This window comes from Tenrec ecaudatus, unplaced genomic scaffold (assembly GCF_050624435.1).
Source record: "Tenrec ecaudatus isolate mTenEca1 unplaced genomic scaffold, mTenEca1.hap1 Scaffold_3770, whole genome shotgun sequence".
Classification (NCBI taxonomy): Eukaryota; Metazoa; Chordata; class Mammalia; order Afrosoricida; family Tenrecidae; genus Tenrec; species Tenrec ecaudatus.
This window is the reverse complement of record NW_027459164.1, coordinates 57,690-129,778: the sequence shown is the minus strand read 5'-3', so window position 1 is coordinate 129,778 and position 72,089 is coordinate 57,690. Positions and strand designations below refer to the sequence as shown.

Here is a 72,089-nt window from a genome sequence, read left to right as displayed (position 1 = left end):
ACATATATACCCCGAATCCCTCCTCTTCCTATTGTGTGTATTTCCCTAGACTACCTCCTGTCATTACTGTATTACCTTCCTGTGATGAATGCCCTCACCTGTAATTAGGGGGCTTGCATGTCCCCAGAGAAGATTGAAGCCTGGGCTAACATTAAAGCTCTTGCCCACCAAGCGGGGCTGAGGTGAGCATGCTACCATGAATTGTGTCTGATTCCATTTCAATACTTCTATCTCTCATGCTCTCTATAACTTTACTATGATCTTGAATTATTATCGCTGTACAATTGCCCGTCCCGGACCCATAGAGATGTGTTAGGGGCTGGCTTCCCCTGACAGATCATATAATAGAATTTTACAAGACCAACTTCTTCATCATAAATACCTTTTCTCATCAACACTAATGACTATACACATGGATGGGCTTTCTACTTCCATCAACACACAGTATGAAAAAAATTCCATCAGGGAATAGCACTAAGATATACACAATTAAAAATGAAAAAAAAAACTTTATTGTTACTATGTTCACTTTGTTTTTCTTTTTTCATTTTTAATACTTTTATCGGGGACTCTTTCCATTTATCTTTCAAAGTGATCTTTATAAATAAAAACTTTGTGTAACTCAATAAAGAAGATTACAAACATACAATAATGCATGATGATTAGACGAGCATAAAAAAAGTAAAACTATACCTATTGAAGACTGGTATGACATATGCTACACATTCAATTATCTCGGGAAAATAAAAACAGAAAGTATGAAAACACATGGAAATAAAATCAAATGATATGCATATATATATTAATTGTATATATGCACATGTGATTTTTTTCCTTGTTTTGATTTTTTTGTATGATTTCATATATATATTTTTATAAGCAATGCTACTTGGACAAGATGAGTAATAGCCTTTAGTGCCTGGACGACAAAGGCATTTGGATGTTTAGGTTTACTTTGTTTTTATTTCATAGAAATTGTGATCTGTCAGTATGCCCTCAGAGAATTTCCAAACTTTTCTTTAACTTCCTATGAAAATTCATGCTCTAATACTGAATATACTCACATTTTTTAACAAGAAATATTGAAACTACCAAGTTCAATTGGAAAATTACGACAGTATTACTACCGCCATAATACAGGCTGACAAATCCAGTAGCTGAGGAAAAGAGAAATCTATGAACTTACAATTCCATCTTTCAGAAGTGATTGGTAGGTCTTATTGGACTCAACTAAGGTGGTAATGGGTGCATCTGCTGCACATGGCCTCTTCTGAGTTTTGCAAAGCAAGGACCCTTACGATGCAAAGGTGTCTAACCTATTCTGAGCCCACCGACCAAACTACTCCTACTCCCCTGGGTTGGTCACGAATTGCTAGAGAACGATGAAAGGCATCCTGGGTGACCATTAGGCTGCAATCCACAACCCAAGGCCCCCAACCAGCGTATCAGAGCCCAGGACAATGGGTTTTCTAGTACTGTCATGAGTCACAGTCTAAGAAAATATTTTATCAGGCAATACCACTGTAGCAAACACAATTACAAAGGAAAACCAAATTTTATTAAAACTACTTTTTTAAAATGCTTCAAAGATAAATCTTTAAATAAAACTTTCTGGAACACAATAGATTGCATGACAAACATACAATGATGATTGAAGATTCGACCAGCATTAAAAAATTAAGACTCAATGTTGAAGACCAGTGTGGCATATGCTACAAATTAAATTATCTCAGGAAAATACTGGAAGAGGGAAAAATATGAAAACAGTACTCAAAAACATCACATTGTATACATATCCATTATGGTGCTAATGGATAACTTCTTAAAAACTGAAGCTTTTCATTTTGATGACGTCCTATTTATTTTTCTTTTATGACTTATGCTTTTTTGTAAGTAGGAAATTTTTGCATGGTTACAGGGTCACAGGGATTTTTCTCTAAATATTACAAACTTTCAGATTTTACAATTGAGGTATATGATAAAGTGAAATGGTTATTATGTATGTTGGAGAAAAAGCCTGAAATTCTGCCCACACCAAACGTCCAGTTGTTAGAACACAGTATGCTTTGCAAAGACTATCCTTTCCTTCACTGACCTTTTGGCCAGCTGCTTAAATTCTAGTGGCAAAACAAGAATTTGGTTTTTTGTGCCGACCTGGTAGCTGTAAGAAGATATGGGTGGAGTTTAGCACTTCAACCCGGTCACTGTCTAATGACCTTCTTTGGAGGTGAGACGGAGATACATGGCTCTCTGGAGGCCTGCCACTCTCTCCCTCCATGGTGGTCAGCCCAGTTCTCTGCTTAATCCAGGTGCCCTGCCTCATCATGCATTCTGTGCTGCCTGTGGGCCGAGGAGCACTCCGTACCACCTTTTCAAGCCAGAATGCACCACACTGCTGTGCTATGCAGTTCCACACTATGGCCCCACTCCACCTAGCCATGTCTGCTGCATACAGGCTAATTCCGCCTTTTTTTTGCCATCATTACAGATGCCACACCTCCAACCAGCCACTGTAAATCACTACCCAGTGAGGCTCCTTTGTGACCTGGCTTCAACACACTGCACTATTGGCCTCCAATACACCTCACCACCTCATCTTCCTACTGTCTGCAGCCTTAGCCTGGGGCTAGTGGTTAGGTGAGTTTGAAAGACCTTCACTATATTAACTGACCCACTAAATTGAGTCAGACTGAGCTCTCTGTACTGTTATAGGCAATAATTTGCTGTCATGTTCCTTTTCACTACATAAATTTATTCATATATATGTATAAAATCATAAGTGCCCTGTTTTTTAAGGGTCAGTGTATATCTTTAAGGATTATACTAGTGCGTGATTAATGTAGTTTTATGATAAGTATAAAATAAGCTTGTATAAGGCCTCCAACCTTGTTCTTTTAAAAAACTGTTTTAGGCTAAGCTAGATTCTTTGTATCCTCATAAAGAGTTTAAGTCCACTTGTCAATTTTGACACAAAAGCCAGAGTAATTTTTATTTGAGTTACAATGAATCTAAATATAGTTACCATATTCATAATTAATTGTTTACTATGTATTCTTTCAGGAGTTTAATAGTTCTCAGTGCTTCGATGGTATACATTTAAATAATTGAACTACATTTATGATTTTATTATCTAATTGAAATGCTAGTTTAAAGCAGTAACATTTTAATACATTGACATTGTATGCTGTGACCTTACTAATAAATTCCTTTATTAGTTCTAATATATATTTGGTAGCTTTAACCTTTGGAAGATAAAAAACTTTTATCATTTAAGAGACCCATTCCCTGATAATCTTTAGAAAAATTTTGTTAGAATTGAAAAGTATAACAAAGTAGATTTCAGTTCTTTCAATATGCAGACTAACCAATGCTAAGCAGATGAGCCATTTTCACTGGGGAAATCTGCTGCAAAGTACCTCTTTAAAGTGTAAAACAGTAAAGATGTCACCTTGAGTGTGCCTGACCCAAGTCACACTATTTTCATTCACCTCACATGCTTATGAAAGCTGGACAAAGACTGGAAAGTTGATTCTATGAATTATGGTGTTGGTGAAGAATACTGACTATGCCACAAACTGCAAGAAACAAACAAAGCATTCAGCTTGTACTTCTTCCAACATACATTTGGGAGGGTAGCACGACTCTTGTCTCATTTACTTTGGATATGTCACCAAGACACAGCAGTCCCTCGAGAAAGACATCATGATGCTTGGTAATGTAGAGGGCTGAGAAAAAGAAGGCTCAACAAGGTGGACTGACACAATAGTTCCAACAAGAGGAGAAGACAACAACAGAGATGGTGCTGGGTTGCTTTCTTCTTTTGTACACAGGGTCACTTATAGTAGGAACAAACTGAATGGTATCTAACAACCATCTTTTACCCAATTTCTTTACCATTTTGGGCAAAATTCATTCTAGTTTTATACAATGCTTTTTTTTTTACATATTGAGTTTAAACCAGTTGACAATCATCAGGGTTTTCTACATCTAGTTTTTCATAATCAGATTGAAAACAAGTCTTTCTTCCAAGGTTATCAATGGGTGGATTCGAACCTCCAACCTTTTAATTAACAGCCAACTATTTTTTTCATAACATTAGTTGGAATCAGCGACTGTTTTAAATATATTTAAGACATGCTAAATATGAGAGACAGCTGGTCACTAGATTGTGGAAGCCGGCTCAACTGGCTTGATGGCTTCCAGTTCACAGCATTCCATTTTATGATCATTCTGTCTTCCTCAATCATCATTGAAACGGATGGGTAAAATTACCATGTTGCTGCTAAGTAATGAAAATGGCAATGTCTTGGTCTGAAGACCGTTAAATTTTCTGGTTTCAACAACTCACTACCATCGATTCAATGCTGACTCATAATGACATTATAGGACAGGGTTGAACTGCCCCGTTCCTTTCTGAGACTGTAACCGTTTACAGGAGTAGAGTCAGCTTTCCAACTTCAGACCTTGTGGAGTCACAGCCCTACAAGTAACTACTGCATCACCAGGGCTCCCTTTGGGTTTTGATTAGAAAGAACCATTGTGTTGCCCTTGTGAGCTTTCTCTTTAAATCTTTCTCCTTCCAAAGGCCAGACTATACAGCTATAGAGTCGCTTAACCCTTTGGCAGTGAAACAATTAATCACAAATCCCCTATTTGTGGGACTGGATAGCCTGTCATGGTGACTTTAATATCAACACACCAGAAACTTGCCTGAAACAAGTTACATACCTACCCAGGTTTCCAAACCGGTAAAAAGCCGTGTGCATGTGTGTGTGCATCTTATGTTTACTACTGAATCCAACCTTCAGATATATGAAACTATTGACCATAAAATCGTGGAATTCTGAGCATACTTGGCACAAGTTAGAGTACAACTTAATAAAAGATGTAGTATTAATGCTCACATTTCTTTCTCACACGGGAATATGGAAAACAAAGCTAAATAATATAAACACTTGCTCTACTCAGGTTTTTTAACCTCCTTTTTCAAGTGAGAGGGGTGTTATCTATAGTCTATATATTGGCTCATTTACTCAAAAGTAAATTTATGTTTACATTCTTCTACTCCTAAAATAGTCTTCCCTCCGTATACACGGAGAGGGGGACCAGGACTCCCAGCAGGTACCAAAATCTGAAGGTATAAGTCTCTTACATAAAATGATATATTGTTTGCATGCAACCCATGCACATCTCCTGTGTACTTTAAATCACCTCCAGAGTAACGATAACACCTAAACCACTATACATGCTATATAAGGAATACTTTATGCTCCCTCCGTCTCTGAAGGATTGCTTGAGCACTCATCATTCAGTTGCTCTCCCCCAACAAATATTTTCAATCAGGAGTTGGATGTAACAATGATGCAAAACCCTGAGATACAAATAGTCAATTGAACTTAAAGATCAAGTTTAGTAACCTGTCAATACACCATCCAAACAAATCACAAGTGTTGAGTGGGTATAAGTACTTTGAGAATTTTCTTAAGGATTCCACATGACATTGTGGTTAAATATTGGGCTGGTGAAAGCACAAGGTCAGCAATTCAAACCCACCAGCCACTCCACAGAAAAAAGATGAGGCTTTCTGCTCTATCAAAGATTTACAGTTTGGAAACCCTACATAGGATGACTATGGGTCAGAATTTACTCAGTGGTGGTGGAATTGGCTTTTTGGTTACACCTGTGGTTCTCAACCTTCCTAATGCCGTAACCCCCCTTTAATACAGTTCCTCGTGTTGTGGTGACCCCCAAACACAAAATTATTTTCGTGGCTACTTCATAACTGTAATTTTGAAACTTTGATGAATCATAAGGTACATAGCTGATATTCAGGATATATTTTCATTGTGACAAATTGAACATAATTAAAGCATAGTGATTAATCACAAAATATGTAATTATATATTGCTACATATTTTTTCTAATGACAAATAAATGAATTTTTTGTCTTGAAGTATGGTAAATCATGGGTGCCAAAAGTAAAATAAATTGCTACATTTTGCAAAAGTATGCACAAAAGGCCAACATCAATGTGATGCTTGAGATAGCTTTTTTCTCACCAGATCAGAAGCATGTATTTTCCAATGGTCTTAGACAACCCCTGTCGAAGTGTTGTTAAACACTGAAAGGGGTGGTGACTCATAGGTTGAGAACCACTGGGTTAGACCGTTCTTATTTGAAAATTCTATACATATGAGCAACACAACTTACAAGAACATGTAACTACATGTCATACATTAATCATTTTCCTTAATTACATATATATACAAATTCATTAAACCACAGTCGTTCTATTTTTAAAGTCAGGCCAAAACAAAGAGAAAGTTGATCATACTTCCAAACAAAGGTACACTAACATCAAATGCCTAATTTATTACTTAACTCTTATCCATAAAAATGGATCAATTAACCTAACAGTGGTGACAGAGAGAAAGTTGCTGACTGACTGGAAAAGTCCTTCCTGTTTACAAATACATATGTATCATAAAATGAAAACGGTGATTATTAATTACACTTTTTAAGATAACATTTTAAAAATAATAAAATCTTTAAAAATAACACTTTTAATCAGGGATTTGAAACCGTCTTCACAGTTCAGTTATAACCAAGGAAGCAAAACTGAAACAGACTGGAAAGAATTACAGTCTATGCTCTGTTGGAAAGTTAATCTGCCTCTTAGAAAATAAGGGCAGCCCAAGCAACGCCTAGCCACCACATCTCTTAGCTCGCAATCAGAAACAGCGCTGCCCTGCTCAAAGATGGCAGCAAATGCACCATTTCGAATGTGTATTATCCACCCACCTGGTAACAATCCAATCTCCCAAATTAAGTTCCTAAAAGGACTCCCTAACCCTCTTCCAAATCCTCTAATCTAGGGATAAAACCTACAAGGTTTCCCGTTCCGGTTTTCTTTCTGCATCATCCATATTTTAAAATGTTGAGACTCTTCTGATTTTGCTTCTTCAGACATGATTAAATCAGATCAAAACCCTGATTTAAATTAATATAAACTTACAGCCATTGAGTCCATGCTGACTTACTTGGACCCTGTAAGGGCAGAACTCCTGCCCCTGTGAGTTTCTGAGATTGTAACTGTTAACGGAAGTAAAAAGCCTCTTAACATCTTCCACTGAATCAAAAACAAACCAAATTAAGTGCCACTGACTCAATTCTGACGCATAATGATCCTACTAGGCAGGGTAGAACTGTCCCTGTGGGTCACACCACCATAAGCAGCTGCAATCAAGTCGATTCTGATTCAGTGAGCTTTGTAACTCTGCTCCATATGATTCTCAATCATTGTGCTCTGTTAAGTACACTGCCAGGCCTTTTCCTGCAAGGCACTTCTGGCTGCTTCGATCCACCAATCTTTCCATTCTTAGCCTAGTTAGTAGCTAAGTGGGAACATGTCTGTGCTGCCCAGGGCCTCTACTATAACCAAACGAGATCTCAAAGAAGTAGTTAGTATATAGGGTCACTATGAACCAGAGCCACCTTGACGCCTGTGGTTCCAAGGATACATACGTGCACATGCACAGTTACACACATACACACACACAGTGAGTAATTTTTAGATGAAAAAGAGAAACAATGAAAGTGAACTAAATCTACCCCCTGCACAAATCTGAAAAGTTCCCAACAGGATTGTGATGTTGATCAAATTACCACATCCTAGAACCAATCAACTGTCATTTGATGCACCAAAAGATCAACACTGAGAAAGCTTATTGAGTCCCTTGTTGCCAAAATGCTAATAATCTAGTATACATGAGCATGACTGAGAAATTCACATTTGCTTTTGTAATCAATGACAGCGTCTAAATACTTAACTTCTTCATGGATAGAGGACCTTCCAGCAGCTGTTAATGAAGATTGAGAAAGAACATCTAAGAAGTTAACTCTAGGTCTCCTGGTTATTTCCTCAGTTGTACAAATCTGAGACCTTTCAGTACATGCTATATGTGGGATCAGAAGATGTTATTACAGATTTCATATACACATTCAGTTCACATTCGACATTGGTTAAATGTTTCAGGCACTATTCTGCATGCTGGGGATACTCTAGAGAAGGCAAAGTGCCTATATTCACATACCTTATATGAAGGTGGAAGAAAGAAATCATAAATTGGGATAAGAGCTGAAAGAGCCCTAATAAAATGATTAAACAAGAAAAAAGAAAGCAATCTTAAATAACTCCAAGAGAGCAAGACCCGAGGAAGGGAGGCTAATTAAGTATCATTTTCAGTTTGAATTAATTAATGTTTAAAAAAAAGATATCCAGAAAGCCAAAGAAATGGAGTGACATTGTTTAAACTCCAGTCCAGAGCTTGAGCCAAGATCAGACTTCAGAAACCAGTGTCTTTTATAATGCCTATTAATGCTTCTGCTGTGGCGTTTCACCTTTTACAGGACAGTCTGAATAACACAAAGAGGAACACAGGATAGACTACAAGGTTCATATGCCCACCACGCCCCTCCTAATCGGTTTGGTTGATATTTGTAGCATGCTGAATCTAAAACTTTTATGGATAAGTTTCCAAGAAATACAGGTCAGCGGTGTAAAGCAACAATAAATGAAAACTCCCATTTTCCCCACTTCTAAATAACACCCCTGCCAGTAGAAAATCCCCATGTAAGGCAGAGTTGTGGATTTTGTGTATCACTTTTGCTTTGGATAAGTAAATTCGGTTAAGGTTTAGATTTGCTCCACACCTGCCTTGGGAAACTCGGTTAAGATTCTATTCTATACTACAGTATTCTTAAATACTTCTGCTTTTCCACTAAAACCTTACAATGTAGCTTTTGGAAGAAAAAAAAACCCCACGATTAATGAACTGCTGAGATTTCTGACTCTCTGGAGAGGATTTTATTAGGAATCCTATTTCCAAACAGCCATTCAGTGCTTCAAAATAAGTACTCATCTAATTTAATTGTGATGACTTCGCCAGACAGTAACAGCCCAAGATGATGTTTACAAAAGCACTTGTCACTCCCTCTAGAAGTACCAATGCGGTTGGGGGAGTGGGGTGCGGGGAGAGTGTTTCATATTTTCTGGGTGTTTATAGACAGCAACCAGTGATAAAGTGACACTTAAGATTATTTAAAGAGCAAAGCACTTCAAGTTTGGGACCTCCCGTAAATTATCCTACGTTCACTGGGTTGCCTCAGCCCCCAGGTACCTGGGACGGGTATTCCGAGTCGCCCTGTGCTTGTGCTAGGAAGCACTCTAGGAAGGGACCCCGGGATGCTATTTTACCCGCCGACGACGACAGGTTCCAACATTAGGAGCTACTCCAGCGGAGCTTGCAGCCACACCACAGAAGCTCGGAAAGAAACGTGACCCGCCCAGCAGCCAGGCTTCCGACAGCGGAGCGAGGTGCAGCCTTCCCAGTCGCTACCATTCACAAGCACTTACGCTCTGGCCAGACAACCTTTGGAATCTACGCGGACAACCACCCCAAGGGGCATGCATTCTTACCCCCTTGGGCAAAGCAAGGCGTTGGGGGCGAGGCCCCAGGGCTCCTCGGCGGCGCTGGGATTTAAAAACACGTCTGTGAAGCCCACCACAGGTTTCCCGCTCCTAAAACACACTTCTGCGTGAAGAGACACCTGAGTGGCAGGCGGGTACGGGGCGCCGGCGTAGACGCGATGGCGCCAACGCCGCTCTCCGCTGAGGCGCCCTGAGGAGGCGTCCGAACGCGTCGCCCGCCCGCCGGGGACGTCCGGCCGCGCCTCAGCAAGGCGTCCTGCGGGCCGCCCGGCGCGCGTCTTCCGAGCCGGCAGGAAGCGCGGCACGGGCGCCGGAGCCGCCGGCTGGACCTCGAGGAACTCGCCGCCCGCCAGCGCGGGGCCCAGGCGCCGCCGCGACCCCCGCCCTCGGCCGCCCTCAGCCGCGCCGTATCCGGGTCACGCGCCGCTGCTCTCACCTGCCCGGCGCCCCGCGCAGCGCGCTCCGGATCCTGTGCGCCGTCAGTAGCCCCAGCCGCCGCGGCCGCCCCGCTCGTCACCTCCCGCCCGCCGGGCTTGGCACTCCGCCCGCCCGCCGCTGCCGTCGCCGCCGCCTCAACCTACGGAGCAAGCGCGCCCTATGACTGGCGGGTCCCTGAAGGGGCCTGGGGCCCCCAGACTCCCGCCTTCCATGCACGCAATAGAAAGAGGAGGGATTGGGCGTATACTTGTGACAAGATGGGCGGATTCTACATTTAGGATGGCAGCTTAACTTTGACCGGTCTGGATCTCCATATGAACCATTATCAGTAGGGTGTGAACTCCACCCACAGGAACCAAGCTATTGGTTGCAAGCTTGAGGGAGAATTAATCCATTGTCTCCAGCAGTAGGGAGCAGAGCATGCCCATCCCAGTCAAGGAGTATTTGTAATTCCTGCATTTAACATTTGAATGCTTACTTTCTTGGAATGTTTGAGCTTGGAGTCTTAAAAACAAATTGCCCAGCCCGTCACTTTACATAAAGAACAATAAAAGTAAGGTAAAAATATTTGCATAAGGGCTTCAGTCATCATCTCCAGGCTCTTAAAGGAGTAGGTTTGGCTGCTGGTCTCACATATCAAAGAGCCAGCAAAGCATCAGACATCCTGTCCTGCCCACAGATAGTGGCATGTTCAGTCCCTTTCACTTCGCTTCTTCTCCCAACTGCCTGCAGAGACCTGCACAAGAAAGGTCGAGCAACACACACAGCAATGGTGTGGCCAACAGTGGGAAGAGGAGGAAGGGAAGAAAGGTGGGGGGGTGGGGGTGGGGGCAGAGGTGACAGAAGAAGAATAAGCATCAGGTGTCAGGGGAAGCCAGCCCCTAACACATCATTATGAGTCCGGTGGGCGCAATTGTATAGCGATAATAAATAAATATTATAGTAAAGTTACAGAGCATGAGAGAAAGAGAAATATTGAAATAAATGGAGTCAGACACAATTCATAGTAGCACACTCAGCTCAGCCCCGCTTGGTGGTCTACGTGGAGAGAGAGATATTTGATGCTAACCCAGGTTTTTATATTCTCCGGGGGCATGCAAGCCCCCTAATTACAGGTGAGGACATATAGTAGAAACCTGGTAAAAAAATTATTTTTTTAATTGACCCAGAAAGGTAAAGAGGCTTGATCAAGGTCCGTCAGCTGGTATTCAAATTGCTAAGCCCTTTAATTTGACTGAATTCCCTACTAGTCATTCCTCATGACCCCCTGAAATGACCTCACCATGGTCCTTGGATTCCCAAATATTTTTGTGCCAACCTTCCTCAGCTTAATAAGAACATAGAGGAACCATTCTCAGACTCAGGAGGCTGGTAGCACCTGGGAGAATTTCTGAGAAGAGTCAGGAAGCATTTTGTTAGAGGCTGTAAGCATGACACAGCCTTCCTGTTGATAGCTCTTCCTCCTTCCTCCCTAGAGAGAGTCTAAATGAACTTAAAATTTGTGAGGATCCTGGACCAGGTTATTTTTAATCTTTCCTTCCCTACACCACTCCACATCTGTTTATCTTGACCAAACTTTTCCCAACGTCTCAGCCTCAAATTCACTTTCCTGTGAAGCTTTCTACTCCTGTAAAGAGTTACAGACTCTCCCAGCCTCCACCTCACTATCATGACTCCAGTTCTACCTTACAAATGCGGCTAGACCAAAGCATGTACACTGGTGCAGATAAGAGCTCTGGACATACAGAATTCAGGACAGATAAACCCCTTAGGAGCAGTAATGGGAGTAGCGATACCACGAGGGTAGGGGGAAGGTGGGGGGTGAAAGGGGGAACTGACTGCAATTATCACTGTATAACCACGCCCCCCTGGAGGGTGACTGGGGGGCATGAACAACAAGAAGTTGGGTGAATGGAGACAGCAGATTCTGTACAATATGAAAAATAATAATTTATAATTTATCAAGTGTTCATGAGGTAGGGAGGGTTGGGAAGGAGGGAAATAAAAGGAGCTGATACGCTCACATTGAAAGAAAATGATGATTACAGCATATGTACAAATGTGCTTGACAAAATTGATGTATGGATTGTTATAAGAGCTGTAAGGGCCCCCAATAAAATGATTTACAAAAATAGAGAGTTTCAGACTTGGAAACTCAGAGGTAGTTCTACCCTGTCCTGTGTAAGGTTGCTATGGGTCAGAATCAACTCTACAGCAATGCGTATGGTTTTGGGAGTCAACCTTGAGATTCTTACCCCAGTCTTGCAGGCAATTGCTGGCTTTCTGGCGGTTTCTGCAGTAGTTTACAAGTAATCTGAGGGATGGAATGCTCTCTTGGTTCCCTCTACATCATCAAGTGAAATTTAAAATGACAATTGGTTGTAAGCGAAGGCATTCTTTTAAGAACCAATTTCTCCGCTCAACTCATATTTTTAGCTATGCTGTTTAGGAGGGAGTAGTGTTATGGTGTAGTTTTATGTTACGTAGCTAGAGCTGGGACCAGGGTGTCTACTGGGCAGGCTCCAAATTCAGGCACTTGAGGCAGGCAGTGCACCTAGGTGGGCGCAAACCAGGCCAGGTGGGCTTAATTTAGCCAATGGGGTCAACCAGTAATGTCGACCACACCTCCCAGCCAAAGGCACTAAAGGCCAAACCTGGAGACCACCTCCCTCTTTTGCTGTGGTCTCTCTCTCTCAATCCTTTCTTTCCCCCTCCCCCCTCTCTCCCCTCTTTCTCTTCTCCTCTCCTCTCTTCTCTATCACCTTCTCTCCTTAATAAAAACCCATCTGGATCACCAATTAGTCTTCGACATGAATTCTTTCTCCTGTAATGCCAAGGACTGAGGTATTTCCCACCAGAGAAACATGGTTGGCAGCTCAAAACTACCATCAGCTCTGAGAAAGATTGGTTTTTCTACTGCCATAGACAGTTACAGTCTCAGAAACTCAGAGGGTCACTGTGAGTCAGCAGTGACTTGATGACAGTGAGTTTGGGTTTTATTTTTTGGTTTTAGGGAGAGGGCTCAGAGTTCATATACCAGCACACCTGCACAGAGATTGTTTCTGATGAGGAGGAGGACTCCAGGCCCTAGGATTCAAGGGGACTAGACTTAAGGTGTCCCTGAAAGCAAACTCAGATATGTTAAACAGTACAGTTTACAAGACTGGTCCAGGGCCGAACAACCAAGGCATTGGGGGCATGACTCATGACTGTGCAGCCCAGAACGGCAGCCTCGATTCAAGGATACACTCAGGCAAGTCTCTAAGCCCCACCATGGGCTGCCTAAGGGGTAATCCACTTTCCAATGCCCTCTGCCTGGTGGCAAGAGTGTTCACATCCCTGGTCAATGGTCTGAAGGAATTCACTGGCAGCTTAATCCACGTGGGGACTGTGCAAATAGAATTTGGGTTTTCACTGTTATCCACAGACTTCTGAAAATTGTTAATTCTCAGAATTTCAGTTGAAATGTAGGCTTGATGATCTGCTTCTGAGGGGGTCACTATGGTGCACACAGCAGGTCACTGTGCATGTGCACAGGAATCAGTTCAACAGCAGCCAACAGCATTCTCCCTTATGTTTCTTGATGTTTGCTTTATGCCCACATCTTCTTTTCTCTCTCTCTCTCTCTCTCTCTCTCTCTCACACACACACACACACACACACACACACACTTACACAAGCACACACTGTTATTTCAAAAAATTCCTGAAAAATTCTATTCTCTTTTGATTCCTTGTTCCACTAACTTTTGGGAGCCCGCTTGTGTACATATATGACAGCATTTGTTTGCTGAAAGTGAGGAGGAATTGAACCACTTGCTGAAGATCAAGGATTGTAACCTTCAATATGGGTTACAATTCAATATAAGGAAGACCAAAATCCCCACAACTGGACCAATAGGTAATAAACAGAGATAAACAGAGAAAAGGGCTTAAGTTGTCAAGGATTTTGTCTTGCTTAGATCCACTATCAATGTTCATGGAAACAGCAGTCAAGAGATCAAAAGATGTATTGTAATGGGTAAATCTGCTGCAGAACACCTCTTTATAGTGTTGAAGAACAATGATGTTACTCTGAGGACTAAGGTGCACATGACCTAGGCCATGCTATTTTCCACTGCATCATATGCATGTGAAAGTTAGACACTGAATAAGGAAGGCTGTAGAAGAACAGATGCATGGAATTGTGGTCCACCAGAAGACTACTGACAGTACCATGGACTGCTGAAGGACTGACCAATCTGTATCAGAAGAAATAAGGCCAGAGTGCTCCTTAGAGGCAAGAATGGCAAGACACCATCTTACATACTTTGGACATGTTGTCAGGAGAGACCAGTCCCTGGAGAAGAACATCCTATTTTGTAAGGTGGAGAAGAAATGAAAAAGAGGAAGTCCTTGAAGAAGTGGATGGATTCAGTGGCTTCATCGGTGGCTCAGGCACAGCAACAATTTTGAGGATGGTGCACGACCCTACAGAGTTTCATTCGATTGTATATGAGGTCAAACAAATCCAAGTGTCCTCAATGGCAGGCAACAACAAGTAGCCAGAGCAGAGAGAAGCAATCTGCCCTCTGGGACTTCCCTGGGAAGGTCCTCTATGGAAACTGAGAAACTCTAAGACCCTATGGTCATGAGTCATAGGTGGTCGGAAGGCCCCAGAACAAATCCAGTAAGCCTTTCTAATCTGTGCTCGTATCCGTGTCTCAATAATGGCCCCATTCTCACTTATGTAGTCCTGCCTGAGACAGTGATGAATTGCTCTGCCTCCAATCACATTTTTGTGGCAGATTTCATCCATTTCTATAATTAGCAACATGGCCACACAGCCTTTGGACCCCATTATGGCCTCATGCTGATGGTCTCCTTCATCTAAATCATATCTCCTAGTTTTGTCTTTCTTCATTAATTGTATATCTGAGATACATATGGAAGGGGGATTATCTCTACAATAAGAGAAAGGGATGAGGTGGTGGTGGTGTGGAGTGGGGTGGCACACCATCTCAGAGAATGAGAACAGATGTTTCAATGGTTCCCACTGCAGCGGGGAAACTGCAGGTACACTAAAAGAACACAACAATGACAGCATTAAGGTCTTAGAGCTTAAGGACTCCCACCCTCCTTAGGCCTCTCTTTCAACTATAAAATGTAGCTCTAAAATGCAGAGCTTCTCGGACACAGTTTTCAGGAAGCCTGTGGATCCAGCAAAGCCCCAATATCAGCAGAACCAATTTGGCAATCCACAGGTCTGATTTTTGACCAGTCAGCTCACTTGGTCTAGATCACTCAATTATGTTCACATAAATTACAACAAACAGGTTCACACTGTCACCACATTTTCTAGATAAGAAAACTGGAACAGAATTAAGCTGCCAAATGAATTGGCTTCTTATAAAAGAAATAGCAAAGTGAATGTTTTGGAGAACAGCTCCCGCTGTGTTGCACAGGGAGCCCTGGTGGCATAGTGGTTTTCACTTGGGCTGCTACCAACATAGTTCAAAACCACCAGTCACTCTGAGAGAGAAACGTTAGGGCTTTCTACCCCTGTAAAGAGTTGCAATCTCAGAAACTCACAGGGGCTGCTCTACCCTGTCCAATAGGGTTGCTCAAAGTCAGGGTTGCTGTGAGTCACAAAAGATGCAATGACAGTGAGTTTTCAGTTTGGTTATTAAGCAAAATTATCAAATTCTGAAACTATTGTTTCTCGATCTAGCCTCCATCCAGATCTGCCTAAACACTTAAAAAAAATAAATCATTTTATGGGGGCTCTTACAGTTCTTAAAGCAATCAATTGTATCAAGCACATTTGTACCTATGGTGCCATCATCATTTTCAAAACATTTTCTTTATACTTGACCCCTTGGTATCAGCTCCTTTTTCCCCCTTCTCTCCCACTCTACCACCCTTATGAAACCTTGATAAATTATAATTTCATATCTTACAGTGTCCACTGTCTGACTCCACCAATGTTTATGTTGCTTGTCCCCCTGGGGTGTGGGTGTTAATACATCAATCATTGCTATCTGTTTCCCCTATCTTCCCCCTACCCTCATGGTATCACTACTCCCATTACTTTTCCTGAAAGGTTTATCTGTCCTGGATTCTGTGTGTTGAGAGTTCTTACCTGTACCAGTGTACATTCTCTGGTCTAGCCGGCTTTGTAAGGTAGAGCTAAGGTCATGATGGTTGGAGTGGGTGAGTGGGAGAAGAAGCACTGAAGAACTAGACAAATGGTGTGTACTGTGGTATGAGTTGGGGTGCCAGCCCCCCACCACTAATCTTGGGTTCAATAAGCACAGTTGTATGGTAGAGATATATAAGTATTATCTTAAAGTCATCGGGAGCATGAATGATAGAAGAGACATTACAATAATGCAGTCAGACACAATTCATGGTAGCATGCTCACCTCCTGGATGGCCATGATCTTACCCGCCAGGTCCACGCACAGTGTGGGACGAAGGGAGGTGGGATGGAGACCAGGTAGGAGGCTCGAGGACTGGGCTGGAGGCTGGAGCCCCAGCACGAGGATGGCTTCCCCTGACAAATGGCGCACAACGGGGGACAATATGAATTATACCCCATGTAACAATTATACAGCCCCACCGGAATGTACAGTGAATTTGAAAATGTGTGATATGAGGATCCAGTGTGGGGACTGAGAGAGAAGTAGTGGAAATAGTGAATGAGTATTTTAAAGAGGATAATAGGAGCAAGGTAAAAGTAAACCTGAAATTTATGGTACCATGCTCATCTACTTACTGAAAGGACAAGGTGTAAAAGTAATGAAGAAAAAGATACAATGTTTTCTAAAAGTAGTAAAAAGGTATAATCCATGGTTCCCAGAGGAAGGAACTTTTGATTTAGAGACCTGGGAGGAGGTCATTGTAAACTTAAAGGAAGCACAGAGATGAGGAGAGTATCCCTATGGAGAAGTGGAGTATCCCTATGGAGAGTATCCCTATGGAGAAGGGTTCAAGTTAAGATGGTTTTAAAACTTTTGCAGGAGGAAGAGAATGAGGATGATCAGTCTAGTGAGAAGTCATGTGTCTATTCAAATCTAGAAAAGCAAGCTAAAGTGTCTGTGAATAAGCATGATTTAGGTGATGAAAGAATCCTTGCGATATCAAATGCTATGGAAGGAAGCAGCCCTTGTACAAGCTCGGAAGAATGCTGAGGATGGGATAGATACAGGAATTCATCAATTGCTAGGGGATGCGAATTATATTACAGTTGAGGAGTCTCAACTACAGTTTACTGAACAGATAATAGGACAGATGCGTGAGGTTTGCTTAAGGGTCTGGGAAAAGATAATTCCATCAGAAGAGAGAAAGCCGAGTTACACGGCTATAAGACAACGGAATGATGAGCCTTATGCTGATTTTGTGTCCCGACTGGAAGATGCTATTTCCAAGTGTGTGAAGAATGTTCAGGCAGTAAAAGACCTAGTGCATAATCTATCTTATGATTTCTCTAATAAGCACTGTAAAAATGCCTTGCGTCCCTACAGGGAACAGGGCACTTTGCTGGGTTATTTTAGGATATGCAGGAATGTAGAGGCAGAGGCATACAAGGCAGATCTCATGGCAGCTACATTGGCAAACTATATCAGACCAGTAGAAAGTGCTTTAGTTGTGGGAAGGCAAGTCATCTTCAAAGAGAGTGTACGCACACCAGGCTGCGGCCAATGTCAGAGCATGGGCCAGGACCATGGAGATCGGGTTTAAAAGAACCTGAACTTTGCCTCCACTGTAGGAAGGGAACTCATTGGGCGTGCCAATGTCGTTCAAAGATCAACAGTGAAGGGTTGCCATTAGGAAAGACTTCCCGGAGGGAAAATAGTGGAAGGAGCTTGATGCAGAACCCTCATAGCAGAGCGTGGGAGGCAAGGTGTCTGCCTACTGGAGCAAAGAAGATCTTTGAGAGAAATGGCAGTTATCTCGTAGCCTCAGCAGGAGACCAGACTTGGCCAAACAGACAAAAACCTAGTCTCCATTCTCACTGCAGTTGGTTTGAATAACCAAGAGATGGCTCAGAAGCCCTCACTGGAGTTTGATCCTAAAAAGCAGGAACCTCTTATTGAAAGATTAATACAGTTTCTATCAGGAAGATTTAACCTTAGTAATCAAGAAATTAAAATTGATACTGGAGTTGATAAGAGTTGTGAGGAAAAGCCAAAAGCTGTGATTGAATCAGAAATGAAGAGCAGTAATTGGGGTCCGCTACCTAAAAGAACTATAGGATGTTTATTAAGAAAGTCCAACATAAATTCTCAAAGTGTTGCTGGAGTTATTGGTCAGGATTGTGAAGAAGAAATTAAGGCAGTAATGAGTTCTGATATACCATGGTTTATAAAAAAGGAGGATCGCTCAAGCCAATTTTTCCTTCCTTGAATTTCTAGAGTAAAAATGTATACCTGTCAGGAAAGAGTACTTGAGAAGTTTGACCACCCTTTAAATCAAGCGGTTTTCTGGAATGCTGTTGTGGAGAAACAGCGCCCCCACATGGAATTAGAAATTGAAAGAAAAAGGTTTGTTAACTGTGGATGCAGGGTCATTTCCTTAGGGCATTCAGGAGGGCCTAAGACCCTCCCATTAACTTCCCCTAAAGCCAGCCTAGAGGGAATGAGTGAAGTTAACCAAGACAGAATATTGCAAGGTAAAATCATACAGTGTGAGAAGCCTGAAAAGCAAAATGTCTTAATTGAGCCTATAACCTTATTGGTAAGCTTGGAGAAAAAAATGTCTGCTTGTAAGTTACTTCAAGATCAGCTGAACAAATTTATTAAGCATTTTTTTCAGTCTTTCAAGGTATGATAATAAGTTCTCCCAATTAGTTAGCTCTCTTAATTCTCTGAGTGATTGGGAGCCAGTATTTACATAACAATGAAGGCTATCTAACTAGTATTTTTACTGGTTCAAGACCTAGCAAGGTAACTGAGACTGCTAGCAATGCTTTAATATTTAAATTGTTAAAACAGAAGGGGGAGAAGAGGAATCTTATGTGTGACAAAGTTCATTTAGTCATTTTAACTAAAAAATTTTTCTCCTTAATAAAAGTTTGTAGTAAAATTAGGGAATATAAACACATTTTCAATTCTACAGAGAAAACTGATCCTAAGAAATCTGAGGATGATGGAAACCGTGTTTGGGGTCCAGGTCCATTCACCTGGAGAAAAGGATATGCATTTCTTTTTTTCTTTTTTTCACAAGAGAAAAGCTTGTAGTTAGTTCAGGGATCGTTTGCTGGCCCTTAGGAGCATTTTCCAATCCAGTCTGTTGGGGCACCACGCCCTGGCCCCAAAGTCCACTTTCAGCATTCCCTGGGGACCTTGCCACTCCATTCCCTTGCTGTTCCGCTGCACTCCCCCAGTGATTTGCCTCGGTGTGGTGGCATCAGGTCAGGTGCAATTCCCACACTGTGTCTCCGGTGCTGTCGCCTGTATCGCCCTTAGTTACTGTGGGGCATCATGTCTCATAGTAGGGCCAGCCATGTTGTTCTCTCTGTGGACTGGCTGCTCTACTCAGGAACATCATCATCACGGCCTGGTGGGCCAGGCTGTGCTCCACTCTCTCCTCCTGCCCCTTCATCTGCTCCCGTGGCATTTCTGTTTTTTACAGAATAAAACTGATGGACTCCCTTTAAAAGGACACAACCACGTTTGAAAAAAGATGGACAAGGAAGACAATGGAGAAGCACTGTTTATCCCACAACAAGTAGGGTCTACTCCCTTCTGATAAGGATAGTAGTTGTCTGTTTCTTTGTAGGAGACACTAGAGAGGTCAAACCCGTCCATGGACGACCAAGGTTAGGCTGCCATCCTAAATGTAGGATAAGCCCATCTTGTCACATGTATACCCCCAACCCCTCCTCTTCTTACTGAGTGTATTTCCCTAGACCACCCCCTCTAATTACTGTATTACCTATAGCACAGCCCCTTCCTGTGATGTATGTCCTCACCAATGAAAAAAAAAACTGAAAAAGACTGGGAAAAGTTACAGTCTATGCTCTGTTAGAAACTGAATCTCCCTCTTACAAAACAAGGGCAGCCCAAGCAACGCCTAGCCACTCTCTTAGCCTGCAATCAGAAACAAGGCTGTCCTGCTCAAAGATGGCAGCAAATGCACCATTTCGAATGTGTTTATCCACCCACCTGGTAACAATCCAATCTTCTGAATTAGATTCCTAAAAGGACTCCCTAACCCTCTTCCAAATCCTCTAATCCAGGGATAAAATCTATAATGTTTCCCATTCTGGTTTTCTTTCTACTTCATGCAAATTTTAAAATGTTGAGTCTCTTCTGATTTTGCTTCATCAGCCATGATGGAATCAGATCAAAACCATGATTTAAATTAATATAAACTTACAGCCATTGAGTCCATGCTGACTCACATGGACCCTGTAAGGGCAGAACTCCTGCCCCTGTGAGTTTCTGAGATTGTAACTGTTAACGGAAGTAGAAAGCCTCTTTACATCTTCCACTGAATCAAAAACAAACCAAACTCAGTGCCACCGACTCAATTCTGACGCATAATGACCCTACTGGGCAGGGTAGAACTGCCCCTGTGGGTCACACCACCATAAGCAGCTGCAATCAAGTCGATTCTGATTCACAGTGAGCTTCGTAACTCTGCTCCATATGATTCTCAATCACTGTGCTCTGTTAAGTACACTGCCAGGCCTTTTCCTTCAAGGCACTTCTGGCTGGTTTGATCCACTATCTTTCTATTCTTAGCCTAGTTAGTAGCTAAGTGGGTATGTGCTTGTGCTGCACAGGGGCTCTACTATAACAAAACTGAGCTCTCAAAGAAGCACTTAGTATATAGGGTCGCTATGAACAAGAGCCACCTTGATGGCTGTGGTTCCAAGGATACATATGTGCACATGCACAGTTACACACACACACACATAGTGGGTAATTTTTAGATGGAAAAAAGAGAGAGAGAAAAAACGGTGAAAGTGAACTAAATCGACTCCTTGCAGAAATCTGAAATGTTTCCTATAGGATTGTGATGTTGACCAAATTACCACATCCTAGAACCAATCAACTCTCAAGACCAAATTTGATGCCCCAAAAGATCAAAACTGAGAAAGCTTGTTTAGTCCCTTGGTTGCCAAAATGCTAATAATCTAGTGCACATGAGCATGACTGAGAAATTCACATTTGCTTTTGTAATCAATGACAGCGTCTAAATGCTTATCTTCTTCATGGATAGAGTACCTTTATGAAGACAAAGGTGGCAGCTGTTAATGAAGACCGAGTAAGAAAACCTAAGAGGTTAACTCTAGGTCCCCGGTTATTTCCTCAGTTGTACAAATCTGAGACCTTTCAGTACATGCTATATGTGGAATCAGAAGATGTTATTACAGATTCTATTCATGCATTCATTTCACATTCAACATTGGTTAAATGTTTCAGGCACTATTCTGGATGCTGGGGATACTCTAGAGAAGGCAAACAAAGTCCCTGTATTCACATACCTTATATGAAGGTGGTTGAAAGAAATCAGAAATTGTGGTAAGAGCTGTAAGAGCCCATAATAAAATGATTAAAAAGAAAAAAAGGAAGCAACCTTAAATGACTCCAAGAGAGCAAGGCAAAGGAAAGGAGGCTAATTAAGTACCATTTGCAGTTTGAATTGGGGTAATGGAAATAATAACAGAACAAGTAGATTAAGGATATATTTTAGAGGTGCTATTGACACAGTGGCTACAACAATGGGTGCAGCAAATGTAAGAACAATGCAGGACCAGGAAGACTTTCCCTCAAATGTACACAGGGCTGAACTGAAATGACTGAATGGCAACTAACAACAAGACTGAAGGGCAGAGAAGCCCTGGGGGTGGGTAGTGGGGAAGGCAAATAGGTGCTAACCACCAAGCCAGCTGTATGCTAAGGCTTTCTGTTCCAGTAAAATCTCAGATAGCCAAAGGGGCAGTTCTGCTCTGTCCCATAGGGTCACTATGAGTTGTAATCAACACACTGGCAAATGAATTAAGGATGACTTTCAAAACTCTTACTTCACAGGTTTGTGAGAGATACTGGTGCTTTTTTGTGTGAAAAGACTTCCGGAGGCAGGAGCTAGGCTGATGAGTGGAAATCTGGACACATTCAGATACCTAAAGACAAATCAAGTGAAGAGAGCTTGTATGTTTATCAAGGAGATAAACATCAGAGGTAGACAGTTTACTGATAATATTCAAATCACTGGGCAAGATGAGCTCACCTGAGAATACAGGCAGAAAAGGACAAAGAGAGGCCAGAAGCCCTGTGGTGTCCTACAAGGAGAGGAAGAATAGAGGAAAGGGAAGATGGGGAAAGGAGAAAAACTAACAAGAGACAGAAAGAAAAATAAAGTAGGAAGACAGCAATAAAAAGGCAGTATCAAAGAGGAAACCGATTACAAGGATCTACATGTGACCTCCTCCCTGGGGGATGGACAACAGAAAAGTGGGTGAACGCAGATGTCGGACAGGGAAAGATATGACAAAATAATAATTTATAAATTTTCAAAGGTTCATGAGGGAGTGGGGAGAGGGGAAAAAATGAGGTCCTGATGCCAAGGGCTTCAGTGCAGAGCAAATGTTTTGAGAATGATGAGGGCAATCAATGTATAGGTGTGCTTTACACAATTGATGTATGTATGGTGATAAGAGTTGTATGAGCCCCTAATAAAATGATTATAAAAATAAAATACAAAAGAACTTTTAAAAAAGGCAGTATTCTGGGAGTGTCCTTTATATGTTTCTCAAGTCCGGCCCACCCCCTCCTCCACCCAAATTCTATTAATTAATGTTTAAAAAAGGAGGGCCAGAAAGCCAGAGAGATGGAGTGACACTTTGTAAAATCCAGTCCAGAGCTTGAGCCAAGATCAAACTTCTGACACCAGTGTTTTCCATGCCTAGTAACGCTTCCGCTCTGGCGGTCCCCTCTTACAGGAGGACAGTCTGAATAACACAAAGAGGAACACAGGATAGACTACAAGGTTCCTATGTCCCCCACCCACCTCCCAATCGGTTTTGTTGATATTCAGAGCAAGCTGGATCTAAAATCAGAGGTGTAAAGCAGCCATAAATCAAAACTCCCATTTTCCCCACTTCTAAATGGCACCCCTGCCACTAGAACATCCCCATGAACAGGGATGTAAAACAGAGTTGTTGATTTTGTATATCACTTTTGCTTTGGAGAAGTAAATTCGGTTAAGGTTTAGATTTGCTCACACCTGCCTTGGGAAACTCGGTTAAGATTCTATCCTATGCTACAGTATTCTGAAATACTTCTGCTTTTCCACTAAAACCTTTTACAATGTAGCTTTTGGAAGAAAAAAAAACCCACGATTAATGAACTGCTGAGATTTCTGACTCTCTGGAGATGATTTTATTAGGAATCCTATTTCCAAACAGCCATTCAGTGCTTCAAAATAAGTACTCATCTAATTTAATTGTGATGACTTCGCCAGACAGTAACAGACCAAGATGATGTTTACAAAAGCACTTGTCACTCCCTCTAGAAGTAGCAATGAGGTTGGGGGAGTGGGGTGCGGGGAGAGAGTGTTTCATACTTTCTGGGTGTTTATAGTCTGCAACCAGTGATAAAGCGACACTTAAGATTATTTAAAGAGCAAAGCACTTCAAGTTTGGGACCTCCCGTAAATTATCCTACGTTCACTGGGTTGCCTCAGCCCCCAGGTACCTGGGACAGGTATTCCGAGTCGCCATGTGCTTGTGCTAGGAAGCACTCTAGGAAGGGACCCCGGGATGCTATTTTACCCGCCGGCGACGACAGGCTCCAACATTAGGAGCTACTCCAGCGGAGCTTGCAGCCACACCACAGCAGCTGGGAAATAAACGTGACCCCGCACGACAGCCAGGCTTCGGCCAGCGGAGCGAGGTGCAGCCTTCCCAGTCGCTACCATTCACAAACACTTGCGCTCTGGCCAGGCAACCTTTTGGACACGCATTCTTACCCCCTTGAGCAAAGCAGGGCGTTGGGGGCGAGGCCCCAGGGCTCCTCGGCGGCGCTGGGATTTAAAAACACGTCCGTGGAGCCCACCACACAGGCTTCCCGCTCCTAACACACACTTCTGCGGGAAGAGACACCTGAGTGGCAAGCGGGCCGCGGCGTCCGCCTAGACGCTGTGGCGCGAACGCCGCTCTCCGCTGAGGCGCCCTCAGGAGGCGCCCGCCCGCGACCTCCGGCCGCGCCTCAGCAAGGCGTCCCGCGGGCCGCCGGGCGCGCGTGCTCCGAGCCGGCAGGAAGCGCGGCACGGGCGCCGGAGCCGCCGGACGGAACCTGCAGGAGCTCGCCGCCCGCCAGCGCGGGGCCCCGGAGCCGCCGCGACCCCCGCCCTCGGCCGCCCTCAGCCGCGCCGCATCCGGGTCCCGCGCCGCTCTCACCTGCCGGGCGCCCCGCGCAGCGCGCTCCGGATCCGGTGCGCCGTCAGTAGCCCCAGCCGCCGCGGTCGCCCCGCTCGTCACCTCCCGCCCGCCCGGCGCGGCACTCCGCCACCCGCCGCCCACGTTCAGGGCCCGCTCTGCCGCCGCCGCCCGAACCGACGGAGCACGCGCGCCCGCGCCTCCCAGCGAGCTGCACGGCCGGCCGGGACCTCCAGCCGCCTTTCTGGAGCCTTTCCTGGCGGGTCCTGAGGGATCGCAGAGCCCCCGCACCCCTGCCTTCCGGAGCGGCCCGCAGCCGCCTCGCGGGGACCCCTCTGCCTCGGCGTTATCTCGCAGCCCTTCGCCCCACTTGTGCCCCGCGGCGCCGCAGACCCCAGACCCTCCTTCCTGAGCGTGGGAGCGCGGGGATGTTGCCCCGCAGAGTGGATGCCCTTGAAAGGCTGAAATTCCCACTTCCAAGTTCAAGAATATTATTCTGTGCGTTCATTTTTGTGATAACAGCTAACACTTTGCTGCAGTTTCATCGTTTAACCAATCCTTTTCGTATTCTGCTCTCCTGTTCGCTTTTCTCTCAACCAGGAAATGTCACACCCCTCATTCTTGGATCACAGTTGAATTTTTTATTGATTATAAACCCTAATGTCGACTTACTGTAAAGCACCTGTACGAGGAGGCTTCAAAAATTCATGGGAAATTATCTTCTCGATCTTTCCGAAGCTCCCGCGTATTGTGATGCCAGTGTACAATTAGTAAAACCCCTCTGGCAAATAATTCAGTAGTCTGGGATATAATTTAGAACTATATGCTATGCAAAGCAAAGGTGGCAAAACAATCCAGTGGTAAAGGAATACTTTGGTTAATGAGTGGTTGAATTGGCTGAATTTACAAGAAATCAAAGGAAGGAGCATACTACATTCAAAAATAAACTCTAGGAGGATTAGAGCGATAAAATATTCAAAGCATTAAAAACTTAGAGGGATTTATTTTCAAGAGTAGCAATTTAGCTTTAGTGAGGTGGAAACTTTAAGCAAGACAGGAAGGTTCATGTCTTTAAAGGAAAGATAAAGCTATTTGACTATATACAGATATTTTTACCTTTTAGCATGGTATCACAATGACAAGAAAGGTGTTTTAAAAGAACAATTGGCTATGCAAAACGCATGGCAATCTAACATAAAGTTTCTATAAATTATTTTTCCAGACAAATTGCTCGGTTGTATGTGTTTTTAATACAGGCAATGCATACACAAAGACAACTAACAGAAGAGAGGTTCATAAGCATGATTCATAAACATTGAAAAGATGCCCAATGTCGTTGAAAGCCCTGGAAACATAAAGGGTTGAGATATAAATATTAAAGTCATAGAGAGCATGAGCAATAGAAGAGATATTACAATAATGCAGTCACACACATATCATGGTAGCATTGCTCACCTCAGCCCCGCTTGGTGGCTTGGTGGTCCATGTGGAGAGAGGGGGAAGGGAAGGAGGACAAGGGGAAATGGAAACGGGAGGGTAAAGACATACATCACAGGAAGGACTTGCACTATGTGATACAGCAGTGAAAAGGGGTGGTCTAGGGGCATACCTGCAATAGGAAGAGGAGGGATTGGGGGTATACACGTGACAAAAATGGGCGGATCCTACATTAAAAAATTTAGGATGGCAGCTTAACTTTGACCTGTTTTCTGGATCTCCATATGAATCATGATCAGTAGGGTGTGAACTCCACCTACTGGAACCAAGCTAATGGTTCCAAGTTTTAGAGAGAAGCAATCCATTGTCTCCAGCAGCAGGGAGCAGAGACTGCAGTCTGGCAGCATTGCCTTCAGGGACTTTGCAAGCATCTGACCCACACACATTATCCCTCTAGTAGGAATCAACCCAGTTAACTTAAATTGGGGCTTTTTATCTCCAGACTATATCTTTTTATTGGAGTAGAAAGCCTCATCTTTCTTCCCTGGAGCTGGCTGGTGGTTTTGAAGAGTGAAACTTTGTGTTTAACCGCTAAACCCATAACCTCCTATGGCACTAGAGCTCCATGACTCTGAACTAGCAAGGTAAAATGCTTTGCCCTCAGGCAGAGTTTGTTTGCTTCCACCCACTTCCCTGGCCAGCCTTGTGAGGAGTAGTCTAGCCCTCAAGAACTTGCCTGAGTATGCCCTTGATGGGAACTGGGGTACTGAGGTTGCACGTTCATGCCCTGGCCAAGATGGTTGGAGGGCCCTGAACCAATCCTGTAAACTTTTCTTTTTAACAATTTATTGGGGCTCATACAATTCTTCTCACAGTTCATACATATACATACATCAATTGTATAAAGCACATCTGTACAGTCCTTGCCCTAATCATTTTTTTCTCTTTTCTTCTTTTACATTTAATTAGGGACTCACACAACTCTTACCACAATCCATACATATACATACATCAATTGTATAAAGCACATCCATACATTCCCTGCCCCAATCATTCTCAAGGCATTTGCTCTCCACTTAAGCCCCTTGCATCAGGTCCTCTTTTTTTTTCCCCCCTCCCTCCCCATTCCCCCCTCCCTCATATGCCCTTGGTAATTTATACATCGTTATTTTGTCATATCTCCTGTAAACTTTTCTAATCTGCAATAATGTATTTACTCCAATCACGGTCCCTCTCCCATTTCTGTAGTCACATTTCCAACTGTGATGGTCTGATCTGCTGGGAACGTGACTTTTAAAGGGACTTCCTTTGTTTTCCATGTGACCGGGCTGTTGTGGATCCCTTATTCCCCATTATGGCCTCATGCTTACGGTCTCCCTCAACCAGATGATTTGTTTTTTCTGGACTTTGTCCCATTCAAGATTTAACAAGGGGGTCTCTGTAAATTATATTTGAACTTCAAGTCTTCTCCCTGACCTAAAACAATGCACACACAAATATATACCAATTTGATCATTTCTACATTTACAATTTGCTAACATTCATTATATTTATGAAATTATGTAGCCATTCTAACTGTCCTTTTCCAGTTCCAAATTTCCATCATACACATAAGCTCACTGGCCCTTAAACTTTTCACCTAACCTTCCAAGTTCCTGTGTCAATCTGATCACAGACAGATTATTCTTTAAAAGAACACAATGTCTAAAGCAGATCTTCTTTACTGATTCAGCTATTGGATGGCTTTTTTTTTATTGGATGGCTTTAAAAAGGCTTTCCAAAAATCAAATCTGCTGCTATCAAGTTAATGCTGACTCATAGTGAACACTGGCTATGGGCTTCTGAGACTGTAATGTTTACAGGAGTAGAAAGGCCCACCTTTCTCCTGCAGAGCGGCTGGTGGTTTCAAACTGCTGACCTTGTGGATCACAGCCCAACACGTAACCACTACACCAACAGCGCTCCTCAAAAGGATTTTAGGGGATGTTTTGGGTTTAAGGTTTTAGGATCTCCACTTTTTCTTCCCCCCCCCCTTCTTTTCACCCAATTGATATTTGATTCATACTATTTCATACCTTGGTTTTACACATAAGATAGCTCTTGTTCATAACAGTTCATACAGTGCTTCTACATTCTCCTCCTAGAGTATATGTGCAAAAATGTGGACATATCATAACACTTTTACAAAAGGCGCACACATGCATAACCAGTTCACAGATAGAAAAAGAGAACCTAACGGCATTGCAGACTCCCACTTGAAACCCCTCCCAGTCACCGACTCTGTCCGCAACTTCTAACATCAGAAATCCATTTTTCCTAGTTTTGATCCTTAATTAAGTGAATTCATACAATGTGAGCTCTTTTTATGTCTGACTTATTTTGCCATTTATTGATCCTAAGCTCTTGGTGATATACCTATACAACTGTGTGTAGCAATACCTTGTTCATTTTCAGTTAATATGTATCATTGTGTCATTTTTTTTCCATTCTCATTGTTTTATAGTATTTCATTACATCTATTGCTCCAAGGGAGCCCTAGTGTCAGAGAGGTTCTACATTGGGCTGCTAACCTCAAAGTAGGCAGTTCAAAACTACCAGTCGCTCCATGGGAGAAACGTAGGGCTTTCTGCTCCAGTAAAGTCACAATCTCAGAAACTCATGGGCAGTTGTTCTACCCTGTTCTATAGGGTCACAATAAATCAACATGGACTTATGGCAGTGAGCGAAATTTTTGTATTCTGTTCTATACGGTATCATGTTTCCCTTTAGGAATAATTGTTATTTATTTGGTCCCTTATAAACGTTTGTTTCCAATGGTTTGATAAGCAAAACAATTGTAAATTCAATCTCTAAAAGACTGTTTAAAATATAAACTGTCCATTCTTACATCATTGTCAATTGCTCTTCCATGCGGAAATTGAACTGCTAACACCAAGGTCAGTAGTTCAAGCTTACCAGCCCCTCCGACGGAGAAAGATGAGCCTTTTTGCTCACATAAAGATTCACAGCCTTGGTGTGTCTATGTAGGCTCACTATGAGTCCTGAGCACCACCTGTCTGTGGAAGCCAGTCATCTTCTCTCCCCAGCCACTGCTGTCATTGCCCAGTGGGCACAGGAACAAAGGGGCCATGGTGGCAGGTATCAAGGTCGTCTCTTGGAATTACCATGTCCTGTGGTTAGAGTCCATGGTAAACTACAACAATACAATTCTGACAAGATTACTAATGGCACAGACTCTTCAGGAGTGACAGATTCGGTCACTGAGTCAGGCCAAGAACCAGGACCAGCTGTAGGACTTGTGAGGGCAAAGGGAATACAGAGTGGGTGGTGGAAGAAGGCAGCTCCAAAGAGCAGACCAGCCACATGATCAGTTACAGAGACGAGGACTACAGTTATTCTGAGGGTTTCCTCTTTGCATGTACACATCCAATATTTGGGGTTCATTTATACAATATAAGATGAAAATGGGGTTGTGTGCTGTCAGTCGTACTCGTGTTAGTTGTGTCATGTTACATGCGAGTATGTCTTTGTTTGGAGATTCTGTTTGGTTTACAGAGAAGTGTGTAGGTGCCAAATAGACAAGAGGTTTCGTGTCAACTTGGCTGGGCCAGGGTTTTCAGTAGGATGTAATCTAACTGCATGGTGAGCAGCTATGCAGTTGTGGTCAGATGAGGGTGGAGGGCAATGGACAGGCAGTTTTCTCCTATTTCAGCAAACTCTGTGGGAAGCCATGCCTTTTCCTCCTGGTATGAATCCTGCAGCTGTCTCCTTGACCTCTGGATCTTTGGACTTCAACCACTGGCCTGTCACCTTCCCTGCTCATCCTATCATCTCTCAGCGCCTGCCAAGTTGCCATCTTGTTGGAGCACATAGCTGTGGGAGAACAGCCTGAGGAGCAGGCTCCTGAGAGGGAACATGGGGATTGGCAGGCAGAACGCCCAGGCCCAACTCAGTGAGCTGTTTCATTTCATCCAGACTGACGCTCCTCCCTGCGATGTCATGGAGGACAAGCTGGAAGCAGTTTGTAAATGACCAGGCACCTCACACCATGAGCTTTCTCTGAGGGTCCGGGATGGTGGGACCGTGGACTCTGATGCTTGGGCTCTCAGTCTAACCTGCCCAATGTGACTCTGAGGGACATTCCACTCAACCTTTAAGGTTTCTTGCCCCTGATCCTCACCACCATAGCCCACTCTCCTGATTTCCAGTCTTAAGAAGTTGCCACAAAGAGCTACATGAGGCTGGGCCCATTTGAGCTTCTTCAAACATAATTCATTGTGGCCCTCATGTTCAGTGTCCACCTTCCTACCCAGGGATCCTGAGTGGCCTGAGGGCACAAGGTGGCGAGGGCTGATGTGCAGGCTGTCTGAGGCAGGGAATGTGCAGGGAGTCCTGGGGAAGAAGAGCAGAAGCTCAGTGATGTCAGTGCTCGGAGAGAGAAGCAGTATGGCATGGCAGGCGGGGGGTGGGATGGGGAGCAGGTGATGTGTTTAACAGAAGGGCATGGGGAGAGGAGCAGTGTGGCATGGGGAGGGCAGGTCATGTAGTTAACAGGAGTTCATGGGGAGAGGAGCAGTATGGCATAGGAGCTGGGAATGGCAGGTCATGTAGTTAACAGAAGGACAGGGGGAGAGGAGCAGTATGGCATGGGGAGGGAAGGTCATGTGGCTAACAGAGGGCATGGGGAGGGGTAACTCAGTGGGATAAGGACAGCTGCCATCAAGGTGAGGGGTGGGGGTTCAGGAGGCTGTGGATGATGTTAGGGGTGAGGAGGGGCAGGGGTAACAGAGCCTGGGAAAGGGTGTGACCATGCACTGCAGATGTCCTTGCCCCAGCCAGGGCTACTGTCCAGGTTGTTTGCTCCTGGCCACAGCGGGGCCTTCTGTCTCCTACAGCCACCAGGGACAGGCCCTAACAGGGGTCAATTTTGTCAGCAGACATGTCTAGAAGCTATTATTCCTGTGCAGGAAAGAGCACCCAATGAAGCCCATTGGCAGCCACCCAAGGAGCAGTGGCCAGAACCCAAGACTGTGCTGCTTCCTTGGCTGCTTCAGCAGCCCCCAGATGAGCCTTCTGAGGGGACAGCCACTGACTCACTGGGCTGGAAGACGGACAGAGAGGTCTTCTTCAGGGAACTCATATCGTTTGGGCCTTCTGTCCCGACAAACTCTGACTTTGACCCATCAAGCCAACCCAGTTCAGCTTCCTCTTGGGCAGCTTTCCCATGTGGTAACACTGTGAATTCCCGGCCAGAGGACACTTCCAACCTCCCAGCAAAGGCTTCTTTCCACGATTGTCTCACAAACATGAGCTCTGAAGCTAGGGCCACTCTTTCCTTGACCCTGACATCCAAAAAGTACACACTGTCAAGAGAACAAGTGAGTCCTGACTGGCCCCCGAGTTCTTTGGGGATGTTGCAATCACTCAGGCAGAGCAGACCACCACAGTCCCCAGTCCTCTTGAGCAAACTAGCGCAGCTGTCCAGCCCTGAGCAGCTCATCTCTCCAGGACCTGGGCATTTACACTAGAAATTGAACCAGCTCCTCAGGGGCATCCCCTCTGCACAGGGAGTCCTTGGGGACTACTGCCTGGGTCCCGAGGAGCTCCTCCCCATGGCAGTCTCCCTCTGTTCAGCCAAAAAATTTCCAATGCTACTCAGTTCAAATCTATCCACCATAGCTGAGGGAGTGAAACGGAACAGTCAATTTTAATTTCAGTGATTAACTAGAGAGAATAAGCTCCTCTGCCCTACAGATAGTAGGGCCGCATTAAGCACAGCTCTGATGTTAAACGGGTCACATGGAGTCCAGATGACAAGTGGCCCAAATTGATCATATTGTGGATCCAGGGGTTCTGTCAACTCACCCTGGTCACGTCCTTTGTCTAGGAAATGATGATGGATATAACGGCCATTTCTCTTAAGAATATGTTACTTTTTCTAGGAAGCAAGTATTGGACCCTTCCATCCTGGAACATAGGAGGACAAGGAAAAACAAAGATTCAAGGAAGCAATTAGCCTCAAGGAATAACAGTACCCTTGGACCACAGCCTCCTAGAACCTCAGAAGAGAATAATTAGGTGGACCCCAATACCAACTGCCAACCAAGATCATAATCAAAGATCTCTAACCAAGATCATAATCGAAGGTCAAAGTTAAAATAGATGGGAATATAGAATAAAAGTTAAAGACCAGACTTACTGGACCGAAAGACACTGGAGGAAACTGGAAGACTATTGCCCTGAGAGTACAACTTCTAACTTGAAACCAAAGGCACCTCTGTAAATCAACTTTCAACCAAATGCTACCTTGGACTATAAAACCCACCACAAACCCAGTGAAAAATGTGGTCTGGGGGACAATCCACACTACAAAACTGAAAGGGTAACATTTGCCCAAAACCCAAGAGGAGGAGACAGGGAAAGTGGACAAAAGAAAATAGGGAGCCCAGGGAGTTAACAGGCAGCTGCTACCTCACTGCAAGAGTGTGTGACCAAGGTCACTCAACAATGGTGTGGGAACTGTTGATTGGAAAACAAACTTGCTGTGTAAACCTTCACATAAAACACAATTATAATACAAGAAAAATGTATCTATCAACTCTTTGTGGAAGGAGGATCAAAAGCGTGTTGCCTGTACCTGGATAAGAAAGCAGTTCATGTCTACCTCTTTCTGCGGTGATGATAACATTTCTCGTCTATGAAACAATATCACCCAAAGGGATTGTCAGTAGTTTGTGATTCCCATTTAGTTATATTTGTCATTCTCTATTTGGTGTCTTTGATAGTTCTATTTGTATTTCTCTTTCACTTTTATGAAAAATCTTTTTATTGGGGGCTTTTAAAAAATTTTTACTGGGGGCTCTTAAGGCTTTTACCACAATCCACATATCAATTGCATCAAGCATATTTGTACATGTTGCCATCATAAATTTCTAAACATCTACTTTCTATTGAGCCCTTCTCTTTTACTTTTATACCATAAACACCTGAGTTTCTGAGGTTGGTGAGGGAGTGTATTAGGTACATAATTTCATGCCAAGTTGAAGCTATATAAACGTGTAGGGGTGGAATTGAGCCTGTCAATCAGGTTACAGCCTGATGGTGCTTCCTTGTGGGTGTGGCATTCTCAGGGGCATCTCCCTTCCTCTCTGCCTTCACCTTCCTGCTGGCTGACCCTGGTTGCTACCACTGCCCTGCAGATGCTTCCACCACCATTGGATCCATGGGACTTAGAATCCACAGGCCTATGATCTTGCATTCTGCATCACTGCATGTGACTTTATGAGTCTGAAGAGGGACTTATGGATTCGTACCAGACTTTTGGACTTGAGTTGTACTGGACTGGGATGTGTCTTTGATATATAAGCACTTATGGATATAAAGCTCTTTCTTACACATATATGAGTGTCTATGGCTTTGTTTCTCTAGTCAACCTGGCCTAACACAGGAAGTATATGGAACTGGAGTTCCTGGGTGGCACAAAGAGTTGAGTGCTCAACCACTTATGAAAATAATTACAGTTCAAATTAGAGCTTCGAATCGGTTCCAACTGGTTTAGTCATGGCAGACAAATCAAAGCAGCACATACACAAGTTTTTAAAATTTGGGTGAACCTAAACAGTAACTAAAATGGGAAGTTTAGAGGCTGAAGTCCTGTCATGAGAGTCTCTGGATAGAAATAATGGGTCCTTCAAGGAGCGTGGTGCAGTAGCTGGGTTAGTGACAGGACTGTGGAGACTGACATGCATTCAAAGCCCAATGTTTGGCCACCATCTTTGAGAGGGCCACCAGAGCTGTTTCTGAATGTTCAACCTGCAAGAGATGTGGTTGCTATACAATGCATATGGTGCCTGTGGTAGTTACGTAATCTGGTGTGAACTTGAGACTACTGAGAGTGAAGGGGTGGAATTTACCCTACCAATCAGGCTGCAGCTTGATGATCTCATTTGGAGGTGCTACAGAGATAAATAGCCTGCTGGAGGAGGGACACAGACACTCTGCTTGGTATTCCTGATGGCAAGACACATGGTACTATGCTAGAGCCCTGGAGCTGGAAAAGTCATGTGGAGGCCCACATCAGCACTGAGATTCTTCCACTGCCACTGGATCCACAAGACTTTCCACCCACTGGCCTGTGTTCTTCCTGCATTTGGCATTACTGCAGGTGTTTGAAGACAGATGATTGCTAGATGAGAGATAACCTCACCAGAAAGGCCTCACAAGGCTCTGAGAGGAAAGACTCACATTCTCTGTGATAGGGCTATTTTGCCAAGTAGGCCAATCAGAAAATGTGGGCAGAGTTTAATCATGTTGAAACCTGATCAGAGGGTAAAGAGAGAAATGGCTCTCCTAGGCCCCTTTTCCTTTTCTCTTCCTGCCTGATCATGGGACCAGCTTGAGCTAGTGCTTTACCCCAACCTGGACTGCACTACCCGTGGGCCAAGCCAACCCATGGATGGTATGGCTAGAGCTTGAGCCTTCTTTGAGACCTGCTTTGCCAGGCTGCTGCTGTGTACATTGCTTGAGCTTCAGGCTGGTGGATCCTGTGGCAGTATAGGGGGCTTTCCTAAGCTCCTGTGCTACTGACAATTGCTGACTAACCCTGCTGTCTGCTGCCTTCAGGCAGACTTTGCCTGTCTTGCCTGAGGGAAGATCCCAATGTCTGCTTCATTGACCTTGGACTGGCATCCCAGTTCAGTTGAAGGATTTCCAGTATGTTAACGGTTGCATGAAAGTGAGTTCAACTAAGTCTTCTACACTGCTTGGTTAATGTTATATTCCTTCTCGATGTATAAACCTATCTTTTTATATATAATCCTAAGTTTTGGCTCACTCCCTGCAAGACATTCTAGAGGAAAAGCCAAATGGACTTACCTTGATGTAGCCAGAGCCCTGGCAGCTGGAGAAAACATGTGGAGACCCCTGTCAGCACTGAGATGCTTACACCACCACTGGATCCACAAGACTGTCCACCCACTGGCCTGTGACTTTCCTGCATTCGGCGTCATTGCATGTGTTTAGTGAGTCTTAAAGAGGACTTTATAGATTGTTATTGGACATATAGGCTAATAGCATACTTAAGGACGTGATCTGCACTGGGCTGGAATGTTTTCTCAATATTCAATTGCCCTTGTATATAAAGCTCTTTCCTATTAAAAAACAAAACAAACACAAATATCCTGGTTTTGTTTCTCTAGTGAACCCTGCCTAATACACTGTCGAATCTCTCATAAGCCATAAATCAAATATGGAGCAAAACAGTCAAGCAACTGAATGGTCAGCAAGAGTAAATTTCCACTGGTTCAGGCCAGTAGATGTTGTCTATCAGGGTCTTCCAAGGAGATCAGTTCATTCATCGGTTCTGGAAGAGTACTGGGAGCTTTCTTCAGGGAGGGAACCCTGCATAGCAGCGGACTCACACATCTACACACAGGGCAGTAAACTTGCCGGGAGGAGGCAGGCATTAACCACTTGACTCCAGAAAAAACAACCATTTTATTCACTGAAGAATAATTATTTTTCCTGTGGTTTTAGGGAGGCTGGTACCAAACATGGGATATGGAATCATCCTTAGTCTAAAGCATCCCCTAGGTGGAGAGTCTGCTTGTTTTGTGCCATCAGCAAGGGCTTAAAGTTTTTCTGGAACCCAATCTGTGAGCACCTCAGAAGCATACAGGTACCTGAGTACACACCCAACTCATGAAGTGGTAGCCAAGGATGCAAAGAGACTCTGCTCTGACAATGACCCCAATGGGTGCTGCTGACTGGGAGGCTGGTAGTTCCAAGGCACCTGTTTCTCTGCAGGTAAAGGGTACGGCTGCCTGCTTCTGTAAAGATCCGGTCTGTGAAACCTACATTGGGACTCTGAATCAGGCTGAAAGGACCACAGACGTGATGAACAGCAAACCGTCGCCTTGGAAGCAGGACTGCCAGAACGCTCTTCAGAAGCAAGGATGGTGAATCTTTGTCTCACAGTCAGACATGACATCATCAGACAAGTGCCTAGAAAAGACATCCTGTTCGGTAAAGCAGAGGGCCAGTGAAAAAGAGGAAGACCCTCAAGGACATGGATGGACACACTGAAGGCCACAACGGGCTCAAACCCAGTAACAGTGAAGACGGTGCGGCGCAGGCCGTGTTTCGCAATGTTGAACATTGAAAGTCGACAGGGGTCAAACCCACTCAACAGCACCTGACAACTGGGATGGGGTGACTGGATGGCGGTGTGGATGGCTGGATGGAAAGCTGTGCATGCACATAGTAGTGAGATGGAAATGAAGAGGAGAGTTCAGATCATGAATGCTTTAATAAATTTTCATTTAATGCTAGCGAACATTTTTATCATAAACTCAATGAACTACAAACGGAAGTGGAAACCCCTTATCCTACTCTACCTGGGCCATCACCAAAGGGTTTGCCTCTAGGTTTCTCAGAGGAGAAGCAATCAAAATACACAAATGTTGAGCGTTGACAACCACAAAGAGAACTGGGGGAGGTTTGGCCTATGCACCACAGTGCAGGTGGGAAGGTGGCTGGCAGTGCAGTGTGAACTGATCAGATCTTGTCCAAAGAGTGGACTCTGGTCTGTCCCTGCCTGAGTTAAACTAAATTGCCTTTACCTTGTGACCTCAGGAACAGTCTCAAATACCAAACTAGTCCAAGATCCAACTATTCTAACACAGCCGTGTGCAGGAACATCACTACGTTTCTCAAGGAGCTCTGGGAGTTGCTTCTTCTGTGGATCAGAAGCTGCAGCTTGTCTTCAACATCCAGACGAGGCACATGTGCTCCCCATGAAGTGCCAGTCACCTCCCAAGAGAAGCTCAGTCCAGACTGCTGCCGGAGAATTCACAGAGCATCTGCACCCCCCAGACGGCATCACTGGAGGCTTGGACAGCAGGCCGCTGCACCTGTAACCAAGCACAGCACCTTCCTCTACCTCCAGGTGTCCTCAGAGTCCTTACTTTCCAGCCCAGAGGACGTCCTGGATGCCAGACTTCACCAGCTTCCTGAGCCCAGTGGCTCCCACACAGTGCACTCCCTCCTCTCCTCAAAAACCCCCCCTCCACTTCCACCTGCAAGCCCTCACCACCACCAAGTACTAAGTCCCTCTGCACCTCAGGGGCGCTATGCACAGGCAGGAGCAGTGTCTCTCCTCTGGGCCAGGCACTGGGACTGCAGGAGAGGTCACACAGGGCCTGGGGGAGGCCTCACCTGGCCGGTGAGAAGGGGTGGGCTCAGCTCCACAGCAGACGTGACTCCGGGGAAGGAAGACACAGCCTGGGCCAACTCTGGTCTGAAAAACAGACAGGCAGGATGTCAGGACAGGCTGTCTCAAGTGTCCAGGGAGGCTGTGGAGTAGCATCCATGCACTCAGTGAGATGGCAAAGAGTGGGTTTGGAGATTAGTTTTATTATAAACTGAAATTTACATAATTTTATTATTTCCATTTGCTTCATCCAAGTTTTCTTTTAGCAAGAAAATTTAAATAGTGGAGGGAAGGTAGGGTGTAAAGGGGGAACTGATTACAGGGATCTACATATAACCTCATCCCTGGAAGATGGACAACAGAAAAATGGGTGAAGAGAGACGTTGGCAAGTGTAAGATATGATAAAATAATAATTTATAAATTACCAAGGGTTCATGAGGGAGGGGGGTAGGGGGAGGGTGGGGAAAATGAGAAGCTGATGCCAGGGGCTTAAGTGGAGAGCAAATGTTTTGAGAATGATGAGGGCAACGAATGAAGAAATGTGCTTTACACAATTGATGTATGTATGGATTGTGATGCGTTGTATGAGCCCCCAATGAAATGATTTAAACAATTTTAAAATAGATCGTTAGTTTTTTATTTTCAAACAAAAATAAGAATGCTTAAGAAAAACTAGACTAAAACTGATTATCCTGAGTCAGAGAGAAATGAGAAAAACCGCTACACTGTGTTGTCTTGGTGGTCTCACAGCCTGGACATGAGGACCACTGCCCAGGGATGACCACCAGTACAGAATGCATGACACTGACTGACCAATGCACAAACCCCACTTCAACATTCTCCAAGCTCCCTTCCCAGACCCTAAATCGAACCCCACTTTCACCAAGCTCCCTTCCCAGACCCTCACCCTACCCCCAAGCCCACTTCAACATTCTCCACACTCCCTCCCCAGTGGCATCAAAGCCCCTCCTGTCTGCAGTCAGGAAGGCAGTTAGAAGAATCCCTCTGTGCCCTGTGCTAGTCTGCTCCCAATAAAACGCTCTCTTCTCACCAAACCCTGCACTGGAGCAGACCTTTTGGCTTGACTTCAGCAGCAGGCAGAGGCCCGACTTCTGTGGCAACACATGTGGGGGTTCGTCCAAGACCCCCTTCCTACCTGTGACACACGGACCCTGCAGCTGGAGTGGGGCTGATGCCGGTCCCAGCCCCAGGGAATTTGTTACTGTTCCAAGACCTGGACAGGCATTTCCAAGGAAGAAAAACAGAAAGAAAAGGCACATCACCCGAGCTCCCAAAAGCCAAGACACCCCAGGTCCTAGGCAACCACTGGGCCAATGCCTCTGCCTGAAGCTCGCTGCTCAAGTAGCAGCAGAGACCCTCCAGCTCACAAGCCTCAACTCTGGACTCCAACTGAAAATTTGACTTATCTGAACTTGAATACACCCCTGAAGACCTAGAGAGCTGACGAGCGGACACTCCACGTGGACCAGAGGACAAGGCAAGGTCTGTGTGCCCCACAAGGCATACCACCTGCAGTCTGCATAGTGGACTTGTGGTCTCCACACACCGAGGACAAACCCCATCTGGCTCTCGGTCCCTGCATCCAGTATAGAAGGGATGCGCTGCCTCCCCTGGCTCAGGTCCAGGAACAACTGGGAGGTGCCCTACTGGATTTGCGGGTCAGCCTCCGAAGAACAGAAAAGGCCACCAAAATGTTGAAGGCACCTCTGATGGCGCTCATCCCACCTCTGAGCAGCATCTGAACAGAGGCGTACCCCGGGTGGGCACATTGCTCACACAAGTGCCCTGGGGCATTCACTTTGGGGGCTCAAGAAATTTCACTGCTGGAAGAACCACACTGTGAAAAAGCTTCTGGCAGAGCTGTATCTACAAAGGGAGTAACCAGGGACCGAGAACTTCCCCTTCGTTAGAGTGATTTCACCAGGAACTGAGTACTTCCATTTCCTGTGCAGAAACCCAGAGCTGCCAGAGAAGTTGGCTCAAGCCCCTATGAAATAGTATTTTTACAAATGTTGCCACTGGGTCAATTTTGACCCAAATGACTGTGTCAGACAGAGCAGAAGTGCCACAATTAGGGTTTCTGAACATATTTATGGCAGCAGACTGCCACATTTCTCTCCTGGGGAGCAGCTGGTGGGTTTGAACCTCTGACCAGCAGAGAAGTGCATTGTGCAGCCAGGGCCCCTCAGGAAATGCCATGAGGAAGGTGCACATCAAACCCACCCTCCATCAACAGGAAAATCTCTTCCAGGCTGCCTGAAACCCCGAAGCCCTTTCAAAACCACAATCTAAAATGCAGAACCAGGATGCTGCTGCTCAGAGCCCCACCGCCTGTGTGGCTAAAGGAAAACACCAGGAAGAGGCTGCTGGGAACCTGGGCAGCCTCATGGGCAAGTGAGGCCAAGCTCTACCCAGACACAGGCCAGGGATGGTGCCCACATAAGCCCGGGTGTTTGTGGGTGCCTTTCCTGTTTACCAGAAAGCCAAACTCTTCGTAGAATCAACCTGGGATGAATGCTGTAACTTTCAGACATGTCTAATCTGTGTGCTCTGAGGAGTAAAGAGAAGGCTGGACCCCCTCCTACTGGGCCTTTGTCCCCTTCACTTTCCAGGGTCATTGGTGGGAAGGATATCCCAGACTGTGGGGTTGTATGGGACCACCTTTGCGGAAGGATGAACTCAGACTCGGGGCTCTGCAGGATTAACTTTGGGGAAGGATGAACTCCCACCGTAGGGTTCTGTGGCACCAGCTTTGGGGAAGGATGGACACCGATCTTCAGGGAAGAGTAAACTCTGAGCATGGGGTTTTTTGGGATACTCTTTGGGGAAGGACAGACTCTGACCATGGGGTTCCGTGAGACTACCTTTGGGGAAGCATGAACTCCAGAGGTGGCAATGCAGGCTGTGTCACCGGGAAGCTCCCCGCCTGTAGCTCCACATGTTCACCACTGGTACCTGGGCCTTCCTCCAGACAAATGGTCTGGGGGCTCCCACGAGGCATGTCAGTGAATCCTGGGGAAATAGGGTTCACAGATTAAACAGGGAAGGAGCAGGGAGTGTGAGGCAGCAGCTCCACATTGAGGCTGGCCACGCTGAGCCAGGCTCACTGCCTGCAGAAGCCTCTGAATCGACACAGTAACATCTATGTTCGAGCAACCAAACAGGCTAACTGGCCTCCCTGAACCTCCTGACCAAGATCACCTGCTCAGGCTGGTTTATGAGGGCACATCTGCTTTCTCCCATTCTCTCCCCCCTGGGGCCCTCTCCACTGCAGGACATAAGGCTTAAGTGCCAATCAGACCACTCTGTCTCAGCAACGGTAGCACAGTGTTACACTTCTCCCTCTGAGACGGAGAATATCAAAAGGCCATGAACCAAACCAGCAAAGGGGGGCAACTGAAACAGGACAAACGGGTGAAGCGACCCCAGGCCTGCAGCGTTGGGAAGCCAACGGAGCCCCCTAGATGATGGTGCGGGGCACAAGGCAAGGTGTCATGCACCAGGAGCCCTGAGAAAGGGGAGCATCAAGGAAAAGCAGGGGGTACTGGTCAAATCACCTCCACACAGTGGAAGGAAACCATGCCCAGTCCTGTGCCTTCCTCACACCTCTGGCTGTGTCTCAGCCCACTGCAATGGCCAATAGGTCACTCAGTCCATTTTGCTAATTGACTCTTCTTTTTGGATGACCCTCTTCTTTACCGGGCATAACGCCCTTCATCAGAAACTGGCCCCTTCCGATGTGACATTCAAAGTATATAAGACGGAATACCACCATTCCCTCTTCCAAGGAGCTTTCTGGATATACTTTTTCCTCTTGTTTAAACTTCTGACAGTCCATGCAGTTGGTATGACACGCCAATACCGCAATTCAAAGGCAACAATTCTTTTTTCTTTTGTCTTCATGTAAAGCAATAGAAAATACCATGAATTGGGTCAGGTGCACATCAGTCCTCAAAATAACATCTTTGATTTTAAAGAGGTATTTGGCAGCAGTTTTGCCCATGCAACCCATCATCTGCTTTCTTGACTTCTGCTACCCTGAGAGGGAACTGTGGATACCAGCAAACTGAAATCCTTCAGTTTCACATTTTCTCTGTTACTCGGGTTGCTGATGAAAGGTGTCCAGTTATGAAGAATTTTTGAGATGCAACCCATCCTGAGTGAAGGCTGCAGTCTTTATCTTCTTCAGTCAGCGCTCCATGTCCTTGTGACTTTCCACATGCAGCCACGGCTGTGCCACCTGCATGCTGCAGGTTATTGATGAATCACCCTCTAATCCCAACGCTGTGTTCTCCTTCACAGAGTCCCTCTTCTCAGATGATCTGTTCATGTGCAGAGTGAATATGTGCAGGGGCATAGCCTTAGCGAGCACCTCCCTTGACTGTAAGCCATGTGACTGTAAACTATGAGACTGGCTGACTGCCTCTTGGTCTATGAGGAGTTCCCAAATGAGCACAACGGTATGTTCTGGAATTCCCATTCTTGGCAGTGCTATCCATAATCTATTATGACCTACAAAGATAAATGCCTTTGTATAGTCAATAAAACACAGAGAGACATCTTTCTGGTATTCTTGCCTGCACCCAAGATCCATCTGACATCATTAATGGTATCCCTTGTTTTGTGCCCTTTTATAAATCCAATTTGAATGTCAGGCAGTTCCCTTTCAGTACCACTACAACTGCTTTTTGTATTACAGTCAGCAATGTTTTTAAATTTGCACGAGCTATTAATAATCTTCTTCAATGAAACCCAGGGTTGATGGACTGATAGGGACAGCATGTAGAATTAGGGGTTCATGGGGATGGGATACAGTGGTGGTCAGAGGGTAAAAAAGAGTTAGTATAGAAAGATTGTTTGGGAACTGTCGTGGTAGCAATTCTAAAATTCTACTCGCCATGATTGAAATATGGAGTGATATGAAATACACATCTGCGCTAAACCCCAACTAATAAATAAATAAATAAAATATACTGTTTTTCAATAATTCGAACATTCTACTAGAATACCCTTCTTGGAGCGGACATATGTACAGCTCTCTTCCAGTGGATGGCCAAATAGGTAGGTAGCTGTTTTCCAAATTTCTTGGCACAGACCAGTCAGTCCTTCCAGTGTTGCATCCGTTTGTGGAAGCATCTCTGCTGGCGTTCAAACCACTCCTGGAGCCTGGTTTATGCCAACACCTTCAGAGCTGCTTGGACTTCTTTCCCCAGCAATGCCAGTTCTTGATCTGGGGGTTAAACATCAACCAGTTCTTTTCAGCACGGTGACTCTGTGCTGTCTTTAAAGAAAGACATGACGTACGAGAAGGAAAATTCGCCGACCAAAAAAGAGCTCTTGGAACTTAAAATATAACTGTTGAGATAAAAACTTCAATAGGATTGTTGAGGGATAGAATTTAAGAGATATACCCACAGTACACACACTATAAAAAGACCCAAAAAATCAGGAAAAAGATAGGCTACTTGGGAGCTTGTTCAGAGTTCTGACACCCAAATAGCATGTGCTATGAAGAGAAGACAGGGAACCGGATGGAAGAAACTGCCAAAGACTTTCATCAAAAGAATGTAACCCCCAAATTCCCAGAGTTTAAAGGAGGCCAAGGTACTTTACACTGAAAATCTGAATGGTAAGATGAATTCGTAAGATCTAGGGCCAAGGCCATCACTATGGAATTTCTGAATTCTAAAATAAACCCCAAAATATCAAAACCATAAAAGCTCTCAGCAAGAGAAAGCAGGCTACACACAGAAAAGTGAACATCAGAATGAGGTCCCACTTCTCAAAAGTGAGAAATGCTACACAACCACAGGGAAGCTTCAGATTTCTGAGGGAAAACGGTTTCCAACCACAGTTCCACCAGCCACACTGCCCATCAGCGTGGGGGCAGAGTGGGACATCCACCAAACACCCAAGAACTCGGAAATCTACCTTCCTGGCCCCTCTCTCACAACACTGATTAAAGACAGTCATTACCTGAGGGCCTCAGGAAGGGAATGACCTGGTGTGAAACCCAGGGAACAGAGGCCCAAATCCCAGGGCAATGCCCCAGCTCTCCATGCACGGCTCCAGCCTGGCCTCGAGAGGGCATCTCAAAGCAGTAGTGACTAAACTGGGACGCCCAAGTTGACAGTCAGAGTCAAGTGTGACAGACACAGACAGGATCAGAAACTAACAAGGGCATCAAGAAAGCCAAGACAACAGGAAGCTGGAGGACAAAGATCTAAGTAAGCACAGAAAAGTAGAGATCCTGATGACTGGGCGAACACACGGTGTTCCACGTCCTCTCTACAAGGTAGGAGGTCATAACCTACTGCTGCATTTGAGGCACAAAATCTGTATCTTAACACAAGCAGGAGCCTTGAAAGAGTTAGTGGGACCTCCATTTCTCCATAAATGCCCGAAGCCCCCTCAAACGCTTCGTGGTGGTATTGAAAGCTGTGTGGGTGACTGAGACAGACCCTTAAGCCCTGCTATTTCCCTCACAGAGGGGCAGAGGGACCTTACAGGGATGTCAGAGGATGTCACGTGGGGCTTGGAGGAGGGGCCAGCGCAGTTTCCTTTCAGCCTCACTCTTTGTACATCCTCTTACTTCCTGCCATTTGCGAATTTTACTTTGGAAAGAAAAAAGTGCAAAAACATCTGAACTACTTGTGTGCAGTTCTGTCCAGCTGCCCTGGTTCTGGGTGTAATCACACCGCACAGGACAGGAGAGGACGGGCCTGACCCTAGCCATGGGGAACTGAGGCTCTGGCCCGAGCAGACCCACCTGCTAGGGCTGCGTCGGGACAGGACATGGTGAAGCTCAGCTCCTGGCTTGGGACTGGACCCCTCATCTGAAGAGAGGCTTCTCTGGAGGACACTGTTGCCAGTGTCATCAGCCACGACCTTGAAGGATCTGGAGACGGATCCGCTGTGACGCTGCCAGCAGCCAGAGGGCAGAATCCAGGGCCAGGGTTGACCGGGACGAAGCGGACAGGGTCTGGGGCAGGCCCCTCCTGGTCAATCTCACCAAGTAGCAGGGACCTGCTGACACAGCAAACACCACTTCCCGTGGGCAGAGGCTCCTCGGTCAGAGGCTGGAAAGAGACTCCAGCCGGTGTGGGGTCTGGGTTCCTTCTCAGCCCTGTCATAAGGCTGTGGGGCACAGTACCTGGGAGCTGCTGGCTCTGCAGGTATTTCAGGAAAGCCTGAGGCAGGGGCCAACGGTGCCCACAGTCCCTGGGAGGCCTCCATGGTCTGTGGAGACGCGGTTTCTGCAAGTCCTGTTGGCAGCACAACAGTCAGATGGGGGAGGCTCAGCAACATCCAAGCCTGTGCCCCCTTCCCACAGGCTCTGCCCAAGGGGCCCAGCAAGTGAGAGCCAGGCCGAACCGCCTGCTCTCCCACCGGTCCCTGGAGCACAGGGCTGTCAGCCCATTCCCCTTCACGCAGGCTCTGCCTGGACACCCCAACAAGGGATGGAGGAAAGGAGCATAAGGTGAGCCAAGTCAGCATCAGACAGATGGGGAGGCTCAGCGGCAGCCCAAGCCTCTGCCTCCTTCCTGCAGGCTCCACCTTGACAACCCCACAGACGATGTCAAAGCCAACTGCCTGCTCTGGAGAACGGAGCACAGGACGAGCCAAGCCCAGAGACAGAGCAGACAAACAGGGATGTTCAGTGGCAGCCCAAACCTGGGCCTCCTTCCTGCAAGCTCTGCCAAGGAATCCCAGCAAGTGAGAGCCAAACCCAACCAGCTATATCCCGGGCATCCCTCCTCTGAATCAATAGAGCACAGAGCAAGCCGCGCCAACCACAGCTGCTTACCTCCCACCCTCCGCCACAAGGGTGAGGGTTAGCCCTCCACACACTAAGGGAATGCAGGCCCCCACCCAGGCCAGGCCCAGCACCCACCACATATGACCCATGTCTAGTCACTTCCCAGCTTCAATCTCAGCAACCTCTTTCCCCACTGAGAAATTACCTAAAGCTGTGGACCCCAGCCCAGCTGAAGGGCCGATCCTGCCTGAGCATTTGGGGAAGTGGTTACAGGAAGGGTGTCCCAGTCATGATGGAGGTCATAGGAGGTGGGACCATGTGGAAAGGGATCACAGGTAGGGTCCTGATCCTCGGCTGTCACCACTGTGGACCGCAGCCCCCCGCCGATGGGCCAGCCCTGCTTGAGCATTAAGGTGGGGTCCATCTGGAGGGGTCATAGGGGGTGGATCACAGAGAGGTCCCAGTCTCAGTCAGGGGGAAAGTCCGTGAGGACTAGCAACACCCCAATCCATAGTAGGCTGGGCTCTGGAGCCCCTCACCTGGCCACTGGGGCCTCACCACACCCTCAGGGGTGGCACAGGGGTCCCCTGAGGAGCAAGGAGGCTTTGGAGCACTCCCACAGGCAGCAGGTTCATCCTGGGTAGCTGTCCCCAGGTCTGGCTCCAAACGCTGCATGAGAGCTTTTTGTCTCCGGCGGTAATTGGCAAACCAGTTGTAGACCTGATCACCCGACAGGCTGGTCTCCAACGACAAGGTGTCCTGTGGGGACAAAATAAGTTGTGCTCGCCTCACCCCACACGGCTCTTCCAGGGAAAGGAGCACGGCCGCCTCACCCTCCACACTCGGGCCAGTCTTACCCTGGGGGACAAGCGACCAAGTCCTCCCTGTACGGCCCATCCAGGGAGACCCTCCGTCCCAGGCAGGTCCCCCCACACCCAGCAGGAGGGAGCTGCTCATGGCCTCTGGGTGCTATGGGGCCAGCTCCCTCGTACCCGCTGGGCCTTGTCTGGGTAGGTGCTCACGGCCAAGGCGAAATCCCGCAACTTCTTGCGCACGTCGCCAGGGAAGTGACGGCTCCTTAGGCCCTCAGGACAGAGGGACGGGGGCGGTGGGTTCCTGGGTGAGGACAAGAGGGCAAGGTCGTCTGACAGGACCCCAAACTCTGTCCACTCTGTCCCAGGGCCAGGACCTGCCCCTAAGAAAGGGCCCCCAGGTTTTTCCTCAGGAGCTCCTCTGTGCTCACTTCAGGACCAACGAGGAGTTGTGTACATGGAAATGAGGGCCCAGAGAAGGTGCTCAGGGACAGGAGCTGGCGGTGCCCCATCCTGTGCCCACTCATGGCATCCCCGAGCTCCTTCTGTATTGTCTCCACGGGACCTCCCAAGTTCCCCTCACCTGTGTGTCTGGGACCCCGAACCCAGGGGCAACCCAGGACTCTGAGTCAACGCACTTCTTCCTGCAGCGGAAGGTCTGCAGGTGGCTCAGTGTGTCCACGCCCAGCCTCCTCATGGTCATGTGGTAGTGGATGTTATTCCAGGCCTCCACCAGGTCCAAGCTGCCCCCGGGCACCCGGCAGCCCTGCAGAGGGAGAGCCTGGCTGAGCCCTGGAGGCAGGCCTGTGGGGCCACCAGTCCAGCATCTAGCCCAGGGAAGATGCTGGCATCAGAACCTCTGGTGAGGGGTACCCCTGGGTGGTGGGACAACGGGATCTACAGCCCTCTTGTCCCTACAGTCCTGCATCCATCCACAGTAGTAATGTGGACGATGGTCAGTTCGAAGCATGGACCACACATGCATGTTGACAATGTCCCGGGTCCATGAGTCCCAGAGGACACTTCAAGTCTGAGCGGAGGGTGGAGGTCTCACCCTGAGAAGGCTCGCTCTGCAGACAGGACCTGGGGTGACTCTCAGGCATTTCTTTATCTGCCAGGGGCTTGGCAAGCCAGGCACAATCCCGGTCACGAACCTTTCATGTCAGAGTGCTGGGAGGCGCAGGACTGAGTGAGCAGTGGAGGGAAGAGAATTTTTCCAAGAAGAGAATGCCAACCTCAAATCCACTGACCTCTGTGCTCCTCCTGCCCATCCGCAGACCCTCCAGCTCCAGCAGCCGGTAGGCCAAAAGAGACGGTTTTCCCAAGGAGCAAACCCCTGGTCTCTAATCCGCTGACTTCTGACCTCCCCGCCCACCCTGCAGGGTGCCCTACCTCCAGCAGCTTGCAGGCCTCCTGGTGCTGCTCCTGCCGGTCCAGGATGAGCACGCACACCAGGACTACAGCCTCACTTTCTAGCAGGTACGGGCGGAGTGGGCTCCTCAGCACAGCCTCCACCAGGGGCTCTGCCTTGTCCAGGTCATCCTCCAGGTCCCGGCACAGCCTTCCAGCCAGGGCCACCAGCTCAGCCAGGGGTGGCCAGTCAGGCCTCCTCTCGCTCTCCTCCAGCAGCATCAGAAACTTCTGCATCCCGCCTCAGGCTGGGGGCCTCTGCAGTAACAGTGAGGGCAGTGGGAGGCACAGACCACACACTCAGAGCACCACAGGGCCAGTCTTCAAACCAACCTGTTGAGTCTCAAAAGCCTAGAACCCTCCAGAGAGGCAGGGTATGTGTAGCCTGATGACACCTTTCAATCCCCAAAGGCAACAGGCTAAGCCAGCCAGCCACACTGTCCCTCATTTCTCTGACACTGTGGGGATCTAGGAGTTCTGACTGTGCAGTGGTTACACACTGGGCAAAAAGCTCCACCTCTCTCCCATGGGGTGGCTGGTGTCTTCGAACTGCAGACCTTGTGCACTGCAGCCCAACATGTAACCACTATGCTACCAGGGCTCCTCTCTACCACCAAGTCACAGCTCCAAACCACTAGTCACTCCACCATTGAAAGACTAGGCAGAGTCACAATCTCTGAAACCCATGGGGGTCAGTTCTACCCTGTCCTGCAGGGTCACTATAAGTCAGCCTCAACTCCATGGCAGAGCTTGGTTTCATAGTGACCTGACCACATGGACCACTGTCAGGCCCTTGCCTGGCTCCTGACTGCCCCTGGCTCCTCATACAGCATATCTCCGTAACTCACTCTCTTCCACCCTCAGTGCAGGGGATGGCTCTGCCCTGCGTCTGGGGTCTCCTAGCCTCTGCCAGGTAGACACTAGTGCCTCCTGGCCCGGCATCACATGATGACCCAGGGAAGCAGTGGGTCAGTGGTCAGCTGCGACACTAGGCGTCTGGGAGCTTCCAGCTCTCATCTGACTCTGAGACGCCCTCAGGACACTCCCATGGATGTCAGGACTGTGTGTACATCTACAACACGCCGTTCACCATTTACAGGTTTTCATCAAGGAGCCCTGATGGCACAGGACTGAAAGCCTGGCTGTGAAAAACAGGGGGCTGCGTGAACCCACCCACCAGATTGCAGCCTCATATATGTGCTGAGGAGGTCTAGGCTGCCCAGAGGGCTGCCAGGAGTTGGATCTCTCTGACAATAGGGTGTCTGAACTGTTACCCACCGTGCCCCAGTGTCATTCACTCACAATGTGATGCGCTGTGAGCGGAACATGTCAGAGAGAGACTCTGGCCAGTCCCAAGTAACAGCGGGGCAGCAAGAGCCCAAGGGAAACACTCAGAGGCTGGGGGAAGAGGGTGCTGCTGTGTCACGAGGGCTGAGGGCTATAGTCAGTGTCACAAAACAAAGTGTGTGTGTGTGTGTGTGTGTGTGAACTGTTGACTGGAAAACTCACGTAATCTGCTACCTTTATGTAACAGCCTTTAGCCGTGAACTGTATGTCATTTGAGCTCCTTCTCGGACCACTAGTTACAGGAAAAAGCCTGGAATCTCAGGATTGGCACTCTGGCACTCCCATCAAGGCTGTGCATCTGCTTGTGCACTGGGAGATCTCTTCCATCTGGCCTGCCTGCCTGCGCTGTGGATTGATGGTGGCATCCATAGTTTACCAGGAGGAAACTCCAGAACACACAACAGCAGCAGGGCCAGCGCCCTCTGGTTTGAACTGCTTTGATTTTGAAAGCAATTCTTACTTAGAAAATGAAAAGACACAAACTGTAAATGTTGTCCCTACACACCTAGACACAAGAACTGAAATATGGTCACCAAATAGGGTCTGTCAGGTCTGCCCTTTGGCTCACCAAGACCCCTGTAACAGGAGCAATTCAGACTGAGGGCAGCAGAGTGACTTCAAAAAAGTCCCCAACATGTGACCTTGGCAGGCTGACTCCAGTGCCCCAGTGCAGCCCCCAAGCCCACATGGCTACTTGGACAGGGTTGTTACCTTCGCCCTCCTCTGCTCCGTGGAACCCCCAGCCCAGCCAGTGACTCAGCGTCCTGAGTCACCAGATGTGTGCGTACTTACCTGCTTGTAAAGCAGGGGAAACTGAGGACCTGTGCCAGTGCTGTGTCTGACCCAGGTGACAGGAACCTGCCCCTAGGCCCGCAGTACCATCCCCCGGACTGCGGTCACGGGTTGGCACCTTCCCCCTAACCCAGGTCACAGGCACCAGCCACGGGGCCAGCAGCTCCCCTGGCCGAGGTCACAGGCCACCACCTTCCCCTGACCCAGGTCACAGGCGCCAGCTGTGTTGCCAGAAGCTCCCGGGGCACCGCGGCACCGGGACATCATGTCTGCATCAACATCCAGGTGGCGCAGGCAGGCTTGAACTCACGGCTCTGATTTGTGGGATGGGCGAAAGGTGCCGGACACTCCCCCCAGCCAGGCACGGAAAAGCTGCGTCCGTGGGGTATGGGTCCTTGGGCAGCTCGGCAGGGTCCCCAGAAGGGAGGGAGGAATCCACTCCAACACCCAACCCAACAGGAGCCCATGGGGTCCCTTCCTCCTATGGGGTCCCTTTCCCCAGGGCAACTGCAGTTCGGCTCAGCAAGCAAGTGCGCCCTGGGCCTCAGACAATCTGGGGTCCCCAGGCCTGCGCATTTGAGGGGACAGGGAACCGAACATGGCAGACTCCCGGCCGCGCCCCAGCTGGACTTGTCCAGGACCCTTACCTTTCGGCGCACACCGTTGGTTAGGCGCAGCGCCCCACGTCCTCGCCCCGCAGATCGGCTCTCAGAGCCCCGCACCCACCCCGTCCAGACGGCTGCGGCTTGGATACACTGTTTGGGAGGCGGGCCTGGACCGGAAACGGCCCCAGCTCAGATCCAGCGGGGGCGGGGTGGGGGTGGGGGCTCAGTGTCAAACCCTCCACCCAGGCTGGTCCCCACCCCCACCCCACCCCAGGTCCCCTGCACCACTGCCTCAGTGCCCTCAGGGCCAGAAGCGGGCACCCCTTAAAGGGCCAGGGGCAGCCCAACCCAGGGCAGAGGGCGCCCTGATTGCCCACAGCCCTGTTGGGAGGAGCCATGACCCCTGAGGACCCCCCTCCATCCCCACGCCCCTGGAGAAGGAAGTAAGTGTGGGGCCATCTCTGCTATGTCTACTCCACGCCTGGACACATCCACGAGACCACCCAACAGCCTCCCCTGAACCACACATGTCCCATCCTCATCTCCCTGCATGAAGCAGGTCAGGGAAAGAAAGCTCAGTCACAGTGTGCTCAGTCAAAGTACAGGAAGTTCAGTCAGAATAGTAACTTCAGTCAGAGCAGTCAGCTCTGTCAGAGTACAGGCAGTTCAGTCAGAGTACAATAAATTCAGTCAGGACAATAAGTTCAGTAAGAGCACAAGAAGTTCAGTCAGAGTACAGGAAGTTCATTCACCGCAATGGAAGTTCAGTCAGAGTACAATGAGTTCAGTCAGGACAATAAGTTCAGTTAGGACAGTAACCTCATTCAGAGCACAGTCAGCTCATTCAGAGCACAAGAAGTTCAGTCAGAGCTCAGTCAGAACAGTAAATTTAGTCAGAGCACAGGAAGTTCAGTCAGGACAGGAAGCTCAGTCAGTGCACTGTACAGGCAGAGAACAGTAAGCTCAGAGGTAGAACAATGGGTTTGTTCAGGCAAGTTCACAGTAGGTGGCCTATATCCATCCTGAGTCTCCACTCAGCCTCCATTGAATTCTGACCATTGACTAGCAAGTTTTTTTCCTCAGACCAGGGTTTAAAAATCAATTAGAAACCCTCCACTAGCCTACCTGGCCATTATAGACTTCTCTGGAGGTGCCCTTGATGGAAATTGGTGTTCTAAGTCCTCACGGTCATGAGGCATATCTTGACTCGCTTGGTGGGAGGTCCTGGACCAAGCTCATAGACTTCCTTAGTTTGGGATTGTGTAAGTGTCCCAACTGCCTGCAACCATGAGGAAGGAATTGATCTGCTGCCAGTCTTCATTTGGTGTTTCCTGTGTTCTCCACGACCTACTTAAGTAACCTACTGAATGAGAACTTTGGACCTATCATGGCTTCATGCTGATGGTCTACCTCCACTGAAGGATTCGTCTTTGTCATCTTTAAGGGACAAATGCGTCTCCACAAATTATGTTAATTTGGGGCCTCTTTACTCCCATGGCAGAATCCCTAGCAGTGCTGCCGGGTAAGCGTTGGTGTCAACCAATAAGTATAGGACTATGGCCACTCACACCTGGCTCTCTTTTTCCTTGGTGGTGTTACATCCTCTGCGCTCTACTCCCTTCCTTGCCCTCTTAACTCAAGTCAGACATAAGGCGCTGCAGACCACATCCCAGGGCCTCTCGGTCCATCAGATCCTGGTTGTGATGGCATTCAAAGTGCTGCATCCCACCATGGACGCTCTCACATCTGACTGGCTTGTCACTCAGGTCACACAGAGGGGATAAGAAATTGCTGACAGATCAGGATCATGGACCAAATGGGATTCAGAGCGCTGTATCCCACCATGGATGCTGTCACATCAGACTGGCTTGTCATATCAGGTCACACAGTGGGGACTGTTAATGACTGTCAGATCAGGCTCATGGGCCCATCGAATGACACCGATGTTTAGTGGATTCAGTGTAACCCATGTCACCGTCCTACATGAATATACAAGTGGTTCCTGTGAATGGACACTCTAAACCAGTGGTTCTCAATCTTCCTAATGCCACAACCTTTAATACAGTTCCTCATGTGGTGGTGACCTCACAACCATAAAATCATTTTCGTTGCTACCTCATAACTGTAATGTTGCTACTGTTATGAATCGGGTGACCCCAGTGAAATAGTTGTTCGACCTCCGAAAGGGGTCAAGACCCACAGGTTGAAAATGGCTGCTCTGGACAGCTTCTCACATTCAATTCATTCATGTATTCATCTCTCTGTGATGTCTCTGGCACGTAAAGGACATTGGTTCGCAACAACAGAGCTTTCTACAGCCAGGGCATTCAGAGGTTCTCTTCTGCATGAGCTCCTGGATGTGCCCACAGAACTGACACCTGTGTCAGAACTGTGTCCTCGCAGCCACAGGGTTTTTCTGCAGAGTGAGTTTTCCGATGTACGACAAGCTGAGATTTCCTAGTGAGTGGTTTTCTGAAATCCATCCAACACTACTATCCTTTCTCACTCATAGAAACCCTGTGGGAGGGAGTCTACCTGCTCCTTCAGAGTTTGAGACTGGAAATCTTCACAGGAGCAAACAGGAGAAGCACAACTGAAAAACACAGAAGTTAGTAGAAATTAAGCAATATACCACTGAACAACTAGCAGGTCTAAATAAGGAATCAAGTGTTATAAAACATAAAAGTAGAGATCATTTAAAATGAAGACAGAGCATACCACAATTTATTGGATGATATCAGTGACCCACTATAGGTCAAGGAAGAAATCAAGTGCTTAAATAGTACAAGCAACATCAGCGATTAATTAAAAGAAAGCAAAACCAGAGATGGATTAAATGTAAGCACACAATACCAAAAGTTACTGGATGCAGCAAAGACAATTCTCAGAGGAAATTTATAGCAATAAACATTTGTTTTTAACAGGTTTCAAATAAATGGCCTAATGCTACAGCTTGAATATTTAGGGGATAAAAGGCAAACTACAACTATGAAAAGAAAATAGATAATAAACAGAGCAGAAAGAAATGAAATGAAAACAGAAAAACAAAGAGGAAAAGCAAATCCAAAAGTAGATTCTTTTTAAACATCAATAAAATTGATAAAATCATTACCATACTGACAAAGACACAAAGAGAGAAGCTATAATTAAGCCTGTCTCAACACAAAGGCCTTCAGCTCAAGACTCCTGCATCAGCAAACTCACTTCCTTGAATTAAGTACCCAGAGGCACCCACCCCGGTAAACCTCAGCCCAGAGGCACTCAGTTCCACAAGCCAGTCTCCTGCATAAGCGCCCTCAGCTTTCCTTGCTCCTTGGGTTCACTCTGCTCCGTGCACTGGCTTCTGGATCTGCTGCTGCTTCTCTCATGGCTTCTGGATCCAACATGTTCACTTTGAGGATGCACTCTCCTGGCTCTTGCTGGTAATGGCATCCCTCCTCCTGGTTCTCAGAGAGCCCTGTAACACACAGCAGGAGGCCACTCTAGGGAAGCCTGTTTACAAGGATTGATTCTTGGGTGAAACTTACGAGTATCTTCGTACACCTTCTTCTCAGACACGTGCAGGGAAAGGTCATTTGGTAAGAATTAGAGATTTGATCTAGAAGAGCCATATTGAATAATTCACTGTTCCTGCAGAGACCAGGGACAAGATAGAGCATGTAGTAGTCGTTGGGCTTTGATCCACCAGCCGATCTGGCTGTCAACTCCCCAAAAGTTACAGCCTCTGAAGCTAACAGGGGCAGTTCTACACTGTCCTACAGGGTCACTGAGTCCACATCAACTTGATGGCAGTAATTTGGTTTACCGCCCGCCTGGCATGCAAGCAGAGAGATGATTACAACAGCCATCTGTGCTGGATATCGGGAGCTGGAGTGGGAAGGCCCTATGCCAGGGTCCCCAGCCAGTCTCTCCCTGTCCACTACTGCAGGGCACTCAGATGGTAAAGAGAGGCATCTGAGGGCACCAGGCTCCTGATGAGTCATGCAAATGCATAGGGGAAGCCCATCAGGTCCACAGTGGGAGAATGAGAAGTATTCTCGACCAGGAACAGTGAAGGGCTACATGCCCGCTCCCTCTTGGCCCGGCCTGGGGAGCACAGAGCCTGCCTACCTGGGTCCCCTCCAGGACAGAAGAGGCTCAGTGGGTGAAAACAAAGTCTCAGGGACAACAGGACACCGTGGGTGGTAGGGGTAAAGTTGGTGTCTGCAGAGACCACTGGCTCCTGGGATCGGAAGGGGCAGTTGATGAGAGAGCAAGCAGGAGCAGGTGCGTGCTGCGTGGATAGACAGGGAGAGTGGCAAGAAGGCTGCAGGAGTGGGTCTCGAAGTGCGTCAACTACACAGGCTTCCTGACTTCACAGGGCCTAAGCCAAGACTAGATGTTCACCCTTCTGATAAGTTCCATAAGGGATTTATACCAAAGCTAGGAGGTGGGTTTAAAGGACTTTTTAAAAGAAAATAAAAACCAAACTCACTGCCATCAAGTCGATGCTGACTCATAGTGCCCCTGTAGGATAAGGAAGAACTGCTGTGAGTTTCCCAAGATTATAACTCAATGGGAGCAGAAAACCTGTTTGTCTCTCCTGGAGAGGCTGGTTGTTTAGAACTGCAGCCCAATGGGCAATCACTATGCTACCAAGACTCCCTAAAAAAGTACCTGCTAAATAACAGCCCTCTTATCTGGCTGGTCACTCCCTGCTGAAACCTGGGCAGCAGTTGATGTCCAGAGCAGATGTTCTGCCCCTTTCCAACCCCCCAACTCCCACCCCCCACCCTCACCCCCAGGCATTTCACAAGTTCATTGGCCTGGCAGCCTGCGTAGGAGTAGGTTCAGGGAACCAGCAAGAACTAGGCCCCCTCCAGGGCTACCTCTATTCTGGTCCAAAATTAATATCACTTTTAAAAACCACAAGTTTAATGAGCCACCAGATGAAAGCTGGTCATGCTTTTAATGTCTCTTGATTTATAAACTATTCTTAAACACACACACACACACACACACACACACACACACACACACACCGATCACACAAACAAAATCCCTAAGAACTCAAGATCCTTCCAAATAAATGTGGTGTTTTATTAACCACAACAAGCCCTAACGTTCATTTGAAAACTTGCACTGAATTATTTATTCAGCCAGCTGGAGTTGACATGGGCCCTTTACAGTAACTTCCTTGGGGGTCTAGCATGCGCCATCTTATCAAGGTCCAAGGCCAGTGGCCTGCCCACCTGCACTCACTGGTCCCCAAAACCCAGCCATGGGAGTAACAGAGTTTGAGATGAATCTCCAGTGAGTAACCAAAGGACCACAAATGTGGTTTGAAGTCAAACAAGCGAAAAGGGATCGGAAAATAAACTGTCTCTAGCAAAATTGTTTCTGGATCCCTTTGAGCTAAACTCTGAGAGGTGAAGTTGAGCATCCAACGGCTGAGCAGAATAGCCAGGGTCACACTGATGCCAGGGCAGTGAAGGTCTCCAAGCACACAGGCCTGGGATTCCTAAAAACAAGAAGAAGAAAAAACAGGGCAGTACACTGTCTAGAGAAATGCGCAAGTGCAGAGAAAGTTGGCTTCCATTTTCTACTGAAAACGCTGCATGCAGCTAAGGAACACCTGTGAGTGAGCTGCTGCTTGTTTGTAAGTAGCATTCCTACCGTTCTTCCTTATTGTAAGGACCGATGTCTTGAGTAAGAGGTTTCAGTATGCTGTCAGGAGTTGAGTGGCATAATGGCAGGCGAACTGCTTGTAAGGTCAACTCAGATTTTATCTCTTCTCTAAAGCCTTCCCAGCGCGTAATGGTTTGAAATGGCTCCAACCCTGGAGATTCTAATTCTATATATGCTTACAAGTTGTGCCGTGATCCGCACAGTCGTCAGTTCGAAATCGCCAGCAGCTTCTCAGGAGAAAGATGAGGCAGGCTTTCTACTCCTGTATTTACTTACAGCCTTGGAAACCCACATGGGGGTTACTGTGAGTCAGCATTGCCTCGCTGGCAGCGAGCCCTCTGAGAAGAGTGTTTTCTGAATAACTTATCTGTAGCCAGCACATTACAGATGATCCTTATTTGAATGGTTATTACAGGACAGGCGTTGATTTTCACTGGTGTTTTGTTTTTCTCCAAGTTTCTTAGGACAGTCTCTACTTTCCCTTTGCCTTTTCTCCCCTGGTCCTCTAAGTGACGTTAACAGTCTCATACTGATTTGCTTCGATCAGATGTAGTCTCCTACCACACAGAATCAACTCCAGATGCTAGCCACGCAGAGGTCTTGAAAGTGTAAAGGATGAATCGTGGACTGGAAAATTCTTTTGGTCTGCCAAGTTTTGAAGGCTATCTTTATGAGTTATGCATGTAGATGAGGTCATCTTATTGACACCAGTACAGGATGTCATTGCTGCACAAAATCCCACAAGTCGTGTGCGGGTCAAACTTTGGAAAGTGAAAAGCCTTTAGACTTTAAAAATCATTACCTGCCCTCAGGTAGCCTGTCTCCCAAACCTTCATTCCTCACAGCCTAGCTAAAATTTCAGTCACCTAGACCCTTTCTTTTTCCCTCAACCCCACATCCCAAATCACCAGAAGTCAGCCTAGTTCCACAAAGATTTCTATGACCTATTAGGCTTTTTCCAGTTCCCACTACTACACCTCTAGCCCATCCCTTTATCATCTTGCACCTGAGGTATGCCAGTGAGTGTCTAGCTGGTTTCTACACCCCAGCTTCCTCTTTCAAACTCAATGTACATTCAACTTCTGGATTAATTACTCCAGATAAAGCAGAGCTCTGGCCATGTTATTCCAATGGTTGAAATATTTAGAGTCCTCATGGTACTGTATAGTTCAGACCTATTAGTCCTGCAGACAAAACCACATGCGCTTGAACCTCCATGTCATATGCCTTCCTACTTCAATCAGAATGTCCTCCAGGCAATGTTTCAAGTCAATTTTTCCCCAAATTTTTTCAAGTCAATATCGTACCCACTCTTCATCGATGCAGTCCCTGAGGAAGGCCTCCTCCCTCCCTATATAATCCAGTGCCTCACAGGCCTCTCGGAGCTCTGGGCTACTGTTGTTAAGTGTCATGGGGTTGGCTCTGACTCATACAACCATCTGCATAACAGAAAGGAGCACTGCCCAAGTCGGTATCAGCTTCACAAGGGCTCTTCTGTTTGAGCCCATAGTTGCAGCCCCTGTGTCATTCCGTCGCAATCAGTCTTCCTCTTTTTCACTAAGCCTCTGCTTTAGGAAGCATGATGTCCTTCTCCAGAGACTGGCTTCTCCTGACAACATGCCCAAAGTCCATGAGACCAAGTCTCGCCATTCTCGCTTCTAAGTAACATTCCGGAGGTCCTTCCTCCCAGACAGATTTGTTTGCTCTTCTGGCGGTCCATGGCATATTCAAAATTCTTCTCCAATGTCATCATTCAAATGCATCAGTTCGTCTTTAGTCTTCCTTATTCGCTGTCCAGCTTTCACGTGCACATGGGGTGGGGTGATTGAAAATGTCGTGGGTTGTTTGCGGGCACCGTAGTGCTTAAAGTAACATCCCGGCTCATTAGCACTCTCAAGAGGTCTTGTGCAGCATCCTTGCCCAATGCGCTCCATCACTGGATTTCCTCCTTCCCTAACAGCCCTTACTTACACTTCATCGATGCTGCCTCCCTGCTCAGGCCCATGGTAACAGATGTCTGGGTTCCAATGGTATCTCCATGCTGGGTGGCAGTGCCTTGAGGTTAAGGACTGTCCACCAGTCATCTAGTATATAACCCAGTGCCTCGCAGAGCTCTAGGAGTGGTAGGTTCTCAAAATAGGTGGTGGAGTCTCAGGGGACACTAAGGTCCATTGGCCTAACATAATCCACCAAGATAATGTTCTCGACCCTACCTTGGAAAGGAGAGGCTTGGGTCTTTCACGCTTGACCATCTAAGATTCAATGCTTGGTGTCTCCTCATCTAAAGCAAAGTGAAGATCAAAGGCACAAGGAAACAAAAGCTTATTTGAAGCTCAGGCTCTGCTGCCCTAGGATCAAAAGAACTAGATGGCATCTACCATTGCTGACTGCTGTGAAAGGGATCCCAATAGAAGGTTCCAAATAGAGTGGGAGAAAAATGTGGAACCAAACTCAAAATCATAGAAAGATCAGACTTACCAGTTAGATAGAGACTAGTGGTCCTTATTCACCTTTCAGCCTGGAACTGAACTCACCCCAACACTAGACAGTTCTGTAAAGAGAACCATAACACCAGAGAGGTAAACATACGCCCCTTAGAAAAAACGACTGATCCTATGAGATCAAAGGGGTAGCATTTGCCCTGGGATAAAGCTCAGAAGGCAGGCAGGACTAGACCAGGCCAAATGAAAGCACGAACTCAGGAAGGAAGTGAGAATGCAATCGATGTCACACAAAGAAACCTGCATGGATTGCTGAATGAAAATCCAATTTGCTCTGTGAAATGTCGCCCTGATCACAAGAACCACTTTTGTTTGTTTAAAGTTGGTGGAGGGATGGAAGGATGGGCATAGGAACCGGCAAGAGGGCAGGAGGAACTTCTAAGGCCGTCTCTGTTCAAAGGAACTCGGAAGGGGCTGGGTAGCAGGATGAGCCACCCCTGAGAAAGAGGAGGCAAGTCACGAACAGAAATGGAGACATGAATAAGGAAAAAGAAAGCACTGTGGGGCAGGTGTGGGACGGTGAGGGAGAACCATAGGAGGTGAGAAGAGGAAATGGATGGGCACTAACAGTGAAGAATAAACATCAACCTTGATTTGAGATCAGTGTCTTGTTGGTCACTTCATTACCTCTCTGTCCCTCATAACAGACCCAGGGCTTCCTGACCAACACTGTGCTCCTGTGAGTCATGAAACTGCAGTGGGTAGAAGCTCACCGTGGTGTAACACTTAATCTAGGTTTGATAAAATATCTTAATAATTCACTTTAGGTAATGTTATTCCACTTTACAAACACACCTTATAGATTACCCTGTATGGTTCTCCTATAGACCCTGCCACAGAAATAGCTGATGGGGTATCTTGCCAATTGTACCTGCACCTTGGAATCGGCAATGTACCTTGTCTCAGGCCATCATGTCCTTTGATGCCACGCACATTTCCCTTCATGGCAAGTCACACTTAAGGGAAACACCACTGTCCTCGTTTTCTGAGTATAGGATGCTGCGTTACAATGGCATGTCTTAGGACATACGGTTCTCTGAGCAAACACCTCCTTTTGTCATCTCTGACATCTCCATCTCCAGTGTCAGAACTTGTAGGTGGAAGGGTCGCTGGAGCATGACCCTGCCCAGGAGATTCTCTAGGATTCTCCCCTCAGGGAAGGAATATCCACCACCAGGCAGGGATGTCTGGCAACCTGTGGTCACCTCTGCTTCCATGGAAACAGTAGAATATTGCCCAGCATCAGTCAGAGTGAGACAAGTGCTGGAAGTGGGTGGAAAGGGTGCCGTTACATCATGAGGATTGTAGGTCCTCTAACGGCATGTGTATGAATGGTTGACCGGCGACAATGGCAAAGACAAGCATACACACACCTTCCTCAACAGACCCCACAAAAGCAACATGAAGAAAGGAGAGCTTGCAGAGAAAACCCCACTTCCCTTACTCTCATGAGAAAAGAGGGGAACGGTTTATACACGGCTTGGGTTCTACAACAAAGAGGTAAAAACACAGACTTTGTGTCACTTTATCTGATTGACCCACTCGGACTCTGGTGGGTGTCTCACCCACCTCCATTCTCAGCTCTTTCTCCCGGAGAGAATTCATGCAGAACAGGTTTGTTCTGTTTTGAGGGACACAGGACTGTGGGTACAGCAGGCGGCAGGTCAGAAATCCAGATTACCCTCATGGTTCCCTCAGACCCATGATAAAGTAGAGAGCTGCAAGAAATATATGTATGTATGCACCTGGTGATATATTTTTTCTTATTTGGAAAACAACATACCTTTTGTTTTCAAAATACAAACTACAGAAAGTAAGTGAAGTGCAACAAAACCCTCCAGGACAGTAGAAGGGGGTGGGGTGGGGGTGGGGGTGGGCGGGAGACCTAAAAGAAACCAGATTTCCCCCCCCAAAGCTATGTATTTAAAATTTTTTTACAAAAAGAAAATTTAAAAAAAAATTTTTACAAAACAACCTTATCACCTTCAAAGTAGTCTCCATGACACTTAATATATTTGCCAAATCTGTGATTCCATTCCTGGAAACATTGTTCAATGGCTTGTTGAATGGCTGACAGCACCTCCCTGTTTTATTTTCTTCACCTCTTAACATCATCAAATCACTGTCCTTTCATGTCCCTCTGCATTCAAGAAAACACAAAGAAGTCGAACAGAGAGTGGTCAAGTGAGTAAGGTGTGTGGGGCAAGAGAGGCATGCTGTTTTTTGTCCAAAACTTGTGCACCAAGGTGGCTGCATAAGCAGGTGCATTGTTGTGGTGGCAAAACCAGTCCCCCATCTGCCACAAATCAGGCCTATTTTTGTTGCACACTGTTATGCAAGCTTTTCAGAACCTCTAAATAGCAAGCTTGATTACTGTCTGACCTGGTGGGATGAATTCCAAATGCACTCACTACAAGTTGACATTTTCATCTGTCCAGAGAGCGCTTTGTCATCAATCAGCATTTCCCTTTTTTGAAATGAGAAAACCACTCGTACACTTGAGTTTTTCCCATTGCACTGTCCTTGTAAGCTGTGTTCAACATCATAACAGTTTCTGTGGCATTTTCCCCAAGCAGGAAACACAATTCCACAGCCACACACTGTTCTCTTAAATCCGCCACCACAAAAAAACCGAGGTTTGAGCAAAACTGCTTTTATAAAAAACATTCCCTGTGACTACAGAGAACCTGGGTTGCCTCGTGTTCGTGCTTTCAAGGGTAAGACCTGTCATGAGAAGGTTATTTTTCATGTTTAGCGTAAGGAGACAGAGAAGGCCTTTGCCTCCCAGGACCCAAGGAAAGCCTGCTTACTTCCTGAACTCGTCTAGACCCTCAGCACCCACACTCAACAGTCTAGTCAGAGCAGCACCTGGCTTGTCTAGAATGGAGACAGGCTGAGTGGACGCATGCAACAGAACAGAGAGTGCAAGGGCTGCTGGGATGTCTGAAAGTTTGGCAGCCACAGGGGACTTGGGTTTCTAAGGTGGCTGGCTATGCCCTTGTGTGCAGGGGAGACGTTTAAGGAGGAGCTTTTCGTTGAAAAGAGAGAGTGGCTGCTTTCAGCCTGGCAAATTGCCAATGTGTGACAAAAACCTTAGCACACGCCACATGGAGGGGCATACGAGGCAGTAGGCAGAGAAAATAAAAAGAAACCTCATAAAAATAAACTGCCTGAACAAGCAGCCATCTAGCTCAGAAGCAAAAAAGCCCACACGGAAGAAGCACACCGGCCAGTGCGATCACGAGGTGCCAAAGGGACCAGGTATAAGGCATCATGCAAAAAAAAAAAAAAAGATATATGTGTGTGTATATATATATGTGTGTATGTGTGTGTGTGTGTATATATATATACCATATTGAATGAAGGGGGAAGTGCAGAGTGGAGACCCAAGGCCCAAGTGTCAGCCAATGGAGATCCCCTCATAGAGGGGTTTAGGAGAGGAGATGGGTTAATTAGGGTGCGAGGTAGTACCGATGAAGAACACAACTATCCCCCAGATCCTGGATGCTTCCTCCCTCCAACTACCATGATCCGAATTCTACCTTGAAGGGCTGGATAGGGCAGAGGTTGTACACTGGTACATATGAGGGCTGGAGGCATAGGGAATCCAGGGTAGATGATACCTTCAGGACCAAGGGTGTGAGGGGCGATGCTGGGAGAGTGGAGGGTGAGTGGGTTGGAAAGGGGGAACTGATTACAAGGATCCACATGGGAGAGGGACGGCAGAGAAGGGGGGGGGAGGGAGACTCCAGATAGGACAAGATATGACAAAATAACGATGTATAAATTACCAAGGTCACATGAGGGAGGGGGGAGCGGGGAGGGAGGGGCAAAAAAAAAGAGGACCTGATGCAAAGGGCTTAAGTGGAGAGCAAATGCTTTGAGAATGATTGGGGCAGGGAATGTATGGATGTATTTATACATTTGATGTATGTATATGTATGGATTGTGATAAGAGTTGTATGAGTCGCTAATAAAATGTAAAAAAAGAGGAGGAAAAAAAAGAAAATGATTAGGGCAAAGAATGTACAGATGTGCTTTATACAATTGATGTATGTATATGTATGGACTGTTATAAGAGTTGTATGAGCCCCTAATAAATTGTTTTAAAAAATAAAATAATAAACTGCCTGTCAGAACCCTAACCCTGAAGTGCACATTTACTTGACAGAAATCAAATCCTATTCAGTCCTGAGGAACCTAATCTACATCAGCCTGAGGAGAAGCTTAAGGATGAATCTGGAAGGCCCACCCCATGTCTCAGGAAAGATAAAGCTCCCAGCAGTCTGGACATGGCAGTGCAGACCTGTTTGCAGACCTCCCAGCCTCCACACCTACCCAACGCCACCCCACCCCCATCCTCAGTCCCTCCTGTCTACCCACTACGTCCCCCACCCCACCCCCACCCCCGCTTCCCCTTCCTCTCCCTGCCCCGCCCACCTGCCCGCCTGCGGAACGTGTTTTTTTTTTTTTAAGTTCAGCTTCGGCCAGAAACTTCAGTCTGCTGGCTAAGGCAGCGGGTAGTAAAGTGACTCCAGGCCTTGGCCTCTGCGGTAGCCGCAGCATCTTGAAGAGCGAGTGGAGAGGGCACCATGGACGCGATCACGGTGAGCCCACTTTTAACCTGCTGGGAACGCCCCCCCTCTCCGAATATTCGAGTTGTCCGGTCCCGGGAGTGGGGCCGCGGAAAGGATTGTTCCCGAGCGTGGCTGCAACGGGGGCGGGCTGAGGAAGCGAAGAGCGGGTGTTGGGGTAGGGCTCTTTTTCTTGGCAAGTAGACAAGGAACGGTCGGAAGGCGGCTGCAGCGATTGCTCGAGTCTCGCCCTCGAGTCCCGCGCGCGGCCACTCCGGGTTGGCACGTTGTTTGCAAACAGAGGTGCAGCACGAGCACAGGTGCAGAGAGGCCCCACAAGCCGCCGCGGGACTAGGGGGGCTCTTCTCGAAGCGAGTTACATTCTCTAAAGGCAAAGGCTGAGCTGTGGCCCAGAAGGGATGGTGTGCCCCGCCGGGTGAACTTTGGGCAAATTGGGGGCATCGTGGGCGTTGGCACGACCGGGGACGATGGCCCTCGCAGTCCTGTGATCGAACGTCCAACGGTAGGGAAGACGAGCTGGCCCACCTCGGAGCTCACCTGCGTCGGGCAGCAGGTAGGAGATGGCCCGGGCTGCTCGCGCGCGCGCCCGTTAGGGGAGAAGCGGCGACCCGACCCGGGCGGCCGGGCTTGCCACCTGCTCCGTGTGGCGAGGGTAGCGCGCCCCAAGGCTGGAGAGAGTCGATTCCGTGGCTGAGGAAGGGGGTGAGCGGGCAGCGGGCGGCCGCGCCGAGAGGTTCGCGGGCCCGGCGGGGATTGGGAGGTCGCCGGCACGTGGCAGGGCCCTGGCGCGCAGACGGACAGGTGCGAGCAGTGAGACCGTTAGGTCCTCGCTGAGTCCCGCGGTGCCGTTTAACCGCCGGTGGTTTCCTGGAGCCTTTGAAACCCCCTCGCTGGGGAGGCTTTTCGTTTCCTCGAGCGGCAGCGCGCCGATTCAAAGTGACTGGGGCGGAGCCGCCCAGATGGTCCCGGGCACCCTGCGGGACTGAGCCCGCGGGCGCCTGCAGCGCTCACCTTACCGCTGCCCGCCCGACCCCGGCATGCGTGCATGCGTGCGGTGGGCGCGGGGAACGGGACCACTGGGCAGCCCGCGCGCCCATTTCCTGCAGCCTTCCTGGATCAGCAGCGGGGTGGGAAGGCACTTGGGAGAGTGAGGAAGTGAAACTTGGGGCGAGGGCTACAGGTTCTCACCCCACGACTTTCCCCTGCCGGGAAATGCAGCGCCTCCTTAACGTCCCAAGCGCGCCAAATGATAGACTTGGAGACCTCGGTGTGGCAAAGGAGCCTCACGCCTTCAGGATGGGGTCGGTACTCACTCCCAAGTTCTGTACGGGAGCCACCCTGAGATCTTTGGCTTGAAGGCGTCAAGCTTCAGGGCCACCACGTGATGCTGGAAGTACAGCATGGTTGACACTTAGACCAGTGTGGGGGGAACAACTGATACTGGATCGTGGGAGAATTAAAGGCTTTGGGATCCTCCAGTATGCCTCTCTTTCTCTGGGCTGGAGAATCGTTCTATAAAATGTAGCCCAAGTTCTGAAGAACCCCATATTCTACTCTTACCCCCACCCACCTGGGAGTGGCCTTGTTTTGTTTTGCCTCTGTTTTTTTCTTTGTAGTGGGTGGGCAGATGAGCTAGGTTTTGAAACCTCAGAATCTCAGCGTCCCATTTTAGATCCATTGTTTAGATTCAAAGTGGTTTGACCAAAGGAAATAATAGTGACTGGGAAAGGGGTTATAAAGTTCTAGCATGCTGCTTTGGAAGAAAGAGGAGGCTGTCTGCCCGGTGAAGATTGCAAAGCCAGGGGAACTAGCTCAGAGGTGGCCTGAGTCCCAGTGACTCCAGGCTGTGGCTTTGTGTTCCTCTCACCATGCTGCTACTGTGCCCTTACCCAATCCTTAAGTGGGAGCAGACTTTCTTAAAGAGGGCTGGGCTGAGTCCGGTTTTAGGAAAGGGGAAAAAAACACATTAAACAAAATTTAATCCCAGAGACTGTTTTTTTTTAAACTTACCCGCTGAACTTGGAAGTAAATGGCCTTTCCTTTGCTTCTCTTGCAGTTCTTCACTTTAGACAACGACATGGCGGAAGTGGGCTCTGGCGACTATGACTCCACAAAGGAGCCCTGCTTCCGAGAAGGAAACGTTGAATTCAGTCGAGTCTTTCTGCCCACCATCTACACCATCATTTTCTTGACTGTAGATTGGTCATCTTGGTCATGGGTTACCAGAAGAAACGGGGAAGCATGACGGACTGCTGCACCTGTCCATGGTGGACCTGCTCTTTGTGCTCATGCTTCCCTTCTGGGCGGTGGATGCCGTGGCGGGCTGGTACTTTGGGCAGTTCATGTGCCAGGCGGTCCACGTGATCTACACCGTCAATCTCTACAGCAGTGTCCTCCTCCTAGCCTTCATCAGCCTGGACTACTACCTCGCCGTTGTCCATGCCACCAACAGCCATCGGCCAAGGAAGCTGTTGGCTGAGAAGGTGGTTTATGGTGACGTCTGGATCCCTGCCCTGCTGTAGATAGAATTGTACCTCGGTCCAAGTGAGTTTTATGAGAGTTAAAAGAAGTTTCAGGTTTACACGGCACCCATGGGACTCCTCCCGACCATGCAGCCTGGCAGAGGCTGCTCAGCTTCATGCAGACAAAAGTTCTCTCTCTCCGGACTCTAGGCTCCTGCCTTTTCAAGGATTCCACAGGGAGGCGTGGTGGACAACCCTGATCGACCCCATTGGCTGAATTGAATTCACCTGGCCCAGGTGGGCCAATCCAGGTTTAGTGCCCACCCATGCCTACCGGGCGGGAAACCTGAGCCTCTGAGCATGTGCAGTGCACGACTCCTTGTTCCCGTGCTTGGCTCTCTGGGCATGCTTTAATGCTCCATCCCTACGCTAGAGCTACCTAAAAGTCCTGCCTATCCCTTTATGTCACTGGTAGAAGACAAACAGCTTGCAACGCACAAACCAGATTGATTTATTGTTGTTACTGTTACACTTAACATGAACCTCTGGCAGTTTGTCATGCAGCCTGGGTGGGCTGTGGTCAGAGGAGTGAGCTGCCTGGCCCTGCACAGGGCTCCTGCGGTTGTCCTGGCATTTTCAGGAAAGGGGGCCTGCACCCTGGGTGGGGTGGGGGTCGGGGCTGGCTCACCTCAGGTGTGATTCCGTTGTTTTTGGTGTCAAATCAGGGCCCTATTTGGAGGAAGGGGGATGAGCGGTGCTAGTTGCATCTGTCATTTAGCTCAGACTCTAGATGGTCCAAAAGGAGACATGCAGACGAGATGTAAGACACATGACAGAAACAGTGTGTCACCAGGAGGAGGCTTCCACTGACAGCCGTGTAAACCAGGTTGTGTCGTGGCCCCAAAAGCTCATTCGGAGTCCCCAGCCCCTGCTTTGTGGGGCCAAGGCAGGACAAGCATGGTGTTCTTTGTGGCTTCAAGCCATGTATGAATCTGACAATGCTTATCAGTTCAAATGAGGACAAAGGTCTGCAGAAAATGTGGTCAGAGACAATGGTGGGTCTTGATGAATGGGCTGCTGGGGAGAGGAGCCTCCAGCCGAGGAAAAAGAAATCATGGAGTTTTGATGCCTCTATTCATATGCAAGAGGATTTACACCAAGGTCCCATTCCTCACTGACAATGGAGAAATTCAGGTTTTTCTTAAAGTTTCATCTTGGTAGCATCATTTCATAGAGAGGTGGGGCACCCCCTCCCACCCCCTGCCCCCTGCCTTGCGCACAGACACATTAAGCTTAAACAAGTCAGGGTCACAGTAGAAATTCTGAATCTGGTGGATTGTTTTGCTTTATTATTGCTTCAGACCAGAGTCTTGGGGCAGGGGATGCTCCCTCAGGGTCTCTGAGCCAAGGTTAGAGGCGACTCTGGAAATGGGCTCCTTTTGAAACGAAGAATTAAAGTACACGGTAACAAGTAACACAATTAGAAAACTTGTGGCCGGTCGAGTGGGGTCCTCAACCAAGAGTCCTCCGGTCAAGGGCAACCTGCGTGTAGGGTTTGGCTGACTCTGGGTGATCGAACAGCCTTTCCCACTCGTGCGAGGCTGGGGACAGCCCAGGAGCAAGGGTGCCACTTTGGTGTGGCTGCCTGCTTGTGCCAAGGTTCTTTGAAGTGAGGGGGCAACGCTATGAAACACAGTGTGTCCGCTCTGCCGGTGTGGCCCCTGCGAATCACTGGGCCTCTCCTTTGTCTGTTTAGGTTCCTGGTGGAATTTAACCTCTGCGGTTGGTGGCACTCAGCTATGACAGCTGGAGGTAAGCAGCGGCTGGCTTCCACGTCTGCCCTGGGAGCGACAGGCTCTGGGTCCCCTGAGAGCTCGTCATCGGAGTGCGTGCACTCAAAGCTCCCCAGGACGGAGTGATGGTTTCTCAGCCCCGCCGGCGGGAAGTCATGCTTTGTGCTGTAGACAGGGCCACCCATATCACATGAATTCCACAGGCGTCGTCCAGCCCTGGTTGAATGTCAACTTTGCCCTCTTTCTTAAGGAAGGCTTTGAGTTCCTGCACCACACAGGTCACTTCTCCAGAATGCCTGCAGGCCATGCTGACATCTCAGGGAGGCAGACACAGGCTGAAGGAGTGGGTAGCTCCCTTGTTCGTGTTTCTACTGCTGCCTGCACAAAGCCCACATCTGGCTGTAGTGCTGGCCCTGCTGAACACCCGTCACCGCGCTCGGGGACGGAGGGGAAGAGTTGGAGCTCTGTGGGCAGAGACCCTGGCTTCGAAGTCGGCACGTTAACTGATTTCCTTTGGGCCGAGTTTCTTCATAGTCAATAAGGAGCAAGTCCTAGGTTACCTGTGTGTGCATTTAGCAGTGCCACAAATCATGTGACAAACTGAGGACCAGGAGCCGTGATGGTGCTGCGGGTGCAGCGCCGGGCTGCTAACCACAAGATCTGCATCTCAAACCCCACCACCACTCCACCAGAAGGACCCTAGAGCCGCCTGCTCCCATAAAGGCACGCAGACTCGGGAGCCCTCTCTGTCCGACAGGCTCACTAGAGTCAGAGCCTACGACTGCCATGAGTACTTACCGTGTGCATGCACGTATGTAAAGTCTGTCCTTCAAACCATTTAACAGTACAGTTCAGCGGAGTCCTTTGAACAATGGCTCTGCTGTGCAGACATACACTATTTGGTTCCAAGTGTGTTTGTTTTCAGTCACTTCCAACAGAGCCTCTGTGCCCACTTAACAGTCACTCCCCAGCTCCTGGTCACCACTCATCTTCTGTCCGCCCCTGTAGATTGCCCTATTCTGGACACTCCACATCAGTTGGACCATACAACGTCCAGTCTTTGGTGTCTGGCTCCGTTCGGCTAGCATCATGTGTCCGAGGTTCACCCACGGTGTTGCATGAATTTGAATTCCTCTGTTCTTTATAACCGAATAATGTTCTAGTCTGCATGTGGTGTACATCTGCCACATGGAGCCAGTCTGCTCGTGGGGACAAGACCGTCACTCCACCTCTGGACTGTCAGGGATGGCGCAGTCAGCACGGCGGACACAGGTCTGAGGTGCCTCTGCATTTGGAATGGCTCAGGCGGTGCATGTAGCAAACATGTAGCAAACATGTAGCAAAACCACCAAGCTATTTTCCACGGTAAATAAAAAACAAAAACAACAGTAACCCAAACCCTAAACCCATTGCCATCGAGTCAGTTCCGACCCAGAGTGGCCTTGTGGACCTTGTGGCACAGGGCAGAGCTGCCCACCTATGGATTTTCTGAGACTGTGAGTCTGTGTGGAAGTGGACAGCCATGTCTTTCCCCCAGGGAGTGACTCATGGGTTCTGACAGTTGAACTTGAGTTAGCAGCGAGCACCTTAGCCATGGGACCACTATAAGGGTTCTGGATTTTTTCCCCCCGCCTGCTGGCAAACACGTTTTATTTCCTATTGTTGCTTTTCAGTGATTCCCATTCTATTGTTGATCTTGGAACAAGACCCAGTAACAGCCATTCATTTTCCTTAAGTTTTACGTACTGGCTGACTCCACGGAAGTGAACTTTTGAGCTTTTCTCTCCCTAAGGATCTTTCTGCATCTGTCCCAGACAGCACGCACACTGAACTGTTGCTCTTCCCAACGGTCCCTGCCTCTCTCTGTTGCTAATGACTCTGGAATTCCTTGATGGCACAGCTGCGTCTTAGCCATGGTGAGGCCCTGCGCATTAGCCAGGAGGTCAGCCATTCAAACACACCAGCCAGCACTCGGGAGAAAGCGGAGGCTCTTCGCGCCAGTAAAGATTCATCTTAGAAACCCTATGTAGAGCCACTACGAGTTAGGACTGACTGAAGGTAGTGGCTCTTTTAATGCTGGGTTTATCGATATTTCTTATAGAACTATCTATCTCAAAGGACATGTTTCCAGTTGACACATGAATGAAACCATACATTTTCTTTTTTAAAAAAACTTAAAGACAACATAATTATACCATTAACTTATAAAGGAAACGATGTGATGTTCTATCTCTATATACAATTTCTACTGTGTAGCATTATATGGCATTTGAGGTATTATGTTCCACACATCCTAATGTCCCCTGGGTGGGTCAGTATGACAGTTTCCACTGCATTGTTTGTCTTTGCATTTGATGTTTGCTCTACAAGAACTTTTTGACTGCACATAGTTATTATTGAAGTAATGTTCTCATGAGTGAAACAAATTTACTGAGATTAATGTTCATTTTATGTTCACGTCAAATTGATGTGTATCTGTAGAGTTAGGTATACCACACAAAGAATTTCGAGCTTCGAAGGCTTGGGAGAAAATAAATCTGGATTTGTATCCATCTCATTAACTGGATAAAAGTCAGTGGTAGGAGGTCAATGGCAACTGTTCCTGTCATTGTCATTGAGAAAATCTGCATGTGTCAAAAGAATGTGTCCTAGAACGAAGTGTGAAGAGCCAGCAGCTCATCGGTGATGTGGTGCACACCAGGTGCTTGTCTGTGCTAACTATAGACCTCAGCAGTTCTCCCTAGGTCAGGCATGACCATTACAGTCACAGATGTGTGGCTTTGACAAATCCGTCCATTTTTCTCTATTCAGAGAAGCAAGCCTGGTAACCCAGTTACTAGCTCCATGATCTGTAGTTTGCACCCCCAGCCTGTCCTTGGGAGAAAGACACGGCAGCAACCGCTTCCATCCATACCAGGGCCCCAGATACCCATCCTTTGGCTCCACTGCAGAGGCCCTGTGCCTAATCAAGATGCCCGCAGGGTGCCTGGCTTCCCCCAGCACAGAAAGTGCTGGTTTCCTATGAGTTAGAGCAGGAGGCAGGCCGACACCTTTGGAGAGGGCTACACACGCACGCGGCCACTGCAGAGGGGCAGCCTCGAGGGACAGTGACACAGATGCAATGTGTCCAGGTTGGCACTGCCTTCCGCGGCAGGGGAGGCTTTTTATGGCCCCAGCACTGTCCCCATGACTTCAGGACTCGGGTCTAAGGCTTGTCCCTCCCAACTGAGGTGGGTGGTGCCATCTTTCACAGTGAGAGCCAGGATCCTGTTGGGGGAAATGTAGCCTAAGGACAGACCGAGATGTGAACAAAGGCCTTCCCTGACAGGGTGATCATCACCAGGGGATTTATGATCGCAAATGCCAGCGACATTTAAAAATATAACCCATCCACAGACATGCATGCAGTTCTGTTTCTGAACGCCTTTTAATAAAATGGAAAAGGACTCACGGAAGTATCATGTAACAAGAAAAACGAGATGCAACACTGCATATGCCACAGAGATATCTATAAGGTTTATTTGGACGTGAAAACAGAATCAAAGACCCAATTAGTGGAGTTTTAGAAGCAGGCTTTATTGAGAAGCTTGCGGGCGGGTTCAGCAACTCAAGAGTATTGAGCTATTGAAACCGCACTGGGAAAAAATCCTGGTGGCTTTTTTATGCCCACTGCTGGCAGGCACAGCTGGGGAGGATCATAGCTTGGGGAGGATCTGCGCACACAGGGGCACACCAGGCACGTTCCTGAGGGCGAGGCTGCCCCTGAGTGGCTGGCCACGTGCGGCACAGCAAACTCTCTGCACCTGAGAGCGAAGTGTTTTTACATTGCTTGTTAAAATGAACTCCGAGGCCGTGAGAGGTCAACGGTCAGAACTTAAAGGGAGCCGGAATCTAGTGGAGACGCAGATGGATTTCTGGCTCCTCCGCCCTTACCTGCGGCTCTCCACAAACCGAGCGTTCGGAACATCAGCTCTCAGACGCGGCAGCACTGGACCCCGTGGAAGTGGGAGCCTCCACACCAGGCTTTGAGTCCTGGGAGGTAAGGGGGTCCTCACTACATGGGTGATGTGGGCGGACTGTCACAGGGAAGCCGCTTAACAAGACGGGACTGAGGGAAAGTGAGAATATTTATGAAGGAATCACAAAACTCTCACTGCCACTGAGTTGATTCTGACTCACAGCGACCCTACAGGACAGGGGAGAGCTGCCCCTGTGGGTCTCCGAGACGGTGACTGTTTACGGGAGTAGAGAGCCCCATCTTTCTTGGGAAGAGTGGCTGGTGGTTTCAAACTGCTGATCTTGTAGTTCGTGGCCCCACGTGTAACCATTGCACCACCAGGGCTCCTAGTACCTAGGAAGACCAACCTGACTGTGTCCACCTGCTTCTTCCAGCTACGCGGGAAACCAAACCCACAGCCAACTAGCAGATCCTAAGTCACAGTGACCCTACGGAACCCAGCAGAACTGGGCTCTCGGGGTTTCCAAGGCTAGACTGCTTGACAGGAGCAGACAGCCTCATCTTTCTCCCGAGGAGCAGCTGGTGGGTTCGTACCTGCAACTCTGTGGTCAGCTGCTCAATGTGAGACCCACTGTGACACCAAGGCTCCCTGAGCGATGAATTTGGAGCCTTTGGCAGTCAGGGCATTGGGCGAAGGGGTCTTCAGGAGCAATCTGGCCCATGTGATAAGCCTTCTGGTTCTGATTGTCCTTTTGGCTTAGAGGTGAGCTTCCCCTCCGACCGCAGGTCTTGTCAGCTGAGTTCTGCCCTGCAGGTGGAGATAGTTGAAGGTTGACTTCTAATTGGAAACAGCAGAGCTGTATCCATTCATCATGAGGACTGGGGACTGCAGGATTGAAGCAGGAGGAGAGCAAAGGACGGGGAGCTGCAGCCAAGTGCTTTGGCGCAGCGTGGCCTTGTGCCGGCTCCAAAGACCCACGCAAGGCACCTGGTCTCTGTGGACTCTGAATTCCTCATTTTCAACGCACATAACAGCCGACCACATTACGTGACTGGCAGAGGGGAGGGTGCCTGTGCTTGGTTTCCCCTGGTGGTTCTGATGGCAAACAAACACCAAAACATATGGCTGTTTCTTAGGGGACTGCAAGGTGCGGAGGGAAGTGGGCTGGTCATCTCCCATGGTTCGACTTTTCCTAACTCCCTTTTTTCACTGTGCCAAGGGGCTTCAGTGGGGACCCAAGGCAAACACCCCTGTCCCCCTGCCCAGCTTTGTGATCTAGCGCAGGCACATGTTATTTTCTCACAGTGCAGGCTTTCAAGAAGTCCAGATCCAGGGTGCTGGCTCTCAGGGAATGTCCTTGTCCCTTCTCAGCTTTGTACCCAGGAGTGGTATCCATCCGCTTGCTTGTTATCATCTGTTCT

General features: G+C 47.5%; 1 protein-coding gene across 1 annotated transcript; it reads right to left on the bottom strand.

Annotated features, from left to right (window-relative positions):
• Positions 1-36,949: 36,949 nt before the first annotated feature.
• Positions 36,950-47,184, bottom strand: LOC142436513 (anomalous homeobox protein-like; the record flags this gene model as incomplete). The annotated part of the gene is made up of 6 exons (XM_075540117.1): positions 46,930-47,184; positions 46,176-46,303; positions 45,718-45,841; positions 45,265-45,484; positions 39,831-39,978; positions 36,950-37,031 (listed from the first exon to the last, which is right to left on the bottom strand). Coding segments are annotated over exons 1-6 (957 nt in total), but the record flags the coding sequence as incomplete, so codon positions are not given.
• Between the last annotated feature and the right edge of the window lie 24,905 nt (positions 47,185-72,089).